Genomic DNA, 72089 nt, shown 5'->3' with positions numbered 1-72089 from the left:
GTGTACAATTAAAAATTGTTGAGGATTTATCCAGAGAGTTTTGTTTATGTGAATTATATTTATAGATATTTATTGTATTAGAAATGAAAACTAAATTTTAATTTATAGAACTGTCTGGGTCACACCTTGATAACCCCTGCTCTAGAGCACCAATGTCCATATTCTCTACCTCAAGTATCCTAGGATGATTTATAAGAGCAACTTCCAAAGTTGACATGGCTTAGGAAATCTCCCTTCTCTGACTACTATACCAGAATCTTAGACCATCAAGGGATGGCCCAATGGGGAGGGCACCAGGCCTGGTGTCAAGAAATTATTGTTCAATCATAACCATCTCTTTATGACTCCATAGGGTTTTCTTGGCAAAAATATTGGAGTAGTTTGCCATTTTTTCTCCAATGTGTTTCCATTTTACAGATAAAAAATAAGGGATTTTCCCCAGCCCGGGCCTGGTGCTCTATCTAATTCTCTACCTTGCTGGCCTTCAGGAAGTCAGGGAAAGCTGCATTCAAGTCAGCCTCTGACACTTACTAGCTGTGTGACCTTGGGCAAATCAGTTAAATTTTGTCTCAGTTTCCTCATCTATAAAATGGAGATAATAATAGCACTTATCTCCAAAGATTGATGTAAGTCTCAAATGAAATAAGAATTATAAAGCACTTAGCATAGTGTAAGTATTAGCTATCATTAGTGTTTTTTGTCCTTCATTCTCAAAGGTGACCAATGGCTTTATGATAGTATCTTATCTAGTAAGTGAATTGAGTTGAAGTGCAAAATCCCTCTGGTGCCATTTGGGTCCTGAGCCAAGATATAGATCAGGACAACTGGAGATGGCCTTGTTTGCAATGGGTGACCTTGGACATTTTAAATTAGAGTCTTTTTTAGGCCTCAGCTTATCTGAGACGTTCCCTGGACATTCAGAATTAGGCAAGAATTGAAACAATTTACTATCTAAGAATATTAGCTATCATTATTTCTAATACCTAGGAAAGAGAAAGTAAGCAACCTTTCCTGATTTTTCCCTGGTAGTTGGCATTTTCTATACATCCTAACTATGTATATACTGTCTCCTCTGGTAGAATGTGTGCTGAGGGCAAGTTAGTTCCTGATTAGTATGAAGAATGAATCTCCTGAAGTGGGTGCATTATTAGAATTCTCACTGCATATTTCCTCTAGCCTGGAACTGATCACCATGTTTTACATGATTGTGACTTGGAATAGTCAGGGTTTGAATGCATATCACCAATTCACGGAGTTCATTGTAGACATTAATTGAAACCTAGCAACATCCTCAGGATCTGGCTAGCATCTGACTCATAGCAGGCACTTACTAGATGCTTGCTGATTGATTGATTGAAGTGGTAGACCCAGGATTTGTGCTGCTTCTTTGATTCTAGGTCTTAAGCTTTTTCCTCTTACAAATGTTCACAAGGACTGTTTGTGCCCTACCTGTGGTAGAACCTTGAGACTCATGTTGTTCTGATAAGCCATTGTTGGATGTCCAACAATGGACACAGTGTACCTTTATTCTAAATGAGATCATTTTGGTCTTCTCTGAGCATGAAGGACAATAACCAACCAAGCCAGGAAATAAAAAGAAATGGACACATCACCATAGCATTAACAGGACTTATCTCCAGGTAAATGATGCACCCTACTGTTCCAGCATAATGACCTTAGTAAGTATGAGAAGTGGAATAGAAAGACTCAGCTTCTCATCTATAAAATGAGGATGTTAATTCTTTAAATCCTTATAGAATATGCTTCCTTCCCAATGGTAATGCTGAATCCAAGACCGTCTCTAGTCATCCTGATCTATATGTTGCCACTGTCCCCAGATGGCTCTGGAGGAGAGAGTGAGGCAAGTGACTTTGCACAACCCTCCCTCACTGAAATCCAATTCACTTGCTGATGTCATGGTTCCCTTTAAGAAGGAAGGTTCAAATGAGGTTTTGTACAGTGCTTAGAAAACCTAATATTCAGGTTGTGAATTATTTTGCCAGGGCTGGGAATATGAATAAAAGAACTTTTGAATATAGAGCAAATCATTTTTCAATTATATAATAAATCAATTCTTGATTGCTCACATAAATGGAGGAAGAAACTAGCATTCAGATAACCCACAAATCATTTATATTTGTTTCGAAATGTATTTTTTATTTGATGGGAGAGGCAGTCACAGGAAGAAGACTAGTTACGACTTGCTTAGGTTATTTTGGGGGGGATGGGGCCGGCAATGGGGTTAAGTGACTTGTTCAGGGTCACATAAGTCTCTGAGGTCAAATTTGAATTCAGGTTCTCCTGACTACAGGGCCAGTGCTTTATTCACTATACCAACTAGCTGTCACTTTGCTTAGGTTATGCTTAAAGTTAACCAAAATTCCCTGATATATGTCAATTGAAAGAAGACAGCTAGATGGTATAGCAGATTGAGCACCTGACTTGAATTTCAACTTCAGATACTTATTAGCTATGTGACCCTGATTTAGTCATTTCCTCAAATAGGGATCACAAAATAACCTACGTTCCACAATTGTTTGGATTATATGAAATAAAAATATTTTTAAAGCACTATGTAGGATGCTGGGCATATAGTAGATAGTTAATTAATGCTAATCATTCCCTAGAATCTCTCACTAGAAGGTAGTATATGTAATTGCATGCAGGAATTAAGAAAAGAATTTATATCTGGCGCAGCTATATGGCAGAATGGATTGAGCACTGGCCCTGGATTCAGGAGGACCTGAGTTCAAATCCAGCCTCAGATACTGACTAGCTGTGGGACCCTAGGCAAGTCACTTAACCTCAATATTCTCCCCTACACAAAAAAGAATATGACTGAATAATTCAAAGTGCATCCTATTTGCACATCAGCACAGATACCAAGTTCTGTGCGCAGTATGTGTTCCCCAGTCCAGCTATGGAATTACACATGCCTCAGCTCTCATCAAGGAGCAATGACAATTGGATTGCACCCAAACAAATCACTTGGGGCCAATCTTCAAACCATCAATGATAGCTCACTTTTCTATAATTCTGATACTTCTCACAATAACTTTTCTTAGCATCAAATAGATAAACGTCAGCAGTCTACAGAGCCTACCCTCAATGCCCTTTTCCCTTTCTATGGCCCCCTTTCTACCTTTAGCTTCTTTGCCCCTTCACTTATTAACATCTGCCTTATGGGAAAGATCCAAGCATTTACACCTTAGTGTGAATTTAAATCCTTGTGTCACCTCTCCCAAGGGTCTTTCCCTCCTCTCTCCCTGTAAAAAGACATGCTCTATTTCCATTTACATGAAGGGTCCTTAGTTTTCAAGGGAAGATCTATGAATCTGGATGGGGGAAAATGCATCTTTATTTAATGCCAAACTACCTTCTAGGGAAGGATTAGCATTTATTAAACATTCACTTCTAATAAAATTTAGCATCTCCTTAAGTTATGTAAAAATATCATTCTGAGAAGGAGTCCATCGGTTTTGTCAGACTCTCAGAGGGATCCACGAACAAAAATAGTTAAAAGAACCCTTGAATTGAAGATCTTTCAGGCCACTGAGAGCAGGTGGGGGAAGGATTTTTGTTTGTTTGTTTTTTGTTTTTGTTTTTTTTTTTGTTTTGAACTGGTGTCTCTTTCTGAATGTCCCTGAAATCAGACCACACAGGCTGCTTGTTACTCTTGCATAAAGCCGACCCTAATTATAGCAGATGTGGTATTCCCTACTCCTACTGCCCTGACTAACATGTGTGCACAATTCAGCTTCAACCGTTGGTCCAGGCAATTTATCTCCCTTAGAACTGATGGGCTAGTCAAGTGTGTCTGAGTATAATAAGTCCTAGACAGGAATAGTACCATTTTCCTCCAGCTTGGCCTAAGGGGGAAAGAGGGAGAGGGAGAGAGAGGGACACAGAGAGAGACAGAGAGACAGAGGCACACACAGAGACAGACACACAGAGACAGAAATAAAGACAGAGAGACAAAGAGAAAAAAGCACACAGATACAGAGGGATAGAGGAGGCAGAGAGGGAGAGATTAAGAGACAGATTCAGAGAAAGAGAGATTGACAGAGAAAGGGGGGGAAGGGAGGGAGAGAGAGAGATTGAGATAGAGAAAGAGAGAAAGAGATACACAGACACAGAGAGACAGAAATGAAGATAGAACAAGACAAGGAAAGAGAAATAGAAAAGAGGCACACAGAGACAGAAATAGAGGAGACAAAGGGAAAGATTGAGAGACACAGAGATAGAGATAGTGACAAAGACAGACACACAGAAAGACAGAGATAGAGAAACACATAGACAGAGACTGACAGGCACAGATAGATACAGAGACTTACAGAAAGAGAAAGAGAGAGAGAGAAGGGAAGGGAGGGAGGGAGGGATGGAGGGAGAGAGACAAAGAGAGAGACAGAGACACACAAAGACAGAAATAAAAATAGACAAAGAAAGACAAGTAGAAAGAGGCATACACAGACAGAGATAGAGGAGACAGGGAGGGAGAGATTAAGAGACAGAGAAAGAGATTGACAGAGAAAGAGACGGGGAAGGGAGAGAGAGACAGACACAGCAGAGACAGAGAGACAGATACACACAGACACACACAGAGAGACAGAAATAAAGATAGAGAAAGATAAAGAAAGAGAAATAGAAAAAGGCACACAGAGACAGAGAGATGGAGGAGACAGAGAGGGAAAAATTAAGAGACACAGAGATAGAGATAGAAACAAAGAGAAAGACACACAGAGAGACAGAGATAGAGAACTACATAAACACATAGATAGAGACTGACAGGCACAGACTGACATACAGAGACCTTCAGAAAGAGAGAAAGAGAAGAGAAGAGAGAGAAGAGAGAGAGAGAGACAGAGAGAGAGAGAGAGACAGAAAGAGAGAGAGAGAGACAGAAAGAGACAAAGAAAAAAAAAAGAGAAAAAGAAAGAGGCCCACAAAGAGACAGAGAGACAGAGAGAAAGAGGGTGACAGAAAGAGACAAAGACAAAGACAGAGACACACAGATAGAGATAGAAAGACACATAGACAGATACCAACAGACAGAAAGATATAGAAACATACTGAAAGAGAGACAGAAAAAGAGAGAAGAGGAGAGAGAAAAGGGGAGGGAGAGGAATGGAGGGGAAGTAAAGATCACATGACCGGCTTTTTTCTGTTCTCTTTGCAGAGGCTGATATGAAAGGTGGTTCTGGTTTCTATCAATGCAGAATTTAACTTGGCCTAATCTCTGTTTGGGGGCTTTAATTTTCTGTGTGACTAAGAGACAGTCCCTAATATCTGTTCTTTGTTGTAACTATCTATAGAGTTACTAAATGTTCTGCCTAGCAATTATTACATATATAAACAGAGCCCTCTGTCCTCAGTTTCTCCATCAGTGAAGTGGAAATCATTTACATATAAGTATTATAAGAATAATGCCTCTTTTCTTTCTTTCTTGCATCTTTTTCTTTCCTCCTGTCTTTCTTTTTGTATTTTATTTTCCCCCAATTATATTCCAAGACAAATCTTAGCATTCATTTTTACAAGATTTTGTGTTACAAATTTTCTCTCTCCTCTCTCCATCTCTTCTCCTCTTAGTAATGCTTCTTAATTTTGTTTGCTCTTGTCCCTTTTACCCCATACATTCTACCTCATTTTAATTTTAAAAGAAAATCATTTTGCTGCCTGGGAAGACATGCAAAGAGAGAGTTCATATATATGTGTGTATAGGCAAGCATATACCTATACACACATATATATGTGTATATGTTTACAGAATTTCTTTATTCTTTTATAGTTTCAAAAGTTTATGCTGTGCATTTGAAAACATCATATATCAGAAAAAGCTGAATAAATATAAATATTTCAAATGGATTTCCCCTCCTTTCTAAAACTATATTCTTGTATTAATTTATTTAGTAAGGAATTTTCTTTAGAGGTAGGTTAGAATTATTGGATTTACCTCAGTGACCTCCAGAGGAGGTCAGATAAACTTAACCAATTATACAGAGGCTTGCAAATTTTTGAATACTTTTTTGCAGTATCAAAATTATTTTGGATCCTTTTTTCCCCGAGATACTTTGTTTACATAAGTTATATCTATAAATATTTACCATATTAATTTATTAATGAACATTTATTCAGTTCCAACTATGTACTAGATATTGTGTTAGGGATAAAAACAATATATAAGATAGCCCCTGATCTCAAGGAGCTTATCATCTAATGAACTAGACAACATGCAAACAAATTTATACAAAGCAAATAATTAATAGGAAATTAACAAAGAAAATAATTAATAGAGGGAAGGCACTAGAATGAAGCAGAATTAGTAAAGGTTTCCTGGAGAAGGTGGGATTTTAGTTAGAATTTTAAGGAAACCAGTATTAGAAACTTGTGGTTTTCATAGAATAGTAGAGAATGTACTCCTAATCAAGATTTTAGTGAATACAATGATCCGTGAGGTACATTTGATAATTTTGAGGTCTGAAAATCAGGGCACACATCTTGTACAAGTCAGAACATTCCGTTAAAGTCAACAGATAATTCAGAAATGCCTCTATTTCTACTTTCTCTCTTACTTCTAATGACTCCAGTGTGGTTGCTCTCCTGGTTTTTGAGACACTGCTATGTAGGGGAAGGCCTAGATTGGGTTCAAACCTTGCCACTGTTACTTCTCTTTATATTTTAATTCTCTGGCCTCAGTTTCCTCATCTATAAAATTAGGGGACAGACTATCAGATGGACCTTCTCTTCAGCTCTAGAGACCATTCCATTTTGCCCTCCTTAGAGAACTTTTCACATTGCAGATCTTTAATCTCTGGCTTTCCAGTATCAGGAGCAACTTTCTCCCTGGAAACTTTTACTTTCATTTGTTGGGCCCGGGAATAATGCTTATGGGTTGCCATGGGGCAGGCAGCCTTCCCTTAAAATTTTATGTTTTCAAAGTTCCTTTGATTTCTAGGCAGATTAGCAATGTGCAAGAACAAAGTCAGTTTATTGAATATATGCAGTGACAAGACTAGATCTCAACATGAAATGTATTTGAAGCAAACCAGTAGGTGGGGAAGGAGGGACTCTATTTTCAGTGTATAGCAAGCCAGACCCGGAAGAAAAACGTGTTTAGCCTAAAAATAGTCAGAGTGGGTGGTGGGGGTGGAAGGGACTGAGGGTATCATCCACAGGGAATATTTTCAAAAAATTAAAAATAGAAATGCCCTCCATAAATGAGAGTCATCAGTAGCTGTCTTGTTCACTAGCCTAACGGGCTTTTAGGATTCCCAGCAGACAGGTGGTAGCCAGAGTGACAGGAACAGGGAGATTATTTAAGTGACTGGAGCCAGGCAGCCTGTAGATAGATGGCTCAGAGGAGGGTAGATAAATGAAACTGTCACGTGGTGGGATGAATTGATTGGGATTGACAATAAGCCCTTCTCGTGCAGCCCTGGGAATTAATGGGATCCAGTAGATGGAGGTTTTGTGCTTGATTTGATGAACCACTTTGTTGGGTTTATTTAACCTTGTATCTGGGACCCTACGATTAGGATGTAAGCATCCCCTTCCCCCTTCTTGGGCCTCCTCATTTAGTCCTCTCCCCCTCCCAACCCTCAAAGCCCATATCTTTTCATTAGCTGAATAACGTGGTTTTGTTTTCTCCTTAAACCACTTTGCTGGCAAATACATATTCTTTGAAAGGTAAACAAATGAGAATCTTATTTGCTTTCGATGAATTATTATCCAGATTGACAGCTGAATCTGTGATTTTACCTGGTGTAGCCCTGGATAGATGAAAGGAGATTGGGGCTAAAATCTGCATTTTAGCAGGAAGCAGAAGGTTTTCTATACAGATTTTTGACAGCGCTAAGGGGACAGTGGCAGAGGAACAGGGAGGGGATTATCCAAAGAAAGTGAGGAGCGTGAGGTTTCTTCCATTCTATGGAATTGATCAATTCATCAATGCTGTCCATATATCATGTCTTGAAAAAGCAGATCTCCTGCTGGGCCAGCCAGGTACCCGAAGGCTCAGTAGCCCTTAAGCCCTCCTTCACAGGGACACTGGGAGAAAGGAGCCTCTTTAGTTCCAGTGAGTTCAGTAAGCTGAGCAGGGCCATCCTCCATCTAAATGCAGAGTTTATGCCAATTAGAATAGATAGCTTCGGAAACTGTCACAGCCCATCTTTATCAATTACGGAGGAACAGTTTTGCCCAGAAAGCTATCTCTAGGCAGGGCTTTGTGATATGATTTGAGCAGCATTACACCAGCCTGCTAAATCTCTCCTCCACCTTACTGCCATAGTGCCTGAAACCCTTTCTTCAAGACTAATTGCATTGTGGCTGCCTGGTAAAATGCAGGCACCCCAAGATGGACTAATGCCTTATACTATTATCTGCCAATAGCTCCTAAGGATGGAGTCATTGATCAGAATTTACCTTAGAAAGAATCAGTAGGAGAGAATTTAGGAAATAGGACAAAGAATATAAATGGATGTAGATAAGAAGGAAATGTCTAGAGCATGGAGGTGCTAAAAGGGAGGGCTGACCTGGGTGAGGTCCTATAGAAGTTCTTAGTGTAGCCAGTAGCAGCAGCAAGATCCAAAAATCTCACCCTCTCTGTCTCTCCTTTTTTTCTCCCTTTCTCTCTCTCTCTCTCTCTCTCTCTCTCTCTCTCTCTCTCTCTCTCTCTCTCTCTCTCTCTCTCTCTTTCTCTCTCCTGAGTGTCTCTATCTTTCTCTCTGTCTGTCTCTTTCTCCTCTTTCTTTTGCCCTCTCTTCTTTGTCTTCTGTTTTTGTCTTCTCTCTTTCCTCTAACTCTGTCTCTGTTTCTCTCTTGCTATCTCCTTTTCTCTGTCTCTGTCTGTCTCTCCTTTCTGTCTGTCTGTCTCTGTCTCTCCTCTCTCTATCTCTCACTGTCCCCGTCTCTCTGTCCCTTTCCCTCTTGCTCCTTCTCTGTCTCTGTCTATCTGTCTCTCTCTTTCTCTCTCTCCCCCTGATATTTAAAGCTCTTTATGATCTTCTTTCCAGGCTAAATAAAGTTTCCTCTCCTTCTCACCCTCTCTGGTCCATCGAGGCTGGCTTTGTTATTATTCTCCTTACATCATTCTCCACCTCTGTACCTCTACACAAATTGGTTGCCATGTGTAGAATATCCTTCCTCCTCATTTCTGCCTTTTGGAAACCATACTTCCTTTCAAAGCTTAACCTAAAGTACCACCTTTTTCAAAAGACTTCTCCTTAATCAACCAGTTTTTACTGCCATGACCTGCTCACCATTATTGTTTATTTTGTATATAACCTGTTTTTACCTTTACTTTTTACTTATGTGAACATGTTATATACATTCCATCCCACTCTTTGCCCAGTGGGATCTTTGAGATCACTGATTGTCTCACTTTTGTATTTGTGTCCTGTGCATACTAGCAAAAGTGGTTCCACCATTTAGATATTGTTTTTATTTTTCCTCCAAGTGTCCAGAATTTTTTTTAAAGGCTATACACTGATAGATGGAAGATGAAATGATGAGGAAACAAAGGAAAGGATGAGGATCTTCTAAACTTATTAATTTATTAAGCAACGTATGCCAATTGCTTAACAAATTGGGATCAGGACACTTCTTCAGCTTAGGGGTGCACCCTGAACATAGGGAGTAGACAGACTTTTATACATTAAAAACAAGCAACCAAATAAGGTCAGTTAATTAAAAAGAACCAATGTCACATTAGTTATTTCTAATATGGGATGAAAGATTAAGGATTTTCCAAATTATGAGAAGTGTGAATAGGTACAATTTCCTGAATTCAGAAAAATAATTCAGAAAAAATTGCATCAATCTTTGAATCTGACTGAGTTTCTGGTCAGCATAACCTAGGTCCTTGTTTAAGAATATCTAAGCAGCAGGTAGAGGTGGTCCAGCTTCCCAGTCATGCAGGACCAGGTTCAAACAATGAAGCAAGGTTTTCTCCTACTTCTCACAATTGAATAAAAATTTCTCACAAGACAGAAGTTGGGCTAGACTCATAACTGAATGGAGAAGGAACTGAGTTAGTTCCAGAATTGAGTCACAGAATGTTCACTCAGTTCCGACTCCCTTTGATTTCTTTAATAAAAAATCTCCCAAAGGTTTACATAGAAAATTTGCTGGTGCTTATATCCTATGGATAAGCAATACAGAGAACATCTGGGTAGTATAGTACCTAGAGTGTTTATCTTTGAGTCAGAAAGATTCATTTTCTTAAGTTCAAATCCAGCCTCCAATACTTACTAGCTCTGTGACCCTGGGCATATCATTTAACTGCATTTTCCTCAGTTTCCTCATCTTTTAAATGAGCTGCAGAAAAAAAGTGGCAAACCACTCCAGTATATTTGACAAGAAAACCTCAAAATGGGGTTCTGAAGTTGCACATGACTGAAAAACAACTTAACAACAAAGCAAACATCTAATGTGAATCTAGTATTCTTTCCATAATAGCATGATTCAGAGAACATTAGGGTACTAATGTTCTGACTCACACTTGCTCTACATCCTAATGCTATCTGAATGATGATGCTTCTTTTAAATTCTTCAGCAACTGTAGTATTTTATAGCTTTTAGTCCATTGATAGAATTTTGGTATTAAAAATATGGATCTTTGTTTCTGAAAAAAGTTTAGAGTTATATGAAGAATTTTACATTTTCCTTAAAGTATCCTACTTTCCTCCTACTTAATTCTGGTTTCAATTCACTCTTCATTTTCATTCTCTACTTAAGAAACACACACACACACACAAACATGAACTCTATAGGTTGTCTATCTGTTCTAATCTGGACAAGATGCCTTTTTTTTTTATCCATTTGTGTTGTCCTTGCTATTGTTTTCCCACTTTTGCTAGTTAGGCTAAACTTTACATGGAATTTCTCTATCTCTTCATACTCTGCAGCAGACAATTACTACACGAACTACAAGTATATTCATGGTGGTCCTTTTGCAAATTTTTATCATGAGCACTGCAATACATGATGACTGACCAAATGTTGCATGAAATGGGTGTTTCTTGTTTTCAGAAGCATGATAAAACCCATTCCTCCAACTTCTTTTTATGTGTCTCCAAGGAGAAGTGGAAGCCATGCTTCCATTTAGCTGAAACATGTTTTTTTCTCTTTCTCTAATAATATAGCTCCTCACTGGTTATTGGCACAGTGATTTCACATTGAGTATTGACAGCAAAATGAAAAGTTTATAGGCAGTTTTAGCACCCTTTGTTCTTTTCTAATACTCTGCTATCATCATTATAGAAAAGGAAGGACCTGAGGGCCATTCTCTATTTGTATTTTTTCATGAGTTTCCTTTACAATTTGATAACATGATGCTACTCTGTTTCTATTAAAGTAGCCTAAGAAGCCTAAGATTTTTTTGGTTGACTCATATCAAATTTGGGGTTAATTCAACCTTTAAGACACTTTTCATAAAACTTAGTTTAGTTGCAGGATATATCTTATTTTAATATAGTTGCCTTTTTGGACCAAAGAATAGAATTTTTCATTTATGCCCATTAAATTTCATTTTACTTGATCTGGCCTATCATTTAAGTAAAAAAAAAAAAAAAAAAACTTTATTTGAATTCTGAGTCTGTAGCACAACACTATTATTCCTCCCAGCTAAATTTCAGGCTATTTAACACACTGAAATATGGAGGAGTCTGTTTCATGTCAAGGATGACCTGGAGGTGGTTAGAGGGAAAAGGGTTAATTGTCCATTTGGAACATAAAATACCTGAAGCCTAATAAACTAGTATGAAATCAAACTGAAAAAGTAGTCTAAAGTGAGATTGTAGAAATCCTTGAAAACAGGTGAATGGATTTGCATTTTATTCAAAAGTATCCTACTACATTCAAAAATCCCTGTCTCCCTGACTTCTTTAAGGTCCAAATTACAATCCTGCTTCTATAGGAAACCTTTCTCAATCTTCCTTAATTATAGTCTTCCCTCTGTTGATTCTTTCCAATTTATCCTGTATATAACTTAGCTTGCATATTGTCTGGAGAAGGCAATGACAAATCCTTTTAGTATCTTGGCCAAGAAAACCCTAAATGAGGTCATAAAGAGTCAGACATAACTGAAAAGCAATAAAAACTTAAGAATAATTTCAATAGGAGTTAACTAACAAAATATTAGCTTTGGTAAACATTAAGACTATTATGATTTAATTTTTGTTATAGTCAAGAAATATAATATGACATTATAAGTATAGAATTCCAGTCATATTTCTCAGAATACTTTAGAAATAGGTAATGATCTACCCATTTTCTAGTTAGGAAAACAGAATCTCAGAAACAGTAACTTATCTAGCATTACTCAATAATACAAAGAACTACAATGATTAGTAGTCTTATCATTAGAAGTTATACTTCTATGAATCCTTTGAATCAAATTCAAACACAATCATAATCTCAATAATAATTTTCCATTTAATTAATAAAAGAAGTCCAGTTTACTGTGCATTCTATGTACGCATAGATATTTGTTAGATAATATTTGTTTCTATAGTATTTTCATAGGGTTCTAAATTGCCATTTAATCTTTTTTTTGGGGGGGTATTTCTAATGTTTGATTCCATCAATTCCATACCAATTCCATTGCTATGGAGACTATATACTAGCACATTAAAAGCTCCTCTGAAACATAATATTGGAAAGTTGCTTAGGTCGTTGACAGAATAAGTAGCTTGTCTATGTTCACACTCAAACTGTTTCAAAGGTAAGTGTTAGACACAAGTCTGATTGATTCTGAAACCAACTTTCTTTCCCTCTTCCCTTGTATAACTCTAGTCCCAGGGCTTAGAGGTATGGAATTCTATCCCTTATTGGTAAAAATCAATGCCCAAGGCCTGAGTCAAGGGCAGGAGGGATTTGGATAGAGCTGGAGAGAAATGTTTTCAAGTCTTCTCCAACACCAATACATTGAAGAGAATTGTTCTCTATCAATAAGGAGAGGGTCCCAAACCACTGGTCCTTGGGACTGGGGTAACATTTAGCATTAGGAATTTTGCTTCTAAAGACAACTCAATGTACTCTATACTAATTTCATGGGTGCAGCGTGACATACAGAAATACATCTTTTGAATATTTGTGCTAAATCCAGCACTATGTCACCAACTGTGAAGAAGAGAAATATAATACCTGGTACCTGCCCTTAGGGATCTAGTTCAGATTTGCATATATCTCTATCTCTATCTCTATCTCTATCTCTATCTCTATCTCTATCTCTATCTCTATCTCTATCTCTATCTCTATCTCTATCTCTATATCTATATATTCATCTATAAGGAGCAACTATGTGGAGGAGTAGATAAAATGCTGGACTCAGAGTTAGGAAAACTCAGCTTTGTGAGTTCAAGCCTAGCCCCAGATAGTACTAGCTATGTGATCCTGGGTGAGTGACACAGTTTTGCCTCAGTTTCTTCATCTGTAAAATGAGCTGGAGAAGGAAATGGAAAATCACTCTAGAGTCAGACATAACTACAACGACTGAACTGAATCAGTCTATAGTCTCTAGCTGAATTAGTCACACAGGATTACCTGTCAACCCTTAACCTTTCCTTAGATTTATTCATGTTTCTTTTTCATCCACCTTCCATACATCTGATCTCTCCTTCCCAATGCCTTCTACCTCAGCACACACACCCTTGCTGGATCAGAAACTAAAGTCCTAGACACATATTTGTAGCTAGCAATGTTTTGAGGTAGCAAGGGAAAAAAATCCCAACCAAATCCAAACTCAAGGAAATCTCCATTTAAAAGGGCTGTGTTGAAATAGCCTGTGACTCTTGTGAAGTTAGACATTTCAAATGACTGAACTGGGAAGGCAGGCCCCAAACTTGGCTATCCTGAAGCATTTTGATCTGCTGCCTAAGCAGCCATCAGGGGGCTATTGAAAAAGAACAGCTGCACACTTCAGGTACCGCTGCTTGTGATGGATGGAAGACAATAATAGGACTTCTGGATTTACATTTAAAGGGCCCTCTGAACATTTAAAGCTAAAAGCTTGTGGTTTTAGCTGTTTTTAAACTTGTTATCACTGACTGAAAGGTATTTTTATTTATATGTTCATTTGATACAATTCAACAAAAGCACTTATTCAATCTAGATATCATAAAACTATGATATATTGCTATATATTAGCTATATTGATATATTTCTGATATATTATCAGCAAGATAATATAACATTTGTTGTTGTTTAGTTATTTTTCAGTTACATCCAATTCCTTATGATACCATTTGGGGTTTTCTTGTCAAAGATACTGGAGAGATTTGCCATTTTCTTCTTTAGCTCATGATACCTATGAAGAAACTGAGGCAAACAGGATTAAATGGCTTGCCCGGAATCCCACAGGTAGTAAGTGTCTGTGACCAGATTTGAACTGAGGAAGATGAGTCTTTCTGATTCAAGGCCTAGTGCTCTATCTATTTGTCAGATAGTAAAACATTATGTTGTAATATAATACAACATGCTATGCTATGCTATAATATGATATGACTAATATAATTAATAATATAAGATAAGCTTTTCTAATAAGAACATTTTTCTATTCTAGATTTTCCTACAGGGTTGAGCTGCAATAACTTCCTTGGATAGCTATCAGACAGGTCATCAAACTCATGAATCACATAGTTAGTGTGATAAGGATTGGGTCTGATCCTTTGATTTCATCATTCTAGGAAGCTCCTAATGAAGAACTTTTTGCATTAATAAAAATTGGCACTTTCTTTAAAATACATAGTATTAGAGAACTGTTATATGTTCCAGGTTCCATATTGGAAGCTCTGAATTTCCAAAGTTTGCCAAAGTCTGCTCAGTTAAGGTTGGCAGTCCTAACCTGGCAATTGGTCTTCAGATTTAGGTAGGAATGATTATTCATGCTGTCAGCAGAGTATAATCTCTGGAAAATCCTAACCAAGTTCTTTGGATATTGGCCCCATCATAGACTGTGTGTCTGCCACACAAGAACCATCTTAGTTAAGTCTGGAAAAGCTTAAACATTAGGTTGGTCACAGGGCGATAAATTCTTCCACAATATCGACTCAACAATGACACTTGAAGACAATTTACTAAATTTATGAAGGATTGCTATCTGAGAAAGTAAAATGACAAATCATAAGATCTTAAATTACTGATTTTTTAAAGCTAAGCTATAAGATAAACATTTGAAGAGATCTTTTCATTCAGGAGGCCCAGAAGGAAGGAATTTCATGGTTATATTCATATTATATTCTCAGGAACTCTTTTTTTTTGTTAGTAATAAGAAGACAGAAGACTGTGGAACATGCTTCAAACAAGTATGGCAAGCTATACTACCTTTGGAGGAAATAGTTTCTTCTGCTTTAAGGAGTGATGATGTGGTTCTGTGGTTGTCATTAGATTAGTCAATAAAATATAGAAGTAATGATGGCTAGTCTTTGTTTGGGTCCTGATCGACTCAAAGTGAATGTAAATAGCAATTCTTTCTGTTTTGATCATAAACCCTGAGGATTTTGCCCTCTGTCTCTCTCTCTGTGTCTGTCTCTCTGTCTCTGTCTCTATCTCTGTCTCTGTTTTCCTCCCTCCTCTGCATCTCTCTCTCTGTGTGTCTCTCTCTCTGTGTGTGTCTCTCTCTCTGTCTCTCTCTCTCTCTGTCTTTCTCTCTGTCTCTGTCTGTCTCTCTTTTACATATATACACACCATTTTGTCTCACTTCTGACCTAGTTTACTTATTGAGTCATGCTTATTGAGTGAGACCTGTTTAAGACTTTAGCTTAAAAAGATCAAGATCTCCCATTGCATCTAGAGTCATCTCCAGCTGTCTTGGTCTATATAAGAATAATGATGGTTAGTAATTCTATTCTGAGGAGGGCTAAATGAGCAATAAAACTTATTGGTAATAAGCAGAATCAATGAAATATTCTAAAAAGAAAGGCAAATTTGATCTTATACATACCACTGAGACTTTGAGGGATTTGGCTTTGGAAGAGTATTTCCTACTAGAAAGGAATGGAGTGGGGAGAAAAGATGTACTGGAGTAACATGGCATATTAAAATATACATATATAAAGTATATATATATACATATATATTTATATTTACCCACACACAGATGGATAGATAGAAACATACATACTTGATTCTGGGTTACAGGAACAAAAATATGGAAGTTTAGATGCTTTTTTCAGATTTTAACTATCTACACCTTGAAAGAGGAGAAATTATGTAGTAGATACAGAAGAGTTACAGCTAAATATAATAAAACAAAGAAGAAATTATGGAAAGGTAAAATCCATATGAATTAACCTTATATAATACTATTTACAAAAGCAATCACTCAATAGAGCACCCCTCCAATAGCCTCGATGATTCAGGCAGGCATGCACAAACTAATCTTGGACCCAATTTATGATTTTCTGTGCTGAAAAGGCTCTGCTGACATAACCTACTCCCTATCCACACCAAGTGGAAGACACTCTGTTCATTCTTAGAGAAAAATAAAGATGGGGGAAACTATAAATATGCTGTCTTTTGTCTAATGCCAGCCCTAGGGTAGGGATTTCCAGTGTTTCAGAAACTGCTCAGAACAACATCCCTGCTATCCCTGGTCCTGCAAAAAATGATGGGTTCAGCCCAAAGAAAGGAAAAAGAAAGCATAAAGGAAAACCCAAGTTTTTTGCTCTCATTCTGCTTTGCTGATGTTATAGGGTTGTTAGCCATACTCTAGGCTCTATTGGTGTGAGGGGATGGTTGGCTTTACAATGCTGGTGCTACAAGGTTGCAGCCTAGCTTTTGCTCTTGGAGAGCTATGGTTACTTGACTGTCACAACTAGGACAGATTTCTATTGCCTGAAGCTGGGAACTCTATGGCCCTAGAAAGAAGAAGAGAGGACCAAGACATGGGAATGAGTCAGTCAGTGCAGCCTCACTGCTGGTAGTATTGGAGGAAGGGGAAGAATGCTAAGTGAGCTCAGAGTCAATGAACATCAAGTCATGAGTTTGTTTTTGTTGTTGTTTAAGCTTATTTTAGATTCTGGATGTTCTAAACTATGGAGTTAACTAATTTTTTTTTTATTTGGTCCATAATCTTTATCATGGAGAAATTTGAGAAGTTTTGAAGATTAGAGAAGATGTGTAGTCCATCTTATAGCTTATGTAACCTGGGATCTAAAATAAGTTTTTAAAAATCCTCTTTTATGATCAAATTTTATTTTTAATAGGGATACAGGGATAGTTCAATTTCAGGGAAAAATCATGGAATTAATGATATTAAAAATGATATCTTAAGTCATATCATTTGATGCATACAAAAAAGCTTTTGATAAAAAAGCAACATTTATTTATGCTTAAGAAAAAAGTTTATAAAGAATAAACAAAAAAGTCTCCTTTCTTAGTATGATTTTTAAAAAATCTAAATCCCAAAGTTATCATTATATGTAATTATATGTAAGCACTAGCAGCTTTTCACATAGAAGGGAAGCATGGAATTCTCCTTTCCTTATTATTATTAGATATAGTTATAGAAACATATAGCAATCGCAATAGCAACAAAACAAGAAAAAGAAATTAAAGACACAAGATATTGAGAGAAGACAAAAATATTCCTGTTTGCTGATGACATAATGATTTACATCGAAGATCCTAGGGAATAAAGAAAAAAACTAATAATAAAACCACAAAGATCAGCAGCATTACAATATAATAATAACAAAATCCAGGAAGCAATGATTGAAAGGGAAGTTTAATTCAAAATAATTATAAAGGAACTTTCTATTTCTCATAATCAAACTGCAAAAGAATTATATTTAAATATCAAGACTAGAGATGAAGGTTATATGTGCAGCACATTGACCTTACTCTTATCAGATGGAGACACATGAACCTTAGACACATATAATTACATAAAATGAATAAAAATGTTTAGCATAAAAATGCATTAAACTCAGTAAGGAAAGAGGTAGGGCATGGACAAGTTTAGGATAGAGAATAGTATCAAGAAGAAAATAAAAATAAGCAAAAGAAACTTCAATTTGTAAAGTTGGATTATCAAAGGGAGCTTAAAAGGACCTAAAGAATGGAGAGCAATTATTCAGGTCTGATTGAGGGAAGAGCAAGATGAATAATGGATGAAAAGCAGGCTTCTTCAATTATCAATCACTGGTGTTGATCACAATTCTACTCTTTTAACACTTTATTAGTAAAGAAGAAAAGTGGGGGCAAAAAGAGGAATAAGGATATAAGGATGAGATAGAGGGAAATATAAAATTAAAAATGATTACCATGTGCATAAATAGTATGAATTCACCCATAAAATGGAAAAGGATAACATAATAAATTAAAAAGCAGACTTCAACAACATGTTATTTACAAGAAAAATACTTGAAATATAAATATTCACACAACCTTATTTTGAAGTTTTGGAGCAAAATTTATTTTGTGATAGGTGAACTGGAATATGTAAGAGGCAGCTATTATGGTCTCAGAAAAGGCAACATGAAGGTAGACATGTTTAAAAGAGATAAAAGAGAAAACTACATCATGGCTAAATTCACCATAAATATTCTAAACTAGCAATATTTAATATATATGCACCTAATAATATAAAGTTTAAAATATTTAAAGGAATTAGTTGGGGATCTTGATGTACCTCTTTCAGACCTAACAATAGCTAATAAAAAGTTGAAAAAGATTAGATTTAAATAGAATTTTAAAAATTGTATATGTATATACATACAAATATATATGTATGTGCATATATATATATATATATGTATGTATATATGGTGCTGATTTAAGAATGGTAATATAATAGAGGAAAAAATCTTTCTAACTTTTGCACATTACCTTTACAATAAGTGACAGTATTAAACACATGTTTTTATTAACCATTATATAATAAAATCATAATTAATAAGAGTTTTTGAAGAAATATTTCAGCTTAAATGGAGAACAATTTAATTATAAATAAGTGATGGGTCAGAGAATGGATCAGGGAAGTAATGCACAATTTAAAAATGACATTTTATTTTTTAATTGTTAGACAGGGAAGTGGGAGGGGCACAATAAGTACTTGTAAATAAACTAATAAAATTTTAAAATTGAACAAGTTAATGACAAATATATAAATATTTTGGTAATTTGATGTCTAAATAGTAAGAAAAAACAGAATTTGCAGCATCAAAAATTAAGTAGGAGAACTCACAAAAATGAAGAAGAAATAAGGGAAATTATGAGAAACTATTTTCTCAAATTATATGCCAATAAAATTGATAAGGTAAATGAAATTGAAGGATATTTTTAAAACATTAAAATTCTGAGATGTGAGAAATAAGACAATACTCAGAAAAATAAGTGGATGATTTAAATAACAATATCAGAAAAAGAAATTAATCAAGTCATAAATGAACTCTTAATGGTATATGGTGTGTAGGAGTGGGTTTGGGGAACCCAGGAGCTAGTGTATGCAAAGGTAAATTTTATCAAATATAAGGACAATTAATTCTAATTTATAAAAGTGCTTACAAAAATAAGGAAATAAGTAATTATACCAAACTCTTTCTATGATTAAAATATGATATCTAAACCAAAAAGAGAAAACAGAGGGAGGAGACCCATAGCCTGATATCTCTATAGATTGATTATTGATATGAAAACATTAATTAACAAAGAGGCTACTACATTTGTGTGAGAGACTACACACACAAGGGGGCAGCTAGGGGCGCAGTGGATAGAGCACCAGCCTTGAATTCAGGAGGACCAGAGTTCAAATCTGGTCTTAGATACTTAATACTTCCTAGCTGTGTGACCCTGGGCAAGTCACTTAACCCCAGCCTCAGGAAAAAAAAAAAAAAAAAGAGAGTACACACAATGACCAGAAATTCAAGTTTGGTTCAATTTTAGAAAAAAAAAAATGCAGCTATAAATATAATAAATGATATTAATAAAAAGAAAAAAAGCATGATCATGTCAATATAAAAAAAACTTTGATAAAACATATTTCTTATTTTTAAAAAATCACTAAAAGATCAGAACAAATTAACTTTCCCTTAAAATACTAAATTTTATCTTTCTAATAATAAGAACCTGCACTATATTGTTGCTGTTGTTTAGTAATTTTTAATCATATCTATTCTTTATGACTTCACTTGGGGTTTTCTTGACAAAATAAAACTAGAGTGGTTTGCCATTTCCTTTTCCACTCATTTTACAAATGAAGAAACCAAGAAAAAGAGGGTTATATGACTTGCCCAGTGTCTGAGGCCAGGTTTGTACTCAGGGAGATGAGTTTTTCTTATTCCAAGTTCAGCACCCTATCAACTACACCACACAGCTGGCCCATTATATGTAATGTAGAGATATTGGGATGTCAGTTATCACTACTATTGTTTAATATAGCACTAGAACTATTATAGAAATCAGTCAGAAAAAGAACTTGAGAGAATAAATGTGGGCAAATAAGAAATGCAATCATTATTTTTTGGATATGACAGCATCTACTACTTAAAGAATTCTAGAGATTTAACCAAAAATTTAATTGAAACATTAACTTTAGCAAAGTAGCAGGACACTGAACAAATAAATATAAATCCTCAGTTTTTCTGAATATTACCAATAAAAGTAAAATGGAAGAAAATGTTAAATTCCATTTGATATAATTATAAAATATAAAAATATAATAATGATAATACTCAGCATTTATATAATATCTTGAGGTTTGAAAGGCATAAATACTATGTTATTTTATTCTCACAACAATTTGATGAGGTAGATATTTTTACAAAAGAGGAAACTGAGGCAAAGTAAGTTTAAGTGACTTGCCCAGGATTATATTATTAGTAAATATCAGGAATTAGATATGACCCCAAGTCTTATTGGCTTCAGGTTCAGTGTTCTATCCATTGAGTCATGTTGTATAGTTGGTCAGAATTGGATAATTTAAAATTGAAACCAAGAATTTAGAACCAATAAGATTTTATTGAGTTCACCAGTTAGGGAGCCCCATCTACATGGGCAGAGACTTCTTGAAGGAGCCAAAGTATAAAGATTATATAAATTTAAAATACTCTTTACAGAAATAAAGGCAGACCCAAAAATTGAAAAAAATTTATTGTTCATGATTACATCATGTCAACATTAACAAAAGTATCAATACTAATTAAGTTAATTTGAATATTCAATACCATACCAAGCAAACTACCAAAATGTTTGTTATCCCTTAATACCTCAGTTTTTGGAATCACATGGCATAGTGGAAACATTGCTGGACTGGGAGTCAAGAAGACCTGGATTTAAATCCTACCTTTGATATTTATTAGCTATGTGACCCTGGGTAATTTATTTAACCTCTCTGATCCTAGAATCCTCATTTATAAAATAATGGAGCTGGGATCAATGACATACAAGGTCTCTTACTGCTCTAAATACATAATTCTATCATCCTATGTCTATTTTACAGAGCTAAAATATTAATAAAATTTATCTGAAAGAATAAAAGGACAAGAATCTTAAGATAAAAAGTGAGAATTAAGAAAGCTTATCAGTATCAGATCTCAAACTCCTATAAAATAGTAAGCATCAAAATTGTAAAGTACCAGTTAAAAAATAGATATCAGTGGACCGTATTAGGTATATTCAAAAGAACTGAATATTTCACTTTAGCATTTAGCTAAATCCAAAGATTCTAATTGCTTCAGTGGGCCATGGATTCTAATTGTTGGTAAAACTAGAAAATAATGTGTCAGAAATCTTGTTTAGAGCAATGTCTCAAATTTTCTATTGGAGTAAGCTCCACATAGATACATGTTGTAGATATAAAAGATAACATCATAAACAAATTAGAAGAACACAAAATAAGAATTATTGACTAAATAATGGATAGAAAAGATAATTATAAGATATAAAATAGGCAATTTTGATTATGTAAAATTGAAAAATTAAAGTTGAAAAATTTGATTGTGTAAAACTGAAAATTGTCTTGCACAAAGTCAATTTCATTAAAATGAAAAGTAAAATAGTTAAGTAAGAAAAATATTTGTAGCACGTTTCTCTAATAAAGATCTCATTTCTAATATATATGGGAATAATTCACTTATGTAAGAGCAGAATTGAATTCCCAATAAATGGTCAAAGAACATGAAAAGGCAGTTCTTTTTTTTTTTTTTTTTTTCCCCTGAGGCTGGGGTTAAGTGACTTGCCCAGGGTGGCACAGCTAGAAAGTGTTAAGTCTCTGAGACCAGATTTGAACTTGGGTCCTCCTGAATTCAAGGCTGGTGCTCTATCCACTGCGCCTCCTAGTTGCCCTGAAAAGGCAGTTCTTAAAGGAAAAAAAAATCCACGTTATCAATAGTGATAGGAGCCCACAGGCTGCAGACTCCCAAATGGGCCCAAATCAGATTAAAATATAATTGGGTAATATTTAACAAAATACATAAAAATACAACAGAATATATATACTGTTAACATGTGGCTTTCTTAGTCAATATGTAGCCCATAAGTTACCTTATATATATTTTGGAATCCTCATTTCTATTTGAATTTGACATTACTGATCATTCATTTAATCAATCAATTTCTCTTGTGCCTACTATGTGCCAAGGACTGTGCTAAGTGCTAGTAGAAGGCAAAAAATCACTCTCTGTTCTCAAGCACCTTATAATCTCATTTTACACTGACCTAATTCAACTTATTCTATAGAAGAGAAATCTGAAACTCAGAAATATTAAATGGTTTCCTAGTGGTTATATAGCTAATGAATATTAGTTCTAGAATTTGAATCCAGGTTTCCTCTATTTACATTCATCATTTCTTCCACCACACATATATTGTGGCTGTCCCTTATTTGTACATAGTAAGAAAATTATAAGTTTCCTGAATTGAATCACTCCAAATTTACTTTTAGCTCTGTGAATTTTTAGCTGCCCTGCTAAGAATCAAGAGGGCTTATCATGTCCATATTCTGGAAATGTTTTTATAGTCTGATTTGGTTTTATTTCTCTTGGCTGTGGGGTCTCAAAAGACAAGTTCAGGCAGGTGGTAGTGGGGATGTTTGTTAATGGTGCATCAAATGCTAATGCCTATTTTGGGTGTATGGAAATGTTTGTGGTATGAAGGATGGCATTGATTGTCATACTGACTATGAATGTCTCACCCTTAACTTGGAATGCTTACAAGCATTTTGGTAGCTTTCATTTTTAGTGATTAGTATAATTCACATGATCATTTAAAACTTTAAAAATAGGTAGTGAGTTTTGATTACTTCTCTATTTTGTGTGTCACTTCTTTGGTATGAAAAGGCTTTGAGGGTTATGATGATAAGGAGCAAGGCAGCTAAATTTGGTCAGATTATTAGTAAGCTCTGAGTAAGTATGTTTACAAATAATATTTTTCAGGAGGTACTTTTTTAGAATCTAGGGGAAACTGTTGGTGGGTGTATTCTCTGAAACAGGATGACTCAGTTTCTTCTTAGTTGTTCAGATGCCCAAAGTACATGATTTCTCAAGAGAAACATTGAAAGCAATTTGATATAGGAGTAAGACAGACAAATAATAATACTTCTGTACTTCAGAAATAAGTGATTTCATGGGTGTGGGAACTCTTTTTAGGGAAGCAGATTGAAGCCCCTCAGTGCCTAAAGTAGAACATTTCATGAGACACTTCAGTCTCTCTAGGAAAAAAAAAAACATAAAAAAAATTCACAGTCTTGAAGCTCTTGAATTTAGCTAGCTTTGCTGGTCTTCAGATGACAGACAGATAAACTGTCTGTGGTCAAACCTGTACTTGAAACCTTTCCAGCTTGGAAGAGAAAACTTAGAGTGGGAAATTGGATCAAGGGAAGAATGGGGTAAACTCTTTGAGAGAAGGTAATGTTTCATTTTTGTCTTTGTATTTTCCAGGAACTAGAAAAGTGCTTACTACATAGTAGACCCTGAAATACTTGCTGATTGACACAACTATCTTCAAATCTTTTGAAAGGTTGTCACAGGGAAGAAACATTAGACTTGTTCCTTTTGGCCCTATAAAGGACAACCAGGAAAAACAGGTGCAAGTTGCAAGATAAATTTAGACCTGGTGTCAGGAAAATATTCCTCATGCTCAAAGCCATTCAAAAGTGGAATGGGTTGCCTCACAGGAAGTCTTTAAGCAGACTGGTTGATTACTTGTTGTATATAATTAGTCAATCGGTCAGCAAGAATGTGTTAAATGTCTACTATGTGTCTGGCACTTTGCTAAGTTCTGGGAATACAAATACTAGCAAAAATAAAGTTCTTGCCTTTAAGGAGCTTCCATTTTAATGGAGAAAGACAAAGAGAGCTAAAAAGAGATTGAAGGTAAAAATTAAGAAAATCAAATTGATTCTATTCTGTAATTGATTTCATTTTGTATTACATTTCATGTAATTACCTAAGTCATATCTCTGAGTTAAGTTTAGAAGTTTGGTTTTCATTTTCATAATCATAAATCATCACATATATATCATTTTCTATGCTGAAGTTGCTCTGGCTACAGGTGTCACAGAACTGTGGAGGGATGGGACCCAGTTAGAATGATTTGAGACAGAGTGCTCTGTGGGAATGTTCATTTACATTAAGTGAGAACTGGCTTTATCCATTTAGACATTTTAATAAAATTTACTTTTTAGTTGTTTCATGATTTATACAAACTTTTATCATATTGTAAAATTGAAAAGAGTTTCTTAAGTACCAGATAAATTTAAACTTTATTAAATGTTGTGAAAATTCCAAAACAATGAATTAATTTACTGTGAAAATTGGGGATTCCTTCTTCTATAACAAACACTCCTCGCATAAGGGATGAAAAACTTATAAGTCTGTTTATAGCATAGAAGTGATATGTATGTGATGATTTATGATTACAAAAATGATAAACCTATATCTGGACCAGTATATGTTGAAATTACATCGTGAACCAACTAAATACATTAATTAGCAAATGTTTTTCTATTTTTTTTTTTTTAGTGAATAAATATATACCTCTATGTGGAATTTCAGAATTTTATTATGTTCCTGATTTCCAAAGATTGGTTTATACAGGATGAGTTTAAACTGGAGAAGAAGAAGAAAAAGAAGAAGATAAAAAGGATGTTGAATAATTTTTAAAAGGTCTGATAAATATTTTTATTGCTAACTACAATTGCAAATATATGAGAGAAATAATGACTATATCTAGCCATAACCTATGATTAGAGAAACACATTGTTTGAAGTAAATCTCTTGGTATTTTAATTGGATTTTGTTTTGAGTTTTGAATTCAGGTATAAATGTCTAAAAAATTATGAAGTCGGATTTCTGGTAAATGCTGCTCAAAAGAAGCTACTCAAAGAAAGTATGATCTAGAAAATATTACAGGTAGATGTCTGTGTCTGGGAAAAGTTTAGGGGATGATCTTGGCACAACAAAATGTAGAATTCTCTTGATTAGTTCCCTATTGTGTAATTTCTTTTTTTGAATAGGATTGTTTCTTACCTATTAATCCTGAGGCTACCTATGATACCCAGTGAATAAGGTGGAACTTTACTGAATGTTGACTATTCCAAATAGTAATTGTAATTGGTACTTGAATCAAACAGAAGTAAGGATACTTTATCTTATTATACCTATATTGAGTTATTGTATGCCTTTAGACGTCAGCCTGGAAGACCAGCCTTTTTTTTTTGTGTGTGTGTGTGTGTGTGTGTGTGTGTGTGTGTGTGTGTGTGTGTGTGTTTTAATTAATTTTATAATTATAACTTTTTTTTACAGTACATATGCATAAGTAATTTTTTTTTACAACATTATCCCTTGTACTCCCTTCTGTTCCAAATTTTTCCCCTCCTTCCCTCCACCCCTTCCCCTAGAAGGAAGGCATTCCCATACATATTAAATATCTTATAGTATATCGTAGCTACAATATATATGTGCAGAACTGAATTTTGTTGTTGTTGTTGCAAAGGAAGAATTGTATTCGGAAGGTAAAAATAATCTGGGAAGAAAAACAAAACAAAACAAAATGCTCACAGTTTATACTCATTTCCCAGTGTTTCTTTTCTTGGGTGAAGCTGATTCTGTCCATCATTGATCAGTTGGAATTGGATTAACTCTTCTCTATGTTGAAGATATCCATGGAAGACCAGTCTTAATGTTACAATCATATCTTTGCTTTTTTAACTGCAAATCTCTTTAACCATGGCAGGTAAAGTGGCCATTTAAAAAAATATAATGAATTTTATTGCTGCAATATTCCAGTATTTCTAACACAATTATTATAGGATGTAAGTATGAAAGATATTACTGTTTTTAATTTAAAATGTTGGTCAATTCCATGTCCCAAACAAGTAAATTATTTTTGAACTTGCTAATAGTTCTATATTTGTGTAAAAGATAAGATACTGAAATATTTTATTCTTTCAGAATAATGTAGGAATGAAATCCTCCCAAAGGATGAATTAAGACAAAGGTGAAAAAAAGTCAGAGATGTAAAAGTTTTTTAGTTAAATGGACTAATAAAGTTTGAGAAAACAACAGGGGATAATATTTTTTTTCTAAGAAGTACTATATATATATATATATAGTTAAATTTCAAGTAGTTCTAATATTAAGATAATAAATTTTAAATATTAAATTAAGAATTTTACATGTAAAATTGCATAAATAACTGTGAAGAGGGTGAAATTACTTTCCTATTTGAAGTATCTATTTGGAATTTTAAGAGATAGAAGGCCCCAAGTCAGAGCCTCATAAATACTTTTAAAATTTCTTCCTTCAATCTCTTGTCTACTAGAAACAAGGGTTAAGTAAAGATAGAAACAACAAGTGGAATTTAATAACTAAAATTCTCTGAAGTTTTAGGTGAATATGGATTCTTAACTGCTTGTTGTTCTTAAAGCTCTATTGGTAATATCTGAGCTGATTTTTACCACATGAGCTAGGCATTGTAAAAGTGTATTTAGGAGTTTGCATTAACTTATATTAAATCTTATTGCTGGCAGATTTTAGCAAAATTTTCTAGAATTCTCTGCAAGTGACTTGGAATCAGAGAATTTCCTATTTAGGAAATTCCTTCATCAGAGCTGCCCTGAGAACAAGACCTGTTCCAGAAAGTTTAAAAGATGTTTCCAGGGAGCAAATAACTACATGGAGCAGCTGGGATCCAAGAAGAAGTGATGATTAGTGGACATTGGGAGTGGGTTACTAGGCTATAAGAAAACTTGAGTTTATTAAATATTAATGATGATTATTATATTCCTTTGGCTTTTTGTTTCATGATATCCATGTGTGCTGAGTTTTCTTGGTTATCTTGTCCCTCTAAAATTAGTCCATGTTTTTTAGAAATTCTTACTGTGGCTTGTGTACTATGATTACTCAGTTTTATTCTTACATTAACCAATTGGGGAGAATGTTACCAGCCTTTAGGAAATTTAACAAATTATAGCAGATATACAACTACCTCCATTTGTTGATCCCTGTTGGAACTCCTCTTCTTGGTCTACTTGGTGCACACTAACAGCTTGTTAGCTACCCTTGGTAAATGGATACTTTTTGTCTTCTGTTTTATCATTCTCTTCAAATATAGCCTTGGCTGCTGTGCTAAAGTCTGCTATAAACTAGTGCCAGAAAAGTTTGTTTTATAATGTACTACTGATAATCATGTTAAAATTTGTTTGTAGGTAAGTAGTTTGTGGGGAATATCTCCCATTGATCAAAATGGGGAATTGGAAATTGTGAAAATCAAGTTGACAGTATTCTGTAATTGATTTCACTTTATATCACTAGTGACATTTTATATAATTACTTAAGTCATGTTTTGTCTCTGAGTTAAGTTTGGAAATTCAGCTTTCCTGAAAATCATTCATTGTCTCTGAGCTAAGTTTAAAAGGCCAGTTTTCCTGCTAATCACTCTTCTAATCTTGTGTCAAGGAAATCAGTTATTCTTGAAGGATACAGCTGGATGCCAGTGAATCTTGTCTATTATTTCTGCAGTACTGACTGTCCTAGAAAATCTTTTCTGTCCCTAATTGATAAATAGTCAAAGGATGAGAACAAAAAGTTTTCAGAAGAAGAAATCAAAACTATTTACAATTATTAAAAAGACTCTAAATCACTGTTGATTAGAAAAACCTCAAAGTTGAGGTACCTCCACATATCAGATTGATTAATATGACAGCAAAGGAAACTGGCAACTGTTAAAGGAGTTGTGGAAACATTGAGATACTAAAGAATTGTTGGTAAAATTGTAAACTGATTCAACTATTCTTGAGAGCAATTTGGAACTTTGCCTTAAGGTTATATAACTGCATGCCCTTTGACCAGAAATGCTGTGATTAGGTTTGTATCCCAAAGAGATTTTTTTTAAAAGGGAAAGAACTTGTATGTAAAAACATATTTTATAGCAGCTTTTTTTTGTAGCAGCAAAAGATTGGAAATTTAGGGGATGCCCCTCAATTGGGGAATGACCAAACAAGTTGTGGTACATGATTGTGATGGAATATTATTGTGTTCTAAGAAATTACAAGCAGGATATTTTAAGAAAAACCTGGGAAAATTTACATGAATTGATGCAAAATGAAATACACTGAACCAGAAGAACATTGTACACAGTAATAGCAATATTGTGTGATGATCAACTGTGAATGACTTAAATATTCCCCACAATGTAATGGTCCAAGACAATTTATGATGAAAAATGCTATCTGCCTCCAAAGAAAGAACTGAAGGAGTCTGAAAGCAGATTGAAGCATTGTTTTTTTTTTTTTTTTTTTTTTTTTTTTTTTTTTTTCTTTTTTTATTATTCTTGGTTTCTTTGTTTTTGGTCTAATTTTCTTTTGTAACATGGCTAATATGGAAATGTTTGCATGATTGCATATGGATAATCTATATTAAATTTCCTGCCTTCTGAAGGAGGAGGAAAAGGTGGGAGGGAAAAATTTGGAATTCAAAATTTTAAAAATTGTTTTAAAAATTTCACATGTAATTGAGGAAAAATAAAAATTAAGAGAGAGAGAGAGATTGAGAGAGAGAGAGAGAGAGAGAGAGAGAGAGAGAGAGAGAGAGAGAGAGTCTGGTCTATTTTTGCTTTAATACTAGCTAGCCACTTAAATGGACATCTCCAGGAATTTTCCATCGTGACAAGATGGAAGGAAGCATTTTTTTTTTAACATTATATTTTGGCTAACAAAATTTATTTTTTTATTTTTTTAATTTATTTTTTATTTTATTTAGAATTTTTTTCACAGTATATATGAATGAGTAATTTTTAAATAATATTATCCCTTGTATTCATTTTTCCAAATTATCCTCCCCTCCCTCCATTCCCTCCCCCCATGACAGGCAATCCCATACATTTTACATGTGTTACAATAAAACCTAGATACAATATATGTGTGTAAATACCACTTTCTTGTTGCACATTAAGCATTAGATTCCGAAGGTATAAGTAACCTGGGTAGAGAGACAGTAGTGCTAACAATTTACATTCACTTCCCAGTGTTCCTTCTCTGGGTGTAGTTGTTTCTGTCCATCATTGATCAACTGGAAGTGAGTTGGATCTTCTTTATGTTGAAGATATCCACTTCCATCAGAATACCTCTTCATACAGCATTGAAGTGTACAGCAATCTTCTGGTTCTGCTCATTTCACTCAGCATCAGTTGATGTAAGTCTCTCCAAGCCTCTCTGTATTCCTCTTGCTGGTCATTTCTTACAGAACAATAGTATTCCATAATGGAAGGAAGCATTCTTACTAGTCTAACATTCCAAATTTCTAGTAATCATATTGTCTCCCACATATATAATACTTCTGACCAAGTGTTAGAAGTATTATATGCTTGTGACCAAGCATATTGTTTCCCCCATATATGAAGCTGCCTTCAAATTTTTGGGTCCACTTCCTTTTCCAGAAAAAAATAATCTGTTAGCCCTCATTCAGGGTCTTTGGCTTGCTGAAATCATGACAGGAAGGGATAAACCTAGGAGAGGACATGGTGGTGAGGAATCAGTCAATTCTAGGAGGTGAATGAAGCATGGCTGGCCTTGGACCAAAATGGCCATACCTTCACAAACTTACCAATAAGAAAATGGGGACCATGAAGGAGGAGGAATGTTCATGTGTTAAGATAGCTGAGGCGTGGTGGTGAATCCCAGAGTAAAGCCTGCTGGCCCTCGAATCAGCAGCACCTGAGTTAAAATCTGGCCTCCTACACTTAACACTGGACAATCACTTAACCCTAATTGCTTTGCCCAAAAAAGAATCAAAATCTGGAATCTGGAGAATGAAAGATAGCACTTTGAGGAATTCATCAATGGGTAAAATGGTCATTGATAGGGATGTTCCAGGATGAGAAGGTCACAGGCACTGAGGAAAGTTTCAATGTGAAAGAGCAACTGAATAATTGTGCCAAAATCTGAAAATTTAGATTCACAATGGGAAGGGGACATTTTTTCACTTATGAGCTAGACTAGTAGCTGCTTAGGTTCTTTTGATCTTTGAAATCCAATGGTCCTGAGAGAGATTATTGACAACTCCTAAATCATATCTGTAACCCTGAGTTAATTTTCCTTCTAAAATTACTTCTGAGAAAAGACATGTTAAGATTACAATTCTGACTTACTAGTATCACACTACTCTGTGGAGACAATGGAAAAAAAAAACTCCCCAATTAACAAACATTTTTAATATCCTTTAAAAACACAATTTTTAGAGTGACTTCATCCCTTCATTTCCTTCATTAATTCACTGCTATTTTTGAAAGCCCTTGAAGCAATGGAAAATTGAAAATTTTTCAACTCCCTTTCCTCCTCCTTACACTTTCCCTCCCCAAATGCTTTGTTTAATGTACCAAAATTTTGTTTGCTTCAACTTTCATTAAGTAGGCTTGTCAGCACATACTAAAGTCTAGAAAGGAAGTTGTGGGTAAATTATGAAGGAAATTTTAATTTATGCCACTTCTATTCAATGAAACTACCCCTTCAATATTCTTAGCACCTCTTGTCCTCGTAAAGCATATTAGTCTTGTTCTTAGACAAATATCAAAGAACAAAAGGGGAAATAGGTCATCCTTCCCCACGTCATATCCCCTCACTTTCAACTCTCAAGTTTATTATCACATGTTCAAGTTACTTAGAAGTTGAATGGATATAGGCAAGGTTACATAATGGGCAATAATACAAGAGTCCAAGGCACAGCCCCATATTTGGATATAGTGTTTAAGAATCAACGTAATACAGTGAAAAGAGTGTAGAATGTGAAGTCAGCAAAAGATAAGTCCTATCTCTGCCAGTTATCACCGGTGTAGTCACAAACTTCAGTTTCCTTATTTGTAACATGAGTTTACTGGACAGCATGGCCTTTAAGGTCTTTTTAAGCTGTATATCTCTTACTCTCTAGATGATGATCTATTATCTCCATCCTCTTGTCCTTTTGCCCTTGTCCTTACACATAATACCATGATTTAGATGATGTTTTAATGTTACAAAGTACTATGCATACCTCATTTGATCTACTCAAAAAGATCAGATCACCTTGTGACGCAGGTGCTATTATTATCCCCATCTTAAAGATGAGAAAACTAAAACTAAGATAGAATAAATTAGTTATCTATAGTCATACAACACAATTGAATTCCTGACTTTTTAGCTATTAGGCAGTGGCATAGTGGATAGCGCTCTCTCTGGGTCTGAAAACAGGAAGTCTAAGTTCAAATCCAACTTCAGACATTTACCAGCTTATTTAATCACGATCAAGTTAATTCTGCCCCAGCTTCCTCAACTGTAAAATAGGGTTAAAAATGGCATCAGCCTTCCAGGGAGGATACAGCAACTAGTTGGTGCTATAAAAATGCTTAATCTCTTCACTCCCCTTCTCCTCCGTCTTTCTCTGTTTGTCTCTCTCCTCACTTCCCTCAGCTTGCCCTCATTCCAGGAGTTCTGAATGTTTTTCTGGAATAGGAACCCTATATGACCTGAACCACACATAGAACTATGATTCAAAATTCTCTTTCAGGATTCTAGTTATGAAGAAGGTATATATGATTACTGCTCTTCATTATAGCTCCTGAATCCCCACTTGTATTCTTCTCATTTACACAATTGCCATGATATTATTACTTCAAACAAAAAATACTTACTAAATGATAAGACAAAAACAATAATAATTGAAATAATATTTACTCAATAGAAAGTAAAAGGAAGAATGATTATGATGTTTATTTATTAGAATACCATAGTGGAAATAATCATTATTTATAATAGCCCACCCTTACATCTGTCCCATCAATGCACACAGTGTCCATGGGGGAGAGTGAGCAGATACAGAAATTTAATAAAGAGGCACATGGTTCAAAGATTGGTGTGCCTTAGGCAACGGTCCTGGAGGTCTTGATGTCCTTTGTATCTTCAGGAATAATCTGTACCCTATAAAACCATTTATTGACTAGCTTCTACTCATTTGGTCTTCAACATTCTCCTGCTGGACAAAACTACTTTTTTATTGCTCTCTTAAGTCACAGAAAAATTTAATAGAGTACTGAGGGAAAAAAAAAAAGTTTTAGACTATTTCAATTGCAAGCTATTGTTCTGATTGAAGAGCTTAGCAGTTCTTCAAATATGTAAAGATTGGGGATTCTGCTGTAGCCAAAGTTATCACAGATCTTTTAACTGCTAAAATCTTACGGTTTTTTTCCTTCATCCACTCTCTTTTTGACTTCTCTTGAAGTTTTGACATGATCAAATTCTTCTCTTTCATATTCTTTTCTCTAGCGGATCATTGCTCTCTCCTGGTTCTCCTACTTAAATACTCAAAGTCTTCTTTGCAAGATCTTCAGTAGTGTCCCATTAGCTATAGTTATGCCCGGAGGCTCTGTTCCTGAGCCCTCTTCTCTTATACATACCAACTCATCTGGTTCTCTCCTCATTTTCTGTTCAATTTCTCTATCCTTAAACTTTTTCCTGACTTCCATCTAATTTCTATCTATCAGACATTTTGAACTGAATATCTTTTAGGCCAGTGGTGACAATCTCAAATAGAAACAGCAGTCACTAAACTGTATGTGTGTCCCTATGGATTTCACTTTGATTCAGTTTTAAAGTGTATTATTATGTAATATTTTTATTTTTAAAATTTAATATTTTATTTGTTAATAATCTAATATGTTTTTATTTTGTCAAATATTTCCCAATTATATTTCAATCTGGTCACACTAAGGAGTGTTGTGGATCATGTACTGCCTGGAGACTATATTTTTGACACTTGACCCTGGGGGGTGCCTTAAAATTAAGGTATTCCAAACTAAACTCATCTTTCCTTTCAAACTTTTCCAACTTTCTAATTTTCCTATTACTCCTATTACTCCTTTCCTATTACTGTCAAGAATTAGACCCTGCCAGTCACTTAGCTTTTCAATTGAGGTGTCATCTTCAACTCTTCAAAATCTCTTACTTCCTTCTCTGTACCTAAATAGTTGCAAATAATGCCAATTCTACCTTAATAGCATTTTTTGCATATGCTTCCTTCTCTCCTTTGACACTGCCACTCTCTTAGTCCAAATCTTTATGGGCTCATGTCTAAACTATTGCCATGGCCTGCTGAAATCACTTTTTCTGCTTCAATTTTCTCCCCATTTCAGTCCATCCTCCACTTTACTATTAAACTGACGTTGTTAAAGTGCAATCTGATGATGTTAACATAAGTTGTATATACTTGTTTGCATGTTTTCTCTCTCATTAGACAGTGAGTACTTTGAAAACTGATACTGATTTATTGGGGAAGGGAAAGGGGAGATTGCCTTTCTTTATATTTTTGAAACACAGAAGGTGCTATGTTCTTTGACATGACTTTACAGTAAGGATAAATAAGGCCAGATTGCATTCACAAAGTAGGATTCACCTCTATTCTGTATCAAGCTTTTTTGTGATTCGTACTTCTTTCTTCCTCCTCCTCCTCCTCCTCCTCCTCCTCCTCCTCCTCCTCCTCCTCCTCCTCCTCCTCCTCCTCCTCCTCCTCCACTTCTTCTTCTTCTTCTTCTTCTTCTTCTTCTTCTTCTTCTTCTTCTTCTTCTTCTTCTTCTTCTTCTTCTTCTTCTTCTTCTTCTTCTTCTTCTTCCTCTTCCTCTTCCTCTTCCTCTTCCTCTTCCTCTTCCTCTTCCTCTTCCTCTTCTTCTTCTTCTTCTTCTTCTTCTTCTTCTTCTTCTTCTTCTTCTTCTTCTTCTTCTTCTTCTTCTTCTTCCTCTTCTTCTTCCTCTTCTTCCTTCTTCCTCCTTTTCCTTCTCCTTCTTCTTTCTCCTTCTCCTCTGCCTCCTCCTTTTCTTCTTCTAATTTTTTCTCCTCTTCTTTTTCCTTTTCTTCTTCTTTTCCTCTTTCTTCTTACCTTCCTTTTCATCTTTCTTTTCTAAAGCTTCCTCCCTAATATAACTTCATTTTTGATTTTTCTATGCCTCAAGTCAGAGCATGCTGGGGGTCAGTAATTCATTTTTTAAATTGTACAGTAAAACTGAATCCTATTCCTATTTCTATAATTCATTTTCCTATTTCTATAATTCTTATTCCTATTTGAATCCATGCATCTTTTTTTTAGTTATGAGATTTTTTTTAAAACCAAGGATTACAATAAACTGAATTTAGGATCATATACATATAAATAATTTATAAATAATAAAATATACATATGCAAAAATAGCAATGAATTCTTCATTATAGTAGTCAAATGGAGTGCTGGATGACCACTGGTCAGTGATAATATGGAAGACATTCTGCACTAAGTGGGAAGTTGCATTTGATGACCTTGGGACCTTTCTAATTCTAGGATTCTAGAATGATAAATTCAATAGGATTTTAGATAAGTGAAAATTGACCATGAATGGAGTAGTTATTGACTACTTTATGGAGGTAGGTGGACTTAAGTTGAGTCTTCAAGTATAGGAAGAGTATGAATAGGTAGAGATGATGTGAAGGTAGTATTGACTCTTAAGTCCTATTCCAGTCCCAGGAGTGTATGTATGATTTGACTCAAAACTTGCCTTATGCTCACAAAATCCATTATGCTGGATATGGTCTTAGTAACCTATATAGCACTTAACCTAGTCTTGTTTTATCATATGTTCTCACTATAGAACACACTATCTAAGTCTTAGCCTTTGATTCAAAACCATGGCTGCAGCTTAAAATGAAAGAACCCCCATTCTAGTCCATACTTTCTCCAAAATATCTTTAATTTATACCCCTAAACACTAGGGGCCAGCTAGATGGTATAATGGATAGACTACTAGGTCATTATCTTTGCCAGGAACATCCCAATGGGATCATGAAGAGTTGTACATAACTGAAAAATGACGGAATAACAATGACAACAATTTCATGTTATTACCCTGGAAGTAACTGGGTCCAATCCTTTCATTTTATATAGGATGAATCTTGAGAACCAGTTAAATGATATGGTTTATCCAAGGTCATATGGGTGGTAAATGGCAAAGCCAGATTTTGCATCTCAGTTGTCTGATTTTGAATTCAGTACTTTTTCCACTCTACTTTATGGCCCCGCTTGGTCTAGATCCTACTTTCCTGATTCTATGAGAAATTGGTACTCTTTTTCTATGTTCAGAATCCTTTTCTGCCTGGAAAAGTTGAGCTATTCTTCTTCTGGCTTCTGCAGAAATACGAACTTTTTTGGGTCAATTTTCTAAGATGGGTACTATATGAAAGTCTTTGCAAATTTTATGGAATACCCAATTTAATGTTGAATGCTCCTTAAAAACTTTCCCATCAGCATTGTTGTCTCTGGATCCCATAAATCCAAAAGATAGTGGCCCTACACTGAAGAGTACGCAAAAAAAAAAACAAAACAAAACAGGGCAAACCCTATTCAAACTGAATAGATTAGAATTTCTTATAGAAAGGTGAGAATTTTCAAAGGTTGGGAATAAAGTTTGATGAATTTTCAAAATTAAATATATATTATATATATATACACATACATACATACATATATATATGTATATATATATATATAGTGCTTCTAGAAAGTATAGTTACACATAATATGTTTACTTCTTTCTCACTTCAGTTTGACTTTTGTACCCTGTGTTTTGTTGAGAATACTCACCAAGGCCACCAATGACCTCTCAATTGCCAGATCCAAACCTCTTCTCAGCCCTCATTCCTCTTGACCTTTTTTTTTTTTTTTTTTTTTTTTTTACAATTTGACACTATTGACACCACGTGGATAAAAATCACTCAAGAGAAGAGTTAATATTTAACTCCCCCAAATTTGCAATCCTTTTCTTAGGTTGCTGTGATTATTCCATTAGTAGAAAAACTGAAGAAAAATAGGAGCTAGAATTTTAGTATAGATATTCTGAATGTTGAAGTCTATGAATATGTCAGGTTTTTTTGTTTTGATAATTATTTTAGTATAATTGGCTTCCTTTACAATCCTATGCACTTTATTTTATGCATTTAAAATATTATTCTGAGAAGTTCATTGGTTTCATCAGACCAAAAAGGTGTCCATAACAAAAAAAGTTAAGAACTCCTGATTTAATTTGAGAGATTCAAAACAACTTAAACAAGATCCTTTCTCTAATAGAGGGAACATTTAAGCATTAGGGGAAATCAGAGAGATCTAGTTAGAATTTTTTGAACCAAAATAGTGAACCAATCAAATAATCACCCAGAATTTGCTTAAAGACCACTCCTGAGGGGGAGCCTGTTACTTGACAAGGCAGTTTCTCCCCCACTTTTGCATGGGTTTTTTTTTTTTTTTTACTTTGAATGAAAATCTATTTCTCTGAAACTTTTCCTGTCCTCTATGGCCAAGCAAAAGAAGTTGAATCCCTTTTTCACATAAGTGCCCTTTAAATATGAGAAGAAAGTTATCATATTCCTTGTAAGTTTTCTGAGATCCAGATTAAACATTCCTACATATTTTTAGTGACCTTTATTTTTCAAGATCTTGAAGTCCATAACCATCTTGGTCACTCTTCTTTGGAATTCTTTCTAGTTTGTCAATATTCTTGCAAAAATGTGGAGTCCATAATTGAATGTAATCTGCTCTATAAGATCTGACTGGGGGAAGATTGCTGTGGGACTATTATTTCCCATTCATAGAAGGTATTTACAGGGGTGGGATTCTAAATGTTTAGCAACCAATTCTCCAAAAAAAAAAAATTCCTGACACACATTAAGTATAATCTGCATCTACATCATTAACATTTTTCCATCATTAAAAATTAATAAATCAATAAAATAATAAATTAATCCCTGACCTGTAATATTTGCTGATTTCCAAAGTACATATGCTGACATTGGAAATTTAATAATCAGTTCAATTTGAGTTTGAGTTTGAACTGGCTTTAGCATTTACCTGGATATGTCTGTCTTACTGCAGTCTAAGATTTCATTCATTTTTTTCTTTAATTATCATATATTATTATTAACTATTTGAGCTTATAGTCTAATGAACTATCAAAATTTTTTAGACAATAAGTCTACAAACATTTATTAAATAGTTACTATGTTTAGTTTATTTAAAGAGATACCTAAAAATGCCTACAATCCCTGCTCTGAAAAAGGTTACAATCTAATGGGGGTAGCATGAAAAGAAATATAAACATCCTATATACAGGATAAATAGGAAATACATAACATGGAGAAGAAATTAGAAATAAGAGAAATTGGGAAAGGCTTCCTGTAAAATACAGATTCTTAATTGAGATTTAAGGAAGGCTTCCCACATTTTATATTTATGAATTTATTTTTTAGTCTAACAAAAACTTTACATTTATTCCTACTAAATTCTGTCTTCCTGATTCATATTATTATTCTAGATGATTGAACTAACTTCTAGATCAGACCCAGAATAGCTAACATTACCTTTCTAAACTTTGTGTCATAAGGTAACTCGATAAGCATGCCTTTTGTTCCTTTTTGATGGAGGTCCTGTGAGTGCAAAGCCCTTGATGGGTTATTTGGCTAATGAAAGTTCTTCATGTGATTCAAGATGCTAGGGAGCTTGCTTCTGGGAGAATCATTAGGAAGTTTAAGACAAGTGTCCTAGAGAAACTGGACTACACAGGTATTCTGGGGAGGATCACTGCCTCCTAACAATATAATCTCTCAACAGTTGAAGCAAAAAAGTCACCAAGATCAAGTAAAGCTAAAAAGAAAATAATTAAGGTTGATAGGTCTTTTCAAAGGTTTTGAAAATCAGTCAATGAGCCACTACATGGTCAGCCAGAGTCATTTATAGAATGTCTATGCATGTTTCTTAGCCTCTGTAATCATTTCCCCTTACTTTTTATTACAAGTCTCCCAGAAGTAAATTCCTTAGTGTCCTCCACATGCATCAGTCAAGCAAATTGATTAGTCTGAAATATGCCCCATTATAGTTTCATTCATTAAATGAGATTCATCAAAATTAAATAAAAATTAACTAATAAAAATTAGATTAATTTTTTTTAAGTTGAAAAAACAGGTTTAAGGACAGGTCCCAAAGAGAGCTTATAAAATACCTTCCAAATTATTCTATGATCATACTAATATAAACCCTTCCTCCCATGATACAGAAAGCAAGCAGTAATGCCTCCCTCATCCTGTATGACTCTTGTTAAAATCATCTGACAAATCCTCCAAGGTGGGCCCATACAGTGTGCTGGGTTCTAATTCTAGCCCTCTTAACATTTTATGGATACCAATGGACATATGGATTGTCTATGAACTGTCTTACTCTTGATACATGATTGGCCCACCTTCTTTTCTAGATCTATAGTTGTCAATATATTTTATGTTGTCAATATATTTTATACTATTCTCATGTAATTCTTGATTGGTCATGAAAGATGGCAGGGGTAGCTAGGAAGTGCAGTGGGTAAAGCATCAGAACTGGAATCAGGAAGACCTGAATTCCAATCTGACCTTAGATATTTACTAACTGTAATTCTGGGCAAGTCACTTAACTTTATTTGTCTCAGTTTCCTTTTCTGTAGAATGAATTGGAGAGGGAAATTGCAAATCACTCCAGTGTCTTTGTCAAAAAAAAAAAATCCCCAAAAGGAGTTCAGCAACTATAGGATACAACTGAAAAGAACTAAACAACAATAATAATGTAAAGTTGTTTTATTCCACAGCAAAAGTTATTGAGACAGACCTCTGAGCATGATCAATTAATTTATTATGAAGACTGGTGGTCCCTAATCAATTAGGTCCAAGATTTTCTCAAGGTCAGAACCCCTCTGTTTGTGGAAAAATTGCTTTTATAGCCATTGAGGGAGTACCAAAAATATAATGAGGTAGTACCGATTGCAGAATTGGCCAATTCTAGAAGTAGGGAAATCTTAAGTTGGCTGGGGAAATATCCATCAATCAACAAAGTTTTGTCATTATGCTTTTCACAGGTCATTAGCTACAAGTCATCAACTAGAGACCATTAATTGCAGGCCATCTCAGCAAGGGTTTTCCAAAGGTCATAAGACTCTGTCAACAACATCTTGGGCTTTCTTTAAGTCATAAGATCCTAGAGTTTGACTAAATATATCCCAGGGTCCACAGAAATTGTGGTTTTGAAACAAAGGTTACTAAAGAGTGGAAAATAGTGATTCACAGTGGAGAGACAAATGAACCTTATGTAAAGTATTATATGTGAAGTGGGAGTAGATGGAGGGTGATAAACTTACGATTCCTTATACCAGATCTAATTTAATTTAGTAGAAATTTAGCTGATAAATCCAATCTAATAATCAATTTAACATTAATATAATTAACTCAAACTTAATTTTATTCTGAATTTACTAATAAAATCACTGATACCCATCAAATCATAATAAACTGAATAAATACTGATTAAATTGAATAGGGGCATCAAAATTACCTTTATAAACACAAATGGCCTATGTACCACAGGTAAGTGTCTCAATCTTTGAATCCTCATTACCAAGAATTACAGATGATTTGCAATCTATATTTATAAAGGACAATTTCCCACTAGGAAATGCTTACATAGATGAAATCTTAAGTCTGGGCTCAAAAAATGTCACAATCTGCTTATATCAAGAGGTGTGCTAGTTTAACAATTGTCTTTCCAGGGACAAAACACAAACAAAACCAAAATGTATGTGCTGCACACTTTTAAGTTTATTCTTCATCATTAACATTTCCTCCATTACTTCCTTAAGCTTACTCGATCAACAAAACAATAAATCACTCCCTGTTTGTGGATATTTGGGATGTAAATACACTGAATATTTAACAATGGCCTTTTATGACTGAGTTTAAATTGACTCTAGCACACCTTTACTTACCCCTACCATACTCTTCTTTAATGCCTTCCTAATGACCTCCAACTTCAATTCTAGGAAGACTATTGTATTCCATGACTTATATACCACGTCATTGGGAATATATTGTTAAATAGGTTAATCTTTGTTTGAGGGAGTACCTATTTCTCATTGAAATCGAACCACAATGGCTACTTTTTGTACCTGGTCACTCGACTAGTTCAAATGCACTCTACCATCCTGTTGAGTAGCCTTCATCTCTGTAGAGAGGCTTGGTCAAAGGCTTGGATAAAATCAAGACAAACTCTAGCATTCTTCTGTCTAGTAACTGTGTCAAAGAAGGAAATGGACTTGGTTTGCCACGCACAACATCATGCTACTCTTTGCTTACTGTTTCTGAGTCCAAACATTCACTAAGTATCCCTTTGATAATCAAGTGTAGAACATTTGGCAAGAATTGAAGTCAAACTCATTGGCTGATAACTGGTAGATTTCCCCCCTAATGTCTATTTTTTAAAAATCAGAACATTTATTCTTCTTTGATCCTGTGATACCCTCCTCTACAATTTTTCAAAGGCAGTCATTTAGAAATCCTATCTCTAAACACTTTCAGTTTCTTCAGACACACTGTCAACCGTGTCCTATTGCTAGATACTCTTCGCTCCATTGCACTGATGCCCCTCTCACCTTTTCCTCTGAGGCAGCTCTGGATAGGTATGTGGACAGAACACTGTACTTGGATCTAGCCTTAGACACTTGTTAGCTTTATGGCACAGGTCAAGTCATTTTTTTATTTGCCTCAAATTTCTTATTGTTGTGGGGATGAAATGAGATACAATTTTAAAGTGCTTAACATAGTGCCTGGCACATAATAAGTACTATATAAATGTTGTTGTTGTTATTGATAACCTATTTATCTCACTGTTGCAGTTTCCTTTACTAGGTCATCTGCATTTAGCCCCCTAAAAATAAGTACTTACAAAGTCCCGTCCTCTGTCCTATTTTCTTCTCTTTCTATGCTTTCTTTCTTGTCGACCTCCCTTTACTCTAATGGAGTAAAATATCATCTCTATCAGATGCTTTCCTAACATATATCTTTTCTATAAACCACAGTCCTTCATTGTCAACTGTCTGATGAACATTTCTATTTTAGCACAACCTTAGTATTTCAAACTCAATGCCTTCAAAATAGAATATATTTTCAAGTCCATAGCTGCCTCTTCTTTAAATTCCCCTATTTTTATCAAGGGAGTCAATATTCTTCCAGTCACCTAGATTCACAAACTCAAAGTCATCTATGGTGATTTGTATAAATAAATAAACAGATAAATTATATATATATATGGAAAGACAGAGAGACAGAGACAGAGACATTGGCAAAAATAGAGACAGAGATAGAAAGACACAAAAAGAGACAAAGAGATAGTGAAACAGTCTGTGTGAGAGATTGGGAGACACAGATTCAGAGAAATGGAAAGAAACAGAGACACGTACAGAGACAGAGACACAGAGACACAGTGTGAGTGTGAGAGAGACAGAGACACTAAGAGAGAGAGAGACAGAAAGAGATAGAGAGGAGGAAGGGGGGAGGAGGGAGGAAGGGAGGAAGATAGGGAGAGAGGGGAAGAGGAAGGGAGAGAAGGGAAGAGAGAGGGAGGGAGGGAGGAAGGAGAAGAGAGAGGGAGGGAGGGAAGAGGAAAGGAAGAAGGAAGAGGGGAAGGGGGGAATTTGTTGAGCCTTTTTCAGGGATTGTACCTTTGGTATCTACCTTTCATCTATCTCACCTGTGGCTTTAAGAAGCTTCAGCATGAGCATCCCTGTAAACTATCTTGGCAGATGGGCTAAACCAGATTGAGGGTAACTAAAAGGCCTCAAACCTGTCAATGAGTCAGGGGAATGTCTGCTCCAAGCATGTGAAGACTTCCCCCAGCAGAATAGGCTGATGAGAACAGTTTGTTCTAATAGCCATAAAAGTGTCTCAGGCAGGTGCTGTGGAAGGCTCATAGCTTGGAATCTGCTGCATCCCAGGCTACTGCTTGTTGCCCTGACTTAGGACTTGCCACTGGACTTTGGTGACTCTGGACAAGAGAGCATAGTGGATGACTTGTGTAAATCTGCTTCACTTAAATCCAATTCACCCAGAAGTCAAGACATCATTTCATGATATGATTGGTCCTCTTTGAAAAAGAAAGATAACCAACAACATCAAAAAATGCATCTATCTATCTATCTATCTATCTATCTATCTATCTATCTATCCTTTGACTCATGTTTATATGCACATATGTATACTATATGCATATTAATATCTATGTCACCTATATTATGTTACATATGCACACAATATTTACCCATATGTTTATTATGTGTGTAATACATATTTGTATGTATATGTTATGCATGCATAAAAATTTATAGTAAAGGCTGAAATGTTCCACAGAGGCCATCGTACTGAGCTTGCTTTGAGTTACCTTTCCTGGTTCCATTTGAGCACTTGGGAGCTTTCAGGTTTGTTTCTAGCCATGTGGTGATCCAACCTTGAAAGGATTTGGTATTTTGGTGTGGCATGACATTCCCTTTGTGGTCCCTTAGTCCTTTCATGCCCCCTGAAACTGGTGGAGAAGTGAGATGCAACATTATCTAAAAGAAAGATATTTTCTGTTCTGGGTTTTCTTGTTTCAATTCTCCCCTTCTATGGCATGATGTAATCCTGAAACTTCTAGACCTGTTCCAATACACATATTAACACAATTTATAGATAAACAGAAATATAATCAATATGTGGGTATATATGTATATACATAAGCAATATAAATACTATTAATGCCTTAATATAATGTTAATATATGTACATATAGATGCACATGTGCATTATATGCAATATATAGTTATGCAACAATGTGGTACATATATATGTATGGATACATGCATAAATATATATCATCCTTCACAACACTTCTCACTTTGACAATTGTCTACCCTCACATAGACATTATAAGGCCAGATTTTCCTAATCTCTGCCCAGACTAGTGCCATAGCCTCCAAATGAGGATCTTTGATTCCAATCTCCCCCTACACATATCACTCTAATCCATGTTTCACACATTTGTCAAAATAATCTTCCTAAGGCACAAATCTGCCCATGTCACTCCTCTGCTCCACATTTTTCAGTAGCTCTCTATTGTTTTTTGAATAAAATGATGCATTTAAATCTTTTCACAATGTAGGCACAATCCACCATTCTAATCTCTTTCAAATGACTCCTTTTCATGTATAAGTTCTAATCAGCCAGAAGAACTCTCTTCCTCATATTTGGCTTTCTGTTTTCTGTCTCTGGGCCTTCACACAGGCTGGTTAGAATCTCAGCCTCATGATCAGGTTTTTGAAACAATATCCCTAAAACATTAGTGCAATTGTAATCTTTAATGGCATCGAGATTTGGGGGGCTCCCAGTATTAGGCTCAGCTCAAGTGCCACCTAATCTCTCCCCCACATTCTTTGCTAATGCTTTCTCCCTTGTAAAATCATTTTATATTTACTTAACTGTGCACATAGAGTATCCCACCCAGTAAAATGGGAGTGATGAATGAGTCATTTTATATTGGTATTTAGAGCCTTTTGCACTGTGCCTTAAATAAAAGAACTATTGAAGTGTTTATTGGCCTGAATTGAATATAGTCCATTTAGATCTAATGTCTTAAATTAAAGAAAAGTAGCTAGGTGCTCTCTTGCTATCTTTTTACTAGTCTTGGGATTTAATTCCTGCTTAGTCATTTCATTTTGTCCTTTCTTGTCCAAAGATTATTCTCATAAGCAGAGAAAACAGAAGCAAAACAAGAGATGAGCAATATTCTCTTCTTGTGATACAATGGAAAGAATCCTAGATTTTGAGTCAGGAGGTTTGTGTTTTACCGCTACTTCTGCTTGTTTAGCCCTGGAAAAGGCTCTTTTCCTCACTTAGTCCTCTTAGTTCTCACTTTCCTCATCTGTAATGTGATAAAGTTGGTCTATATGAACTTAGAAGTCCCTTTTGACTCTCAATCTATCATTGTATCTTCCTTTGAATTAGAGCAATCCAACCTGGAACAATATCTCTGTCACTTCCTTGATATTATTTCCCCAAAGTTGTTTGAATTTTTTTTTTTTTGTTTCCTTAGCATTCTTTGTTACCTTCAATTTATTTGCAGTAAAAGTCCTACAGCTTTTCTGTAGGACTTCTCTACTCTTTTCTCCTCTCTTATAGCCTTTTCTTCCATCTTCTTTAAGTAATAGTGGTTGAAATGTCTCTCAGAGGCAATCTTCTGGGAGAATGTTTTGAGTTGCTTTTTCTGGTTTCATTTGAAAACCTAAGAGATTTAAGGCTTGCTTCTAGCAATGTGGTAACCCAACCTTGAAAGGACTTGACATTTTGGTATGATGTGACATGGAGTTCTCTTGGTCCTTCAATGTCCCATGAAAGTGATGGAAGAGTGATGTATAGAATTATTTAAAAGAAAAGTAACTTCTGTACTGAGTTCTCTTGCTTCAATGCTTCTTTCCAAAGGCATCATGTAATCCTGAAACTTATAGACATGGCCCTCTCCAACCCACCCTCATGATATTCTCATTCATATGGCATCCAAAGCAAAGGGAACCCATTCTTGATGTACTGACTGGTCTGAACTTTGTCAGATCTTGAGATGGATGTGACAAGATGATGTTGTGAGTTTGAGAGATCTGGAAGTTATGGGTCCTATTAAATTAGAGATTAGTGGTGGAAGGGGAGGAGTCCTACCAATAATTCTAATGCTCTTAGAGAGTATGGTTACTGATAAGAGGATTGACCTTTCTAGCCATTTACCAATAGACCTGGGAAGAAGCAGCCAATCAGAAGGGACTACAGGGAAGCCTGTACTTCCAGGGTCAGAAGGCCAGAGACAGGGTAAAGAAAATGGGAAGGGAATCAGGGCATAGCAGAAAAAAATACAGAGATTCAGGAATGGAGTTGGAAGTGAAAATATCCTCTTTTTCTCTTGATCAAATTTTTTGGTTGTGTTTTCAGAATTTTGTTGTGGTGATCTTCTCATCTCTTATGGGCAGATCCTCTGTGGAGAATTTTAATCTTTGTGATTCTATTATTCCTCTGAACCCTTTGAAAACTACCTTTCTATAATCAAAGGGAATATCAAAATGTAGCTTGCTACCCTTTTCTTCTTTGCAAAGAATTCCAAGATAGCTTGATTACTTTAAGTCATGAAAACAATATTAATGATTTTTTTTTACTATTGACTTTCTCATAGATTCACACATTGCAAATAATAATGTAAAAAAATAAAAAAAAATCAATCACATTAAAACTTATCCAGAGAGACAACAAGCAATAAATTTAGCAATAGGCAAATAACATAGCAATATTTTTGTGCTAGCATCAGGTACAAATAAAGTCAAGGTAGCATGCATGAATATTTTATATTTCCAGAAAATGTTCAATTTTTTTTAAATACCAAAAAAACATTTCCAGGACATAACCAGGAAAGAAACAAAATTATCTATGCCTCAAAGAAAAACATACTTACTTTGATAGAAAGAAAATGTAAAACTAAATTTGGTTTCCAGAATGGGAAGATAAAAAAATCCCTTTCCAAAGCAAAATAATGAAAATATTTAAAAACTCTTTTAGGAGTCACAATTGTTTAGCTTATAACATGAATTATACTTCATCTCTAAAGAAAAGTTTTAGAAAAAATATTTCTTTGGAAGTATTTTTGAAAAGTTTATCTGACAGAAAAAGAATTTTAAACTGTGAGCCCAACAAAGTCTTAAAAATAAAATCATATGAAATTAAAACTCAAAGGCCAGAAATAAAGGTAAATAACAAAGCTACCTAACATAAAGAGCTGCTTAGAATTTAAAGCATGGGGCTATTCAGCTGTAAAGTTACTTAAAGGTGAAAATCTGAAGCTATTCAGATCGAAAGAACTACTTAAACACAATATTAAAAAAACAAGGAGCCATTCTACTTATTACAATACTCCTATAGGTGGACTCTCCTATGTAAGATATGTATGGCCACATTCAGGTTGTCTAAATATAGAGATATAGATCTGGGCTACCTTCACTCACACAGAGAGAAGAACCTTCAATACATTAGCTGCTGAGGGATAGTGAATTCCCAAGAATAGTGTGTTTGGTGTTCTTTTTTCCCTTCTGTAAAAGGATTATCAAGCTACAATTACATCTACTTCCCTCAAATATCTCTAATATTTCCATCTATGCCACCACAAAGTATCTTGTATCTCCTATTCAAGCTGACCCCAGTTCTAGTCCTCTATCCATTGACTTTTCTTCATCTGATCTCCAATCTTTCTTGAGAAGATGAATGGCATCCTTCACTCAATGATAAATATTTTCACACCTAACATAACATAACAGTGACTGGACTCTGGAGAGCATCATTTAAACCCATTTCTCACCCCCTACAACATAATGCTTCATTCTCATTCTCTTCCACCCTCCCATTTCAAAGTTCCAATTAAATGCTACCCAATTTTTTTATGGCATTCTATTGGAATGTTTGTTCCATCAGCAACACAATTACTTTCATCTTAAATCTTTTTTTTCCAATGCCTTTTATCTACTACCTTGATGATAAAAATTTTCTGAGCTCCTTTTCTAACCTTCAACCATTCTTCACAACATACCAAACAAAGTAGGAGAGTAAGAATATTCTTTGTAATTCATTGGTACTTCCTGGTTTTCACCTTTATGTCTTCATTCAATAACATCTTTTACTGTGAGGTTCATGTTATTTATATCTAACACCTATCACAATCCTGGTAGTTGTTGTCTAGAGATCCCCATGTCACTCCCTTTTCTCAATGAGTTTGGGGCCTGAACTACAATTTTTCTTTCCTCCCCAAGTCTAGCCCCCACACTAGGGAATGTCAACATTACATATTATCTCTTTCTCAAACACTCTAAATACTCAATTTCTCAACTCTATCTGCCCACAAGCTACTCATACACTTCACCTTAGCGGCACACAAACACAGTCATACTATTGGGGTTCAAAGGAAACCCCAAAAAGGTTTGAGTTCCAGACTGGTGTTGCAAGGTGTCTCATAAGAATTTTCAGGCATGGACCCAACTTCAAGTCAAATCAGATTTGTAGGGTAGGTTACCTTGGACAACGTTCTGAGCTCAATTGCTATTTGGAGCACATTATTCCATTCTCTCCTATATTTTCAGGCCAGTGCAGAACAGACTTGCATTATTCAAATGTCTTTTTCTTTGTCTTTGCAAGCTTTTTTTTTCCTCACTTACTTGCAGGTTTTGAATTGAAATTGAATTACTAAATTGAATTGAATTACTAAATTCAACTACTATGTGTTTTGTGGCTTGCAGCCTTGAGAATTATTATTTTTTTTCCTGGAGGTGACCTGTGAACTTTCAATTTGTATTTCATTTCCTATGTTCAGAAGGTCTGAGTAGTTCTCTTTTATTATTTCCTATTATTATAATAGTGCTAAAGTTGTTCATCCTATCATAGTCTTTTTTGGAGAACAAAAATCCTTAGATTGTCTCTTTACATCCTATCTTTGAGATCAGTATGTTTTGCTTGTATAGGGAGCTTATTTTCTTTTAATGTTGTTTTTTGTTTCTTTTCTTCTAGATTGTTTTTTATATACTACATTGTTGTTCTTTCCTTTGCCTTTTTAAGTGAAACTTGACATTGCAGATTCCAAATTTTTTATCCAGCCCATTATTTTTGCTGTGTAAACCATAAATTTTGCTCTCATAATTCTCATTTCTCTTTTGAACCTTACAGGAACAACATGCTGTGGTATCAAGCTCTCCTCACAGTGTCTGTGTCTCATCAAATGTTGGATTATTTTTCTTTCCTTTGCACTATTGATTCATAGATGCTTGATTTTGTTGACTCAAAATGGAGGCATATTTTCTTCTGTGGTTAATGTGTTAAATAATTCCATATTGATTTATCTGTTTATTTTTGAGGTTTTTGAATTTTATTCTTCCTGAGATCTTTGGTAATTTCAGTCTTTTTTTCCCTCTTCCCAGATTTTGCTCTATTTGCTTTCTGACTTTGTTCCCTTTGATAATATTTTTTCTTGAGGCTGGCTCTTAAAGCATCTCAGACTCCTCCAATAGTGGGCAACTCAGAGTTTATAAGCCTAGGTCTCTGACTCTTGGGGGGTTAATTGAGTGCTATATTCTTTCTCTCAGGCTTAGAAATTTATACTGCCTTCCTCAGCCTCTTATCCCACTCCCAAACACACACGACTTCCTGCTCTGATCACTCTGCTCCTTTGTTTTCTGGCCTGGGAAGTTCAGAACTTTGCCTCATTAATGCTATATGGTTTTTGCCCCATTGCTGGCTCTGCTGCTGCTATGATGTTGTACACTCTAGCTCCAGCACTTCAGAGCTTTATAGCATTAGTGCTATGATGCTTTGGAACTCAGTAGGCTTTTTCTCCTGGAGAACAGTGACCATATTACCTATCTGTTGTGATCTAGTCAGACTTCCTCAGCCTGGAGTCAGAGTTTCCATGGCACTGGAAAGAGGAAGAGGGACTGGAATATGAGGGTAGTTTTTGGTAAGTTTGTGTTAGATAATTGGAAACGCTAAGGAAGTCTCACTGTGTGAAAATTAGGAGATATGATGAATTAGCTCAAAATCAGGGAGCACACTTCCCATACCTAATGGCTGCTTTTTCCTAAAAGAGTCCAGTTTTTCTACCAGTTCATGATTTTTAAAAAAACGTTCTTTCAGTTAAAATTGCTTTTATGTTCAATGCTTAGTTTCTGTTTTATAGAACTTTGAGAGATTGTGGAGAGTTCAGAGAAAATGTCCAGTTCTCATTTTGTTACTCTTATGACCTAGAGGTCAACAATTTCTTCTTAATCAAATCTACCTTCTTCTTCTGTGATTCTTCCTTTCAATTGACAAAAGTGATCAAAACACTGTCTCTGTCCCATGAAATTTCAATCTCTTGTCCAGAACATAATAATTCTTGGCAATACTGTCTGGATTCTTTTTGGCATCATATGTCTCCATATGAATCACTGAAAGATGGTAGTAGTTATGTGGTTTGAAAAGTCTTGGGAGGCTCCCTTACACATTTTGGATCCATGACTCAGGAAAAGAGTAGGTTTCTCTCATGTCAGATCTTAAAATGTTGTCCCCATTAGGGAGTTACAAAACACAATTTCTCTCCATCTCTCCTTTATAAAACAAAAAGGAAGGGAAACGAGAAGAAAGAGAGATGAGGAGAGAGAAGGGAATTTGATGAAACCCCTCCAGAAAGAAATTATCTTCAGATTTGTCAAATCCAAGTTTTGTCAGTTCTCTTATGGATAGAGAGGGATGCTGCGTCTTTATCACCTCCACAACAGTTCTGTTATAACTTTTTATAGGGATGAGAAACTTATTCATATGTCCATGATATCAGAGGTTAATAGATGTCTAGTTCCCCATTCTAAATTCATAAGAGGGGAAACATTTCTAATTGGTCAGTACATATAGCTCACATGAGTGTTAATAGGAGACTGTGGTTTCTAGTACAGGCCTACTGTGGATAATTTGTTGGCATAGTTTTGCAACCAGATGATCTATGACTATTTCTGTCTAAGCTGTTTCCAGATGTTTCAGGAACCCACAGAAGTTAAGGAAGGAGTAGTGTGGGAGGATGCACTGCCTTGTGACATTCTGCCCCCAGATAATTCAGGACCACCTCAGTTTTATTTCAGTTCTTTCTTCTCTCTCTTTATGACTCCTCCAATGTCTTCAATTATAATGAGATGATTCCTCAATACCTCCAGTCAGGTAGAGGGATTTTCCCACCAAGAGTTCCTTATACCAATGAAACTTTTCTCCCCCAACTCCAAACTAAAAAAAAAAAGCAACAAAACAGAACAAAACAAAACAACCAAAAAACACAGAGTAGGAATATAAGGAACTATAGTTGAGATACATGAATAGGATATATTACACCCAGAAAATGTAGGTGCTGAATTAAGGATCCAGATCATAAGAAAATTGCACTGTCCTCAGGCTCCTGGGTAGGGATTCCAGGGAAAGAATTTATGACATTGGGCTCAATGTCAATAAGATTAAAGGAAAGATGAAAGATTATAGAAAAAACTGTTAATTATCTCTGACTATTCCTTCTTTGTTTACTATCTCTTTCCTCCCCCCTCAAATATACCAGCTACCAGATTACTATCCTATAGGGTAGTCAAGTGCAGAGGTGAATGAATTTCAAGATCACAAATTTAAAAGTAGAAGGGTCTTTAGAGGCCATTTAATAGAGCACCCTCTCATTTTACAGAGGCACAGATCAAATTCTTTACCCAGGATCACACAAATAAGTAAGTGGCAAAGTTGAGATTTGTTTGTTCTTTGATTATTAATCCAGGATACTTTGCACTACACCATGCTGAACTCTAATAATCATTTGGAAGAGATCACATAAATCCACATAGTTATGAAGTGACACCTTTTCCTTCTCTTAGTGACAAAGTCCCCTTTCCGCCCAGATAGAGGCCATATTTTCCTTCTGATGTAGTCACCAAGCAAGTCTTTGTCAAATACCACTGTCTATAAATGAACATGGAGCGGACATTTGAGCCTCAAATATTGAAAAAAGAGGAGCCTGTATTAGTTATAATCTAAGAACAGACTTTTGGCTGGGACCCACAGTGAATTTTTCTATCTCTTGCTATAGGTAGGTATTAGCAATGATTAAGTACTAGTTTGTGGTTTATTACATAATATGTCTACTGCATAATTTGATTGGTAATTTATTACATAAGCTAATGGTGAAGTGGTTTGCATTATTTTCCTATTGGTGCTCTGTTCTTATCAGGAGACCACACATGTTTATTAGTTGTTTAGAAGTGCAAGCATTTTGCTGAACTAACCCAAACTCATCTGTGAGTTAAGGCAATATCCACCCCAAGCATGTGAAGATTTCCCCTGGCAGAATGGGCAGATGAGAACAATTTGTTCCAACTGCCATAAAGGCAGCTGAAGCAGGCACTGTGGAATGCTAAGTTTGGTTAGACAACAAAGATCCCAAGGTCATCCAATGAATCTAAAGGAAGTTATTTTTCTATAATAATCAATAACCAATTATTAAATTTCTTCATTCATAGATCATCCTCCATAGGTCAGTCAATCAATCTCTAAAGGACAATGCTAATAGTTAATATTGCTCTTATCCTTAGGGTACAAGTTCCTTCATTTGGAACAGGATCCCACCCAACTAGGAGATCTTATTTCTATTTAGAGTATAAACAGAATCTAATCCAGATGAATTTCTGCCCCAAAGCTATGAACTCACAAATTTGTATTCTTTATTAGGATTTATTTTGCCTTAACACAGCAAGAATATGCAACAAAGATTCAGTAGCTTTTAGGGATGGTGACTCTAACAGTCTTAAGCACCCACCAATTCTAAGAGGTTCAGATTACATGCAAATGAAACTTTTTATACCCCTGGATTACCAGATCATCCAAGATCATACTGGCTGCATCAGAGAAGAAGAAATCAGTCAGATTTGGGGGTTTGATATGTTTTTTTTTTTTTTTTTTTTTTTTTAACGTGAAGGCTCTTTATGTTGTGGGTAGGAAAAAAACCCACTACCTTTTGTTCTGGAAATGTTAGACCTATTATAATCCACCTCTCAAGAATTTTTCTGAAGTATCTGACCCCTATGCAAGTATCTATTGCCATTAAAAGAGTTCTCTCAACCAATCAGAAGTCATGTCACCTTACAAGTACAACTTTACAGGGCTGTTTCCCAAGAAAGCTACATTTTTTTTATTCATGGATAGTCCTCTATAGGTCAGTTCAGTCAATCTCTGAAGGACTAGGCTAATAGAAGAGACTGCTCTTGTCCTTAGGGGATATGTTCCTTGATTTGGGACAGGATCTCACCCAACTAGGAGATTTTATTTCTATTTAGATTATAAATAGAATCCAACTTGTGTATCATCTACTTCTTTTTCTTTTGGAAAAAAATAATATTAATTAGCATTTATTTAGTGTTTGGTATGATAGGCATTGTACTGAGATCTTTACAAATATCTTTCACTTAATCCTTACAACAACTTTGAAGTAGATGCTATTATTATCTCCATTTATAGTTAAGGAAACTGAGGCAAACTAAAGTGATTTGCTTTGGGCCACACTATTAAAAAGGATCTAGGGTTAAACTCAAATTCCTGTCTTTCTAACACCAGGCTTAGCCTGCTCACCTCAAAGCCACCCAGCAGAACAAAATTAGAAAGAGGAAATGGTAAATGCAATTGAATAATAGACTGAGTGTTAATTAGGCTGGGAATTTAATTAACTTGAATTCTAGTTCCACTTCTGACATCTAATCTTTCTTGGTCCATTTTTATTAACCATTTATTATTTTCCAAATGTAGTCCTTACCTTCAATAAGCTTACATTCTAATAGAGAATGAATGAATGGATGAAAAGCATTTATTAGGCTAATATATGTCAAGCACTGTGCTAAATACTCTTGGCAAAAAATGCCCCTGACTTCAAAGACCTTGCATACACAGAAAGGGGATTGATGCTCATGAAGGGGCACTGAAAATTACAGGGCTATTGAGTCATCTAAGGGAAGTAGGCTGATATCTCTTCACTTCAATGGCAAAATTTATTTAATCATGATTGTTGGATAAGAGGAAAAAGGAGGAGAGTCAAGAGTGATGGCAAGTATAGTTAAGATCTTTCCTAAAATTGTAGTAAAAAAAGACCATCACTAATCAGGAGAGGAGGAGGACCCAGGGCAGAAGTGAATGGCAAGTAGAGTGGCTGGAGTGAAGAGGTAATATTTATCATTTATCAGTACTGAGAAAGGATTTTTTTTTTCCTTTTCCTTGGAAGTCATAGGGTTTATGAGTGGGATAATAGGGTAGTTCATTGAAGTATCCTATTTATTTGATTAAAATTCAGTGCAAGAGGGAGACTCATAGGATAGAATGAAAAATAACCAAGATGAAGATGAGAATGTATGTCTGGCTTAACTCCTTCATGGAATGGTCTCTGGACAAAGAGAGACCTTTTAGAAGTTGGAACAGCAGCAGAGGAGTAGAAAATGGCTGTAGGAGTAGAAGTAGACTTCTAAGGTTCTTTTCATAAAACTCTCCCATAAACTCATAAACTTTTCATAAAATTTTGCCATAAAACTCTGTGATACAGTTCCGATAATAAAGACACAGAGAAAAGAGGGTGAGAAGGAAAATCTTATTTTAACATTAAAGTTTAATTCTGTATCACAGGTGAGCTAGGAGTCAAGAAAATTTGACTTTCAAATGCAGCCTCAGACACTTATAAACTGTGTGACCCTGAACAAGTCACTTAATCCTAATTGCTTCAAAAAAAGGTTCTGTCTCATGTATTCCATATGATTAATTCTTATCTTATGAGTATGCCTGTAAGTGTTTAGCAACTGGTTTTTTGGGAAAAAATGTGATTATATAAATATACATATAATTATATGTCACATCATTTATTTCATTTATATATAAATATCTTATATATTGATTATTAATATTAATTATGAATGAATATAATACGATTCCTAAAATAAATAAATTGCATGTTCATACATCATGAAAAAATTATGTTTATACTTATATGCATTTATATAGACTATTTAAACTATATATATGTATATACCTATAACAGATTTTAAATTTTATTTTCAGTTCCATTTTCAGCTCCTCTCTTGCCCCTTAACCTACTCAATGAGAAGAGAAGAAATATCAAACCCATTATGCATATGAAATTATGCAAAACATTTCCATATTTGCCACATTGTGGGGGGACAAAAGCAAGAAAAATGATGAAAACAATGTTATTCACTCTATATTCAAAGTTCATCAGCTCTCTCTGGAGATAGCATTTTTTCATCTTAAATCCTTCAGAATTGTTTCCATGATATGCTATTAATTTAATCTGCATTATTAATTTTTCTCCATTATTTTCTTAAGTCTAGACATCAACAAAACATTAAATCAAATCATGATTTGTAGCTTTTTCTGAGGTATTCACATTGGACATTTAACAATTGGCCTCCTGTGAGCTGGATCACATTCCTGCTTACCCTACAGTTTTCAAGGTGGACAATAAAAATTTGAGACTCAGAATCTACTTTCTTCTGTTCTGGCTTTTTCATAGGTGAAGTCAAATGATTCAAGACCAAACACAATAAATTTAGTAGCAAACGCAATTGATTAGGTAAAGAAGGCAGCAAGCATTTATTAAGCTGTCACTCATGATGTGGTAAGCACTGTGCTAACAAGCAAAACTCAAAAAGACAATTCCTGTTCTCTAGGAGCTTACATTCTGATCAAGAAGACAATACATAAAAAGAAGTGACAAGCTGGAAGAAGTGGGGGGGGCATGGATTTAAAGGGAGGAAAAAGGTACTCATAATGATGCAAAGGTGTGGGGAGGCAGATATTATTTAACATGCAGTATTAAGTTTAATTTTCCAATTCTGATTTCTGGGAAAAGTTGTAGAGAGTTGTGGGTGTTACCGTGACTCTGGGCAAGAGAATTACAGGAAAGTTTTATGGAAACAATTTATGTATTTATTCCAGAACAGCCAAGGACAATGGAATGGTAGGCTTTCAAGAATAAGATTTTATATTGCTAACTCACCAATTCCTGGAGGAAAGAAAGAATCAAAAATTTATTTTGATTCATCAAAAGCATTGGTATAGAATGGGGTGGGTGAAGAAATTTTGCTAGGTTGTATTATTTAAGGGAAAAAGACCTAAGCTGTGCAATATAAATGATGTGGCAGCTTCAGCCCTGCATTACTAGAAATATAATGTCCAGAAATTAGGAAGTGATCAACTTATTGATGGGTCAGAATTCAGAGTCTATTCAAAACTTCATATCTACCTAAGGAATATGGAACAATAAAACTCCTTATCGGTTACTTCTTATTTATACTTTGCAAAGAAACCATCCTGTCTGATTGACAATACCTTGCTAAAAGATATCTTTTCTTATTTTATTAATGAAAAATTACTTCTTAGCGTCTTCCTTATCTTTCTTTTATAATTTATAACCTTATAGACTATTAGGTTGCTAGCTAAACCCCAAACTTGCAGAATATAAAATTCGCCCAAATTTCCTCTAATCGCTAAACTCTTTTAGAGACTAGTCTGTCAGCTATGGCATAAATAAAATTTTTTTGTGCTTCTAAGAGAATCTCTTTGAATTCTTTCAAATCATGAACCATAACTCTCGATCACTTCATTATTATATTCTGTATCAGTCAGTGTGCCCCTAGGGTGAAATGTCATCAGAAAAATACACTTGGTCAAGTGTCTTGGTTAAGACACTTGGTCACTTGGACAAGTGACCAAGATGCTCTGAAAGCATGTCTTATGTAAAGTAGTTGAAGGAACTGGAGACATTCAGCTTCTAGAATGAAAGATTTAGGAGAAATAGGATTGATCTTTCAAATATCTGAAGGGAGGTCATATGGAAGAAGGAATAGACATTGTCTTCATGTCACCAGAACACAGATATAAAACCAATGAGTAGGAGGGAAGCAAGTTTTTATTCAATTTAAGGGAGGACTTCCTTACAATTAAGAGTGGCTAAAAAGTAATGGAGCAAAATCCCCTAATACTAAGTAGTTAGTACAAAAGATACATGATCCTTGTAAGAAATATTGTAGCATTTGGGTGGTTCAGTGTATAGAGTACATGATTTGGAATTCAGAAGAAATATTTTAAATTTAGCCTGAGGCATTTACTAGCTATGATCCTGGCAGTCCTTTGTCCTCTGTTTGCCTTTCTTTCCTAATAGCACCAATTTCACAGAGTTTTTGTGAGGATTAAAGGAGATATTATTTGTGAAATTGCTTTGTAGGATGCTGACACATTTTTGTTGTTCAGTCATGTCTCTGTGACCCATTTGGGGTTTTCTTGTTAAAGCATACTGGAGTAGTAGGCCATTTTCTTCTCCAGCTCATTTTATAGATGAGGAAACTGAGGCAAACAGGGTCAAAAAGCTAGTAAGTATCTGAGGCCACATTTGAATTTTTCTGACTTTAGTATCCTCACTCTGTCCACTGTGCCACCTTCTTGTTTCCATCTGCCACATAATAGATGCTTAATAAATGTTCCTTTCTTCTTTCCTTTGTAAAGGAACACACACACACACACATCATATATATATGAGAAAATAAGATTAGATAAATAAATGATAGATCGATAAATTAGGGAGTTGAAATAGAAGCTAATTGAGAGCATTTCCAACTTTTATAATTCTGTGAGAATAGAGTAGAGCAGAAGGTATAAGTAAGTGCTCTGACAAAAAGCTCAGGATAGCTTGTGGATGAGGAGAAGAAAAAAAAACACAAAGAAAACTACATCAAGCAGGCAACATGATAGAGGGAGATTTCAAGCATGGCTTTTGGAATCAGAGATTCCATTCACATGATTGATTTGTAAGTGAAGCCTCTAAAATTTCAAAAAATGTGCATGACTCCAAAGAAAGGCTATGAGAAAATGCTGCTCCTCTTTATAGAGGGGGGATATCCATGGGAATAGAATGTTAAATATACTTTTAGATCTTTTCCAATGTATTGCTTAATTGCTTTATCTTTTATTCCTTCTTTCTTCTTCTTTTTTTTAAAAAAGTCTGTGCTATATGGAATGACTCTTTATTGGGAAGAAAGGGAGGGATACAGGAAGAAGTTAGACAATTCATATCTTGTCCCTGTCACTATTATGGGACTGATCAAGTCACTTAATTTCTCCAGATCTCAATTTCTTCATCTGTAAAGTGTTATATAAGAGGACTTCTTCAAACCATTTCAATCTATCACCATATGAAATTAAGTGTTTAGATAGTGAGATTATAATAGTCTAAGAGTGAGAAATGTACTCAATTTGTATATAAGTGTATTTTGTTTTCAATCCCTAATATAAGTGAGTTGTTCATGAGTATAGGTTTTAAACTAAAATATATACAATCAAGTCAATTAAGAAGCATTGCTTGCATTTTATCCATAAGTACAAGTGAAATTTTTTTCTATTACTATGAAGAAAAGCATAGAACCACTCCTCCCAGGCATCCTTCCCTGCATTTAATTCAATAAGCATTTATGAAGTTATTTTTGCTTTGTCTCTGTCTTTCTGTTTCTGGCACAGAAACTTAACACATAGTAGGCACTAAATAAAGACTTGCTGGATTGAGTTGAATTGTATATTTTGTAAGTGGTTCATTCAATATCTATTAGGTATCAGGAGAACTGCAAAATTTAGTTAGAATATGGTCTTGTCTTAATCTTATGGAGCTTATGAGACATACATACACAAAAAACCTCATAGATAATTATTTCTACACTCCCAGAAATGTAACCATTAGGATACAGGATGACTATCAAGTTAAAAAGTTATAGCTATTCTTGATTTAAGGTGATTTTGAAAAAAAATGCTTATTCAGAGAAATCAAAGCAACCACTTGAGGCAGCTGAGGAGACTGATGTCTGACTGAATGGGGAAGAAAGTAATGAAAAGTGGCAGTTGCTTAGCTGCTTATCATGTGAAGAGATAGTAAATAGTTACAACAATTGGTTGTAGTTACATAGAAATTTAGGGCTTACCAAAATTTAGGGCAGTTAGGTGGCCCTGTGGATAGTACTGAACTTATAGTCACTGAGCAAGTCATTTAATCCTGTTTGCCTCAGTTTCCTTAAATATAAAATGAGTTGAAGAAGGAAATAACAAACCACTCCAGTATGTCTGCCAAGAAAATCCCCAAAGAGGTCACAAAGATTTGGACAGGACTGAAAAATGGCTGAAACAACAAGTATTTTCCTCAAGACAATCCTGTGAAAAAGTTATACAGTATTACTCCCCCAGATCGTAGATATGAGGAAATTGAAACTCTTAAAAGTCCAAATGATTTGTCCAATATCATGGACTAATAAATGGCACAACTGAGGTGAACTCAAACTTTCCAATGCCAAAATCAATGATCCCTCTCTTCTATTTCAATGTTTTTGAGTGCATGCAGAGTGTCTGGGGAGGCTAAATTTACCTTTCCTGGTCTAGCTTTAGATAATTATACTAAACGTGACTAAAGTGTCACCGCGGTTCTTATTTCAAATAAGAATGTCAAATCCAGTAGAAGAGACATTAAAAAGCATTTCTTTGGGAGGGAGGGAGAAAGGAAGCTCACCTGGCTTTAAGAAGGGGTTTCTAATTAACCATAAGAATCTACATCAGTAGTTAAATTATGGTAGTTCATAGACCATGTCAGATTCACCTGAACTGTCCTTTAGGCCTGATTCTGCTATATTCTTTCTTCTTAGGACTGAGCAATAATATTATTTTCTAACTTCTGACAATGGAATCCCAGGCTTGAGAAACAGTCAGCAAGCCAGTGACTCAACAAGCAGCTGCAAGGTTGATATCTCCTTTATATCTCCGGAACATTTGGCTTTGAAATACACTAGAATAGGTTTGTTTGTTTTTAAAAGAGAGCTTCTGAGATAATTTCCTTGATAATATGGTGTATTTTATTTTCTCTGTATAAAAAGAATATTCTGAATATTCATAGGTTTCATCAGAGTGCCAAAGGAGTCCAGGATACACACAAAAAGGTTAAGAATCCCTGCTCCAGCAAAGCAAGCAGAACTTGGAATACATCATACACAGTGAGCAAGATTGTGGGATGATCAATTATGACAGACCTGGTTCTTCTCAGCAGTTTAATGATTCAAGGCAATCCCAATAAACTTTGGATGGAATGTGCCATCTGTATCCAGAGAGAGAATTGTGGAGAATGTAAATGTAAATTAACATATGCTATATTTGCTTTTTTTTTCTTTTATTTTTCTCTCGTGGTTCTCCCCCAACATAATTCATAAGGAAATATGTTTAAAAATATATTTATGTAAAATAAAAAATCTACCAATTAATTAATTTTAAAAATAAATAAATAAAAGAATTACTGCTCCAGCCCTGACATAAAGCTGAATTCAGCAGTTATTCTTTTTTTATAAAGATTTTTCTATTATTATTTTTATTTTCCGCAATTATATGACATTTTTATTATACATGTGCATTCATTTTTTACATATTTCCATATGTATCATGTTGGAAGAGAAAAATCAGAATAGAAAGGAAAAACCATGAAAGAAAAAAAAAAGGTGAAAAAGTATGTTGATCTATGTTCAATCGCCATAGTTCCCTTTCTGGATGTGGATGGTATTTTCCATTTCAAATTTATTGGGATTGCCTTAGATCACTGAACCACTAAGAAGAATCAATCAAGTCTATCATAGTTGATCATTACACAATCCTATTGTTATGGTGTACAATATTTTCCTGTTTCTTTTTGCTTCACTCAGCATCAGTTCATGTAAATCTTTCCAGGCCTTTCTAAAATCAGCTTGTTCATCATTTTTAATAGAACAATAATATTCCATTTCTTTTGTATACCATGACTTATTTAGCCATTCCCCAATTGATGGATATCTACTCATTTTCCACTTCTTTGTAGCACAAAAAGAGTTGCACATATGAGTTCTTTCCCCTCTTTTATGATTTCTTGGTGATGTAGATCCACTAGTGGTACTTCAGCAAATATTCTTAATCAAAAATCTACCAATTAATTAATTTAAAAAATAAATAAATAAAAGAATTACTGCTCCAGCCCTGACATAAAGCTGAATTCAGCAGTTATTCTTTTTTTTATAAAGATTTTTCTATTATTATTTTTATTTTCCGCAATTATATGACATTTTTATTATACATGTGCATTCATTTTTTTACATATTTCCATATGTATCATGTTGGAAGAGAAAAATCAGAATAGAAAGGAAAAACCATGAAAGAAAAAAAAAAGTGAAAAAGTATGTTGATCTATGTTCAATCTCCATAGTTCCCTTTCTGGATGTGGATGGTATTTTCCATTTTAGATTTATTGGGATTGCCTTAGATCACTGAACCACTAAGAAGAATCAAGTCTATCATAGTTGATCATTATACAATCCTATTGTTATGGTGTATAATATTTTCCTGTTTCTTTTTGCTTCACTCAGCATCAGTTCATGTAAATCTTTCCAGGCCTTTCTAAAATCAGCTTGTTCATCATTTTTAATAGAACAATAATATTCCATTTCTTTTGTATACCATGACTTATTTAGCCATTCCCCAATTGATGGATATCTATCCCCAGATTTGTAAATAGAAAAGCAACAATGGGGCTTTTACCCCAAGGCATGAGCATACTGGCTGCAAGTGATAGAGTCTCAGACCTGGAATCAAGAAGACTCATTTTCCTGGGTTCAAATCCAATTTCAGATACTTACTAGCTATGTGACCTTGGCTAAGTCAATTAACCCTGTTTATTTTTATCCATAAAAATGAGCCAAAGAAAGAAATGGCAAGTCAATCTAGTGTCTTTGCCAAAAAATTACAAATAGGCTCACAAAGAGTTGAACCCAACTGAATATGACTGAACAATAATAACATGGGCACAGAAAAGAGAGTTGGGGCTTTTATGGTTCCTGAGGCAGGTACAATAGGTTGTACAGGACCAGGGGAAGACCAAGAGAAACTCTGCATTCAGTGACATCCATGGTATAACCCAAAGAAAAAGAGCTCCTATCTCACCTTCTTGCTTGGTTTGGACTGCCCTTCATTCATTGGAGAAAAAGCAACTTTCTTGGCACTACCTGGATTAAGAACCCACATCATGTAGAACATCTGGAATAAGTGACAGGCTTAACAGTCAGGGCAGTATCTATCTATCACACTGAAGGATGTCTTGGAGTCTCTATCTTCCTCTTCCTCCCTGCCCACACAAATGAATTAATTTCATTAGTCTTCAGAAAAGGAAGTGTCTTTTTCTTTATCACTCTGAATCCTGTTCATCAAATTATTATTCTACACACACACACACACACACACACACACACACACACACACACACACACACACAAAATCTAAGGCTAAAATAATACTTTTTAAAACATTTAAAACATTAATTTAATTTAAAACATTAAAACATTGAGACAAATGAATGGAGAAGAAAGTGATAATATTGCTAGTTGGGAAGAATGGGACGACAGTGGATAAGGCAGAGTCACACAATTCTTATTTTTTATTTTTCTTTTTTTTAAATCAAGGACAATAAACTCCATGTTGCAAAGGATAGAATAGAAAATTGTTATTAGAGAACTAAAATTCAAGAGAAACAGGTTCAAGTACATGGTCCCAAACAACCTATATCCCAGCATACTAAAGAACTGGAGATGATTATTAAATGATTATTGATGAATTTGGAAGAATTGATGAGAACAGGAGAAACATTGAAGTATAGAAGATAAAGAAAATTCTGGTTTTAGAAAAAAAATTGAACAATAATTCTTTTTTTTTTCAAATAGTGACTGATTATAACAGAATTCTTGGAAAAGACCAACCAGATTACTAAAGATGTGGTTTCTGAATTCTTTGAAAGAGAGATATTGACAATGGGCCAATATGGGCCATTTTTTTTGGACAGGATTATAAGACTATAGATAGAATATAACCTGTATTTCAGTTATATATTTGGCAAAATTTCTCCTTGTATTTTTATGGACAGGATGATAATATATGATTAAAATGGTAGCACTGTTAAATGCATTTGGAATTCTTTGACCAACTTAATTCAAACAATTGTGATTATATCCATGGCATTGTTCTCTTAAACAAATCTGTTAGTGACTTAGATCAAGACATAGATGAGCTCTTAGAACTAATTGACTTAATACTACCTAAATTAATTTATTTATTCAGTACCACACCAAATTACCAAAGAATAATTTATAAAATTAGAAAAAAACCTACCAAAATTTATCTGGAGGAGAAAAGGTCAAGAATATCAAGGGAATTAGTAACAAAAAAGTAAAGACAGATTGTCACCTAGCAGTATCAGATCTATACTATAAAATAATAATCATCAAAACAATCTGGTACTGAATAAGAAAAGTGATTAATAGAACAAATTAGGTATATAATTTATCCAGAAATAAATAAGCACAGAAAACTAGTGTTTGATAAACCCTAAAATCCTAGCTATTAGAGCTGGACAAAACTGGAAAACAATCTGGTATAGATCAACATTTCACATGTATACCAAAATAGGCTCAAAATGGTATTTGATTTAGACATAAAGTTTAACTTCATAAGCAATAAGAAGATTGGTTGAAGGAACTTTAAATATTTAGCCTACATAAGAGATGACTTAAGGGTATAGGTGGTAGCTAATATGGAAATGTTTTCTGCATGATTTCATGTGTAAAATTGATATCATATGTATGCTTTCTTAAAGGATGAATGAGAAGCAGAAGAGGGAGAGAATTTGGAATTCAAAATTTTAAAAATTAATATTAAATATTTTGTGAATAATTGGAAAATATTTAATGATATATATATATATATACATATTATATATATTTAAATGAGAGATGATAGTAAGCTTCAAAGATTTGAAGGACTTTCATATGGAAGAAGAATTAGATTTTCTTCTTGGTTCTAGAAGACAGTCATTGGTTCAGTGTGAAGAAAGAGTTTTTTTTTACCAATTATAATTCACTGAACCTCAACTCTTTTCCCCCAAAATGAAACTAGCTGCCTCAATAAGTAGTGATTTCCCTGTCCCTGGAGTCCTTCATGCTGATGTTGGATCATGTGAAAAGAGGTTCACATTTGAATCAGCATCAGTTCCAACTCTTTATTTAAGTCACTAACAATACAATACAATACAATAATCCAAAACCATTTGACTTTGTGGGATGAGGATGATATCTTCCTCCCTGAGATGAAGTGCATGGTGGGGGGAGGCAGGAGAAGAAATTTGACCAGAGCTGGGATCCCAATAATTCCTTCAAGCCTCCCTCACTTCTTCACAACCTAACTAGGTCAAATTCACTTCAATTATTCCCTTCCTCTCAGTAGAATAGTCTTTTTTTGTCCCTTAGCTATAGTCTCAAATCAATCCTTCAGCGTTTCAGATAGAAAGACTTTGATAGAGAATTAAAGAATATTCCCAAATATGAAACCACTAGTCAAATTTTCTATGAATGGCATACCACACATTATTCTTTCCACTTCTAACCTTCCCTACCCCTGTTCCTCTTCCCCCAAAGCTTATGTTACTCCTTCTTCAGTAGTGTGGCGAATTCCTTGGGGGCACATACTCTGGGATGGTGTAGTGACTGGTATTATCATGTGCTTTGAATTATATGATTCATAAATTTATGAAGTTTTAAAGGTTACTCATGTCAATACACTGATGGATCTGTGGTCTCATTGATGCAGGCTCTTCCCTCAGCTGGGCCAATTACAACCTATCCATGCTTTCTCTCACCCTGTGTGATTCTTATTCCATTATTCATCCACAGATTTACCCAAATGCAGGAGACCTACCTCTGGGCCTTTTGACATTTCATAGGTACCAGAGCAGCATTTGGGTTACTCATCTGTTAGCCTTCAGTCTCTCTACATGATTATCTCACCATCTTTTCCAATCATCTGTTTCTTTTATAATATACTTTGCCTTATTTCCTGCCTACAAATCGTCATTGATAATCTCCTGCATATTGCTGTTCCCAACATGCATCTCTCTATTGCTTTCTCCACAATCCACAATTTTGATTCTTTGAAAATTATGTACCATGTGCTTCTTTTTAAACAGAAATACATATGCCACCTGTGAAATGTGTCTTACTATCCCCTTACCCCCAACGCACAGCTCTGTAGAGATTTAATTAATTTTAGAAAGGTAGGGTAACTTACTCAGAATCTAAAGCCAAGAGTCTTCCCAGTACACACATCATGTTACATTATTTTCTGACCACAGTTGGAAACAAGTCCTTGAAAGGAAGACCTTCTCCATGTAAAAACAAAAGAAAATGAAACAATTTTCAGAGTCACACAAGGATTTATAGTCAAAACAGGGATCAAAATCTCATGATTTGATTGTTGCTGAGTTCTGTTCCAATTAAGGGAAACATATTATTTTCTTTTAACCTCAATTTCTTCAAATATACAAAGGAAATTAATATAGCAGTACTACAAATGGATTATGAGAATCTGAAGGTTAAATCTTAACTCTCATTTCCTCTACCATTTCTTATTGTCCTAATTTCCTAAAACAACCTCAATTTCAGTTGATAACAAAGCAAACTTTTTTAGAGGATTTTGACTCATTTGGGGAAAGTTCCTGAGATGATGATTGAAGAGATTTTCTATGTCCCTTTACTTTCCTGCCATATACTTATTCACTTCAGAAGTGACTCTGAGAAACATTCTAATGCTTCTGCATTTGTGACCATATCTTTAATGGGGATGAAACCATTAGATATCTATAATTAAACATCACTTAAATAGAAGTCAAGGAATGGCAGCTCTGCAAAATGCTGAAGGAGAATAGCTTTTAGGACTTTTTACCTGATCCTTTGACATTTAATTCATTTATTAGTGTTCTCTCTTCTCTTCTCTCTCTCTCTCTCTTTGTCTCTGTCTCTGTCTCTGTCTCTGTCTCTGTCTCTGTCTCTCTCTCTCTTTGTCTCTCTGTCTCTGTCTCTGTCTCTGTCTCTCTCTTCTCTCTCTCTGTCTCTGTCTCTGTCTCTCTCTCTGTCTCTGTCTCTCTTCTCTCTGTCTCTGTCTCTCTCTCTCTCTGTCTCTCTCTCTGTCTCTCTCTCTGTCTCTCTCTCTCTCTCTCTCTCTCTCTCTCTCTCTCTCTCTCTCTCTGTCTCTTTGTCTCTGTCTCTCTTTCTCCCTTCACCCCTCTGTCTTTCTCTTCCTGTATGTGTATATGTGTATGTGCGATATCTAGGATGATTTGATTTTCTTAAAGTGTTTGCATTTTCACGGTTAGATGTTTCATCTTCATTCTTTTTCTTTTTGGTAGGTATTTTGTGATAAACAAGATTAAGAGGACCCATAGGTCAAAGAACAGTCTTAAACTAAGAAATAATTGGGAGGTGAAGCACACAAGGAACAACATTTTATGAAAATTGTGATTACTGTGTCCTCTTGAAAAGGATGAATGTATTGAAAGCTAGAATGACTGTAATAGTTATATCAGGAGGAGGTAAAGAGGGAGGACCTTGGAATCAGGAAGAGTCTAGTTCAGATTCTACCTTTCTGGCTGTGCAAAGAGCTAAAAGGATATTCAAGGGACTTTTTAACCTTCCAGTGCTCCAGGCAACACTCTAAGAAGATGACCTTACAGAAGAGGTGCTGAGGGACTTTCTACACTGTGAGGACCCAACAGCAATGAAATCATAGGACAAGGGAGAAAAAGAGAAAAAACAGAGGCAGAGAGAGGGAGACAGAGAAAGAGTAAGAAAGATGGAAAGAAAAGGAAACAGACAGAAAGACAGAGATAGAGAAAAAGAAACAGAGAGGAAGAAAAACAACTAAGAGAGCAGATGAGAGAGACAAAAGAGAAAGACAGAAAGAGGAAGAGACAGAGATAGAGAAACAGAGAAGCTCCAGAGATGGAGAGAATGAGAGACACAAAGAGAAAAGGGAGAAAGAGATGAGCAGAGAGAAACAAAGAGGAAGAAAAAGAGAAAAGGAGACAGAAACAAAGAGACAGACAGAGACAGAGAAAGACAAATACAGAGAAGGATAGACAAAGACACACAGAAAAAGACAAGAGATAGAAACAGAGAGATAGAGACAGAGATAAATGGAGAGAAAGAAAGTTATATGGGAAGGGAGGAGTGTAGATGTATTAGTTTACTTAATGGTTTATGGATTGAAGATTACCCTCTGTGTTTCCTCTGCCCCTGTCCCTGAACTCCCTCACTCAATCCCCAGTGACCATGAAAAGAATTATAGTGCCATAATGAAGAGAATGCTGGACATTGTCAGAGCAGCCTGGGTTAGCATTTTGCCTCAGACCCTTCTTAGATGGATAAATCACTTCATCTATCTATAAGCTTTAAGTTCTTTTCAGATGAAATGACAGGAAGGGTATCTATTTCACAGGGAACTCAAATGAGTTCCTATATGTAAAGCACTTTAAGGTAGGGATGTGGACTGCCTGAGAGATTTCATTAGTATAAGGAAATGCCCATGAAAGAATTTCCTGTACTAAAGCAGCTGTTCCCTGTATCTTACAGTCTTAAAGAAGTGTTTAGGCCTTAGGAAACTTGAAGGCAAGGATTGTATAACCTCTATGTGTGAGAAGCTGGAGGACTCTACCCAATCTAATTGACTCTGGAGAACTTAATATGTATAAACTGTAAGCTATTATAGTATTAATATATAATTTTTTTTCTTTTATGTATTTAAAAATACACATGAATACAAATTTTTACATAATTTATTTTTTCAAATTTTTTCTTTTCTCCCTCAATTACATGTAAAAACAATTAACATTCATTTAATAAAATTTTAAGTTCCAAATTCTCTCCCTCCTTTCCTGTTTTCCTTCTTTTCTCCTTGAGAAGGTAAACAATTTAATACAGATTATATATGCATAGTCATACAAAACATTTTCATTTTAGCCATTTTGCAAAAAGCAAAACAAAACAAAACACAAACAGGATTATTCTCCCCCCTCCTGCCACAAACAAAGAAAACAAGAAAAATGAAGTTAAAAAAATCTTCCATCTGTGTTCAGATACTCTACCAGTTCTTTCTCTGGAGGTAGATTATAGAGGGACACAGACAGTGGGGGAACTCTGGGTGAGGTATAAGACCCTTCAACCCAGAGGGAACCTGCTGACAATGCCTGCTTCAGCTCTCATCTTCCCTTGGGGGCATCTCAGCAGACACACTTGCAGTAAAGAGGCATTTACATAATAATAGCAGGGTGCTTATAGTTAGTACATGGCAGTGTGCTGTGGTGATATAATCATACTATAGTTGGCACATGCTCAGTGTGCTGTGGTGATGTAATTGTACTAAGGTATTTAAGGCTGAGAGAGCTTGAAATGAAAGACTCCATGTTTGACTATCCATCACTCCTCTTCTAAGACCAACAACTCAGGCTGGTCCTGAGATCCTCCAGAGAGCTAGTCCAGAATGTGTCTTTTGGCAAATGATTGCTCCAATTTCTCTCCCAGGATGACTCATTCTCCTCATATTTCCCTCTCTTACTCACCTAGTTATCCATTGCTTCCTTTGTATTCTCTAAATCTACTTTATCATCTATAGGAGTATAGTTGCTCTAAAATTGAAAGGTGCTACCTATAAAGTTGATTTGGAAAGTACCAAGTCTTTTGGTCATAGTACTATTCATTATAAATGATGGAAGGATGATACCTGAAGGAGGATGAAGAAATAGAAGAAGGTGGGGTAGCAAATATGGGAGACTGAGGAAATTGGGGAAGGACTGCTGGTGATGTAGAGAAAAGAGAATAATACAAAAACTTTATCCTGAAAAATGTGTAAAACTATTTTTTAAGCCCCAGATCATCTTCTTACTAGTCAGGAGCTAGGAGAATGATATAGAAAACGAATGATATAGAAAATACAAAGAAAATCATATCAATAAAACATTTTAAAGGGATAAAAATTGTGTGTGCCTGCATGTAAGAATAGACATCCATATAAAAGGGTGCCCCAAAGTTTTAGTGTAGTTATGTACTTTTAATAGCTTAAATTTTTAAAAATGAATGCATATGCAATTTCCCTTCTTTCAATGCTTTATTGATTCAAATGTATTTACATTATTATATTTTCTACACAGGGACAGATATAATACCACATGCCAGGTAACTTGGCAAATTTCTCCCACTACTGATTTTTCTCCAATAGTTGCTGTTGTTCAGTCATTTTTGTCATCTCCTGATCTTTGTGACCCCTTTTCAGGGTTTTCTCAGCAAAGATACTGGAGTGGTTTGCCGTGTGCTTCTTCAACTCATTTTGCAGATGAGGAAACTGAGGCAGAGTTAAGTGACTTGCGCAGGGTGACATAGCTAGTAAATGCCTGAGGTCAGATTTGAACTCAGAACTCAGAAAGACGAGTCCTGCTGATTCTAACTCTGGCTTTCTGCTCACTGCAACACTTAGCTTCTCCTACACCAACAAAATCCTCTCTTTAATCAAAACACATTCACATATACATACACACAATCAAGAAAGCAAATTAATATGTTGTTCATATATGAAAATGTATGCAATCCCAAGTTCATTACCTCTCTGCAGAGAGCAGGAAGCATGTGTTTACATTGGTTTCTCTAATAGAAGGATCCCTTAAGTTCCTGGTTTTCTTTTTGCCCAGTCCTAGGCTAGATGAAAGAACTTTTTGTTCTTTTTCAACTTCATCATTATTTGATCTGGTGCTATTTTAAAATCTTTGTTGGAGAGCATGCAGGAGAGCTGGGTTCTTGTGAGATTTTTCATCATTCCATCTTAACCAAAATACAGTGTGATAATGTCCCAGTTACATTCATATATCATGGTTTGCTGAGCCATTTCCCAACTGAGAGCACCAGCTTTCTTTCTTTCTATTTCTTCACTACTACAAAAAGTGCTACTATAAATATTTTTAAATATATGAGAGCTGTCTTTCTGTCCTAGATTTACTTAGGGTATTTGCCTAGTTATGGTTATCAATAGGCATATAGAGCTTCATGGTTCTTTTAGAACAATTCCAAATTAGTTTTCAGAATAGGTGTATTAATTCATAGTTCTCTCAACAATATATTAACAGGACTATCCTCTCACAAACTTTCTATATTTAACATTTCTGTCTGTTTCCATCTTTGCCATTTGAATGGATACAAAATAAAACATTAATATAATTTAAATTTTCATTTATCTTATTAATAACGATTTGAAAGAATTTCATATTGTTGTCATAGCTTGCATTTCTTAATAGCTGTGCTCATATCTTTTAATCCCTCACATATTGAAGAATAGTTCTTATTCTTCTATAGTTGGATCAATTCCCTGTATATCTTAGATAGTGGATCTATATTAGAATTATATGCACTGAAGATCCCTCCTTTTCAACCCCCTAATAAGCCATTTTTCTTCTGCTTCCAAATGTATTGGTTTGGTTTGTGGAAGAGCTTTTCAAATTTATGTAGTTGAAATACTATCTTTTATCTCAGAGATCACTACTATCCCTTATCTAGTTAAGGATTCCTTACCCCTCCCCCCCAAGGGGCCGCTTATAGCTGAAATAAAATACTTATTTCTATTCTCTCCTAAGTTTTTGTGAAATAAACATTTATACTTAAATCATGCTTCCATTTGAAGCTTATTGTACATGGTGTAAAATATTGGTCTAAAACTAATTTCTGCCAAACTGTTTTCTAGTTTTCCTAGAAGTCTTATAAAAAGAGCCTGGGGTAAGGAATCTCTGAATTAATTTAGGTTATTGGGTCTAATTGCTTCTGGATTTTGTTAATTTAATCCTAATTTGATTTATTGGATAGCTTTTCTATTTTTAAGAACAAGCATTATATTTACATAAGACACGATTCTTATGTTAGTAAAGCAATTTGAGGGCGACAACATAAAACTATGCTTCAGATCATTACAGATTCCTAGGGCAGACATTTCCAGCTGTTTACTGCTAGGAAGGAAGACTGGCAGCTTGAAGTCTAGACCTATGCCATTGTCACCAACCTCTACCCCCTTCCATTTCTTCCTCTAATGCTTCAGTCCTTTTCATAAGGATATTGAATCGATTAGATATATTCCTTGGTCCCAGCTATTTTCTAATTTAAGATAACCCCATTGCTACATTGATTGACCTAGTTTGACTCTGCCTGAATGTCTGCTCCAAACTGAAGGTAGAAGAAACCCATGTGATCTAATCATGAATTAGCATCTAGTCTCCTTGAGGGACACTTAAGGTTGTCTGTCTTTCTGTAATCATTAACCTAATGAGAGAACTGGCAAACAGGACAAACAAAATTTGGGTGGGAAAAAGATCTTTTTTTACCAAATTTTTAATTTTTAGTCTAAACCTTTATGGGAGTGGAAGAAATAATTTTGTGTAGAGGTGATGGAAGTGCTAAAAAAAATGGCCATAATACATGCAATTAAGTCAGTTCTTATCACTATGTTTAACTAAAGAAATGTCCAAGGCTGGACAAGTATTGTGGTGACTATGTTTTGTCTGTTTGTAACTGAATGTCATCAGTATGTGTGCATATGGAAGTATGGGCTTGTATGTACAAAATAAGCTTCTTTGCCCAGGGCAAGAATAATTTATATATGATGATTTCGTGTATTTTACTTTCAGTATAATCCCTAGGGAATACAGAGGGGTGGGCTATTAAGGCTTTTGCACTTATAAGTAGGCCTAATACAGCCCACACATTCATTTTCTTCTCATAGATTCTATTTACCTACACACAGATATAAATATACACTTAAAAATAAACCTTTGCATATGCATGTGTGTAATATATACCATAAACTCTAGAAGAGAGAAAATTTTCTTCAACATATATTTCTCCAACACTCACACTGACAAAAAAAAAAAAAAAAAAGCAAAGTCAAAAATATATGATTTAATCTTCCACAATGGGCTTTCAGCTATTCTGAAGCACAATGGCAGCTGATAAAAACTTGTAATTTATTCAACTTCATTCCTCTATCATCCTCCAATATTTGCTTGACTTTATTAATATTGTTGGGCTTCAGTGCCTTGTTTGGAAGGTCTCTGCTTTAAATTCCTTCTTAATTTGGCCCTCCTCATATCCTCTTGTAGCATAAATCACTATCTTATTTCATTGGAGATGGGTGCTTCAATATGCACAAGACTGGACACACAGAATAGAATCATCAGAACATTAGAGTTGAAAAAAATTCTAGGGATCCTTTTTTTACAGAGGAAAAAAATTGAACCTTGTAGAAGTGAAATAGTTGGCCCAAAGTCACATGGCTAGTAAACAGCAGAACATATTATTAAAGTTTCATATTATCTTGCAGAGTAAGGGACATTTTTCTTATCCCTTGTCCCCATAATTCTGATGATTCATTATCAACTCCATCTTTATTCTTCCTACCTGCTCTTCCATCTTCTATAACTTCACAGATCTCCTTTGGTATCTATCCACTCCTAGACTTTTAGGGTTTTTCATTCAGAACATCATTGATTTCAGACCCAATCTCTCATACCTGGCAAGAAGAATTGGACCAACATCTTCCTATAGGTAAAACAAGACAAAAAAATTTCCCACAGTTACATGGTCTAATCTAGGGATAAACAAACTAAAGCTGGTTCTATGGTGTTCTGTAAGACCCATAGAATTAAGAATATAGATTAGAAGAATCATACTTTGTCCTCAACTACTCAGTCACACTAATCCATCCTCCATAAAATAATCTGCCTCACAGCCCTTTTTGTAGTGGCTAGAAACTGGAAACTGCATGGATGCCCATGAATTGGAGAATGGTTGGGTAAATTATGGTATATGAATGTTATGGAATATTGTTGTTCTGTAAGAAATGACCAGCAGGATGAATATAGAAAGGTTTGGAGAGACTTACATGAACTGATGCTGAGTGAAATGAACAGAACCAGAAGATCATTATACACTTCAACAACAATACTATATGAGGATCAATTCTTATGGATGTAGCCATCTTCAACAATGAGATGAACCAAATCAGTTCCAACTGATCAGTAATGAACAGAACCAGCTACACCCAGCGAAAGAACACCGGGAAATGAGTATGAACCACAACATAGCATTTCCACTCTTTCTGTTATTATTTGCTTGCATTTTTGTTTTTCTTCCCAAGTTATTTGTACCTTCTTTCTAAATCAGATTTTTCCCTATATATCAAGTATACATATAAATATGTATACACACATTGTATTTAACAT

This window comes from Sminthopsis crassicaudata, chromosome 3 (assembly GCF_048593235.1).
Source record: "Sminthopsis crassicaudata isolate SCR6 chromosome 3, ASM4859323v1, whole genome shotgun sequence".
NCBI lineage: Eukaryota > Metazoa > Chordata > Mammalia > Dasyuromorphia > Dasyuridae > Sminthopsis > Sminthopsis crassicaudata.
This window is presented reverse-complemented; position numbering follows the sequence as displayed.